The 61,770-nt window shown below is 53.1% G+C and overlaps 3 protein-coding genes and 2 non-coding genes across 32 annotated transcripts; 3 read left to right on the top strand and 2 right to left on the bottom strand.

Annotated features, from left to right (window-relative positions):
- LOC100511862 (PWWP domain-containing protein MUM1) lies at positions 22,590 to 43,911 on the top strand. Of its 14 annotated transcripts, XR_002341707.1 has the most exons (15): positions 22,621 to 22,787; positions 23,925 to 24,053; positions 24,625 to 24,710; positions 26,207 to 26,277; positions 27,688 to 28,350; positions 29,148 to 29,249; positions 32,231 to 32,301; positions 33,656 to 33,732; positions 34,148 to 34,208; positions 35,311 to 35,386; positions 35,830 to 35,880; positions 36,352 to 36,788; positions 38,900 to 38,988; positions 42,502 to 42,652; positions 42,929 to 43,911. XR_002341707.1 is itself a non-coding variant. In XM_021084240.1 (14 exons), exons 2-14 carry the CDS (start codon positions 23,997 to 23,999, stop codon positions 42,554 to 42,556), a joined length of 1,896 nt encoding a protein of 631 aa, XP_020939899.1. In that variant the 5' UTR covers positions 22,590 to 22,659; positions 23,925 to 23,996; the 3' UTR covers positions 42,557 to 43,911. The 14 variants fall into 14 exon arrangements, 12 of the variants coding, with proteins under 12 accessions (XP_020939899.1, XP_020939906.1, XP_005661460.1 ...); XM_021084240.1 differs by having other exon boundaries at positions 22,590 to 22,659; positions 42,502 to 43,911; XM_005661403.2 differs by having other exon boundaries at positions 22,620 to 22,787; positions 42,502 to 43,911.
- Positions 46,301 to 46,373, bottom strand: TRNAF-GAA. The gene has a single exon. It is a non-coding gene; the product is annotated as a tRNA-Phe (tRNA).
- Positions 46,495 to 46,568, top strand: TRNAN-GUU. Its single transcript has one exon. It is a non-coding gene; the product is annotated as a tRNA-Asn (tRNA).
- On the top strand, positions 46,685 to 53,515 carry NDUFS7 (NADH:ubiquinone oxidoreductase core subunit S7). 4 transcript variants are annotated; one of them, XM_005661401.3, is made up of 8 exons: positions 46,685 to 46,841; positions 48,411 to 48,444; positions 49,623 to 49,691; positions 49,984 to 50,098; positions 51,252 to 51,431; positions 51,521 to 51,567; positions 52,311 to 52,399; positions 53,273 to 53,452. In XM_005661401.3, the coding sequence occupies exons 1-8, from the start codon at positions 46,700 to 46,702 to the stop codon at positions 53,368 to 53,370; spliced, it is 774 nt and encodes a 257-aa protein (XP_005661458.2). In that variant the 5' UTR covers positions 46,685 to 46,699; the 3' UTR covers positions 53,371 to 53,452. The 4 variants fall into 4 exon arrangements, with proteins under 4 accessions (XP_005661458.2, XP_003354019.2, XP_020939912.1 ...); XM_003353971.4 differs by having other exon boundaries at positions 49,981 to 50,098; XM_021084253.1 differs by adding an exon at positions 47,616 to 47,810 and having other exon boundaries at positions 46,758 to 46,841; positions 51,252 to 51,567; positions 53,273 to 53,515.
- GAMT (guanidinoacetate N-methyltransferase) lies at positions 54,075 to 57,260 on the bottom strand. 12 transcript variants are annotated; one of them, XM_005661394.3, is made up of 7 exons: positions 57,002 to 57,260; positions 55,858 to 56,057; positions 55,616 to 55,679; positions 55,240 to 55,307; positions 54,950 to 55,129; positions 54,517 to 54,669; positions 54,075 to 54,339 (listed from the first exon to the last, which is right to left on the bottom strand). In XM_005661394.3, exons 1-7 carry the CDS (start codon positions 57,180 to 57,182, stop codon positions 54,310 to 54,312), a joined length of 876 nt encoding a protein of 291 aa, XP_005661451.1. In that variant the 5' UTR covers positions 57,183 to 57,260; the 3' UTR covers positions 54,075 to 54,309. The 12 variants fall into 12 exon arrangements, with proteins under 12 accessions (XP_005661451.1, XP_005661454.1, XP_005661453.1 ...); XM_005661397.3 differs by having other exon boundaries at positions 54,950 to 55,060; positions 57,002 to 57,258; XM_005661396.3 differs by having other exon boundaries at positions 55,858 to 56,003; positions 57,002 to 57,258.

Genomic DNA, 61,770 nt, shown 5'->3' with positions numbered 1-61,770 from the left:
AGGACCCCTCACACCCCACCGTCCCCTGGGGCCACTCTGAGCTGTGATGGTCTCTCACACGCGCCTTATTTGGTGCTCTGGGCAGTTTCATCTGAGGGGGACGGGGCAGGACCTTTGTGGATGCTGCTCTACTGGGGTTTGCTGGTGTGTTTCTCATGGTCAGACTGGGGTGAGTGCTCTTGGGGAGGAAGATCAACCCATCAAACATACCGAGGGTCATAAAACCACTGTTTAAATTACCAAGTTTTTAAGTGGTAGAGATTTTGGAGAGAACAAAACTCTGAAAAGAGAGCAAAAAATATCCACTAAATTAATTATAACTGAGACAAACATGTATGGAAAATGTAGACTATATATGTCTTATGTAAGTTTTTTTAATTAAAAAAAATGTTTTTAGCTGCACCCAAGTCATGCAGAAGTTCCTGGGCCAGGGATTGAAACTGTACCACAGCAGCGACCATAGCTACCGCAGTGACAAGGCTGGATCCTTAACCTGCTGAGCCATAAGAGAACTCCAATATATATTTTTATTTTTTTAATTTTTTTCTTTTTTGGCCACCTTGCAGCATATGGAGTTCCTGGGCCAGGGATTAGATCTGAGCCACACTCGCAATCCAGCCACAACTCTGCAGCCGGATCCTTTAACCCACTGTGCTGGGTTGGGATCAAACCTGCATCCTGGTGCTATAGAGATGCCACTGTTCCCTTTGTACTCCAAGATATATATTTTTAAATTAAAAAAAATATATATATATATTTTGTCTTTTTACCTCTTCTAGGGCTGCTTCCCACAGCATATGGAGGTTCCCAGGCTAGGGGTCTAATCAGAGCTGTAGCTGCCGGCCTACGCCGCAGCAGTGCTGGATCCGAGCCAAGTCTGCAACCTACAACACAGTTCACGGCAACACTGGATGCCTAACCCACTGAGCAAGGCCAGGGCTCGAACCCACAACCTCATGGTTCCTAGTCGGATTCGATAACCACTGCGCCACAACGGGAAACCCATAAAATATATAATTTAAAAGGTAGAGACCAGGAGTTCCCCTGGTGGTTCAGTGGGTTAACAATCTAGTATTGTCGCTGCTGTGGCTCCAGTCACTGCCTTGGTACAGGGTCAATCCCTGGTCTGGGCACATCAGCATGCCATGGGCATGGCCAAAAATATAGAATAAAGATAAAACTGAAAAGTAAAGACAAGGAGTTCCTAATGTGGCTCAGCAGGTTAAGAACCCGACATAGTCTCTGTGAGGATATAGGTTCTATCCCTGGTCTCACTCAGTGGGTTAAGGATCCAGCGGTGCTGCAAGCTGTGGCATAGGTCACAGATGTGACTTGGATCTGGCATTTACTGTGGCTGTGGTGTGGGCCAGCAGCTGTAGCTTCGATTCGACCTCTAGTCCAGGAATTTCCATGTGCTGCAGTTGTGGCTATAAAAAGAAAAAAAGAAAAAAATGTTGAGATCATATATCATAACTGTTTTTTAAAATTTATTTTTATTTTTAATTAATTAATGAATTTTATTACATTTATAGTTATACAATGATCATCACAACCTGATTTTATAGCATTTCCATCCTAAATCCCTAGCGCATCCCCCATGCCCCACCCTGTCTCATTTGGAAACTATAAGTTTTTCAAAGTCTGTGAGTCAGTATCTGTTCTGCAAAGAAGTTCATTGTGTCCTTTTTTCAGATTCCACATGTAAGTGATAGCATTGGATGTTGGTGTCTCATTGACTGACTGACTTCACTCAGCATGATAGTTTCTAGGTCCATCCATGTTGCTGCAAATGCCGTTACTTCTTTCCTTTTAATGGCTGAGTAAGATTCTATTGTGTATATGTACCACATCTTCTTTATCCATTCTTCTATCGATGGACATTTAGGTTGTTTCCATGTCTTGGCTCTTGTAAATAGTGCTGCAATGAACATTGGAGTACATGTGTCTTTTCGAGTCATGGTTTTCTCTGGGTAGATGCCCAGGAGTGGGATTGTTGGATCAAATGGTAATTCCATTTTTAGTTTTCTGAGGAATCTCCATACTGTTTTCCACAGTGGTTGCACCAATTTACCTTCCCAGAACAGTTCCCTGTTCTCCACACTCTCTCCAGCATTTATTGTTTGCAGACTTTTTGATGATGGCCATTCTGGCCAGTGTAGAGGGGTACCTCATCGTGGTTTTGATTTGCATTTCTCTAATAATTAGTGATGTTGAGCATTTTTTCATGTGTTTTTTTGGCCATCTGTATGTCTTTGGAGAATTGTCTGTTTAGATCTTCTGCCCATTTTTTGATGGGATTGTTTGTTTTTTTGGTATTGAGCTGTAGAAGGTGTTTATAACTTTTGGAGATTAATTCCTTGTCAGTCACTTCATTTGCAAATATTTTCTCCCTTTCTGTGAGTTGTCTTTTTGTTTTGTTTTGTTTAAGGTTTCCTTTGCTGTACAAAAACTTTTAAGTTTTTTGTTGTTGTTGTCTTTTCGCCTTTTCTAGGGCTGCTCCTGCAGCATATGGAGGTTCCCAGGCTAGGGGTCCAGTCGGAGCTGTAGCCACCGGCCTACGCCAGAGCCACAGCAATGGGGGGATCCGAACCGTGTCTGGGACCCACACCACAGCTCATGGCAACACTGGATCCTTAACCCACTAAGCGAGGGCAGGGATCGAACCCACGACCTCATGGTTCCTAGTCGGATTCGTTAACCTCTGCACCACAACGGGAACTCCTTAAAATAGTTTTATTGAGACTAAATCACATACCATACAAGTCACCTATTTAGAGTGTATGATTCAATGGTTTCTGGAATATTACATTATCACTTTAAAAAAAAAATCACATCAAATAATATGTAACATAAAACATGCCAGGGGAGTTCCCGTCATGGCACAGTGGTTAACGAATCCGACTAGGAACCATGGGGTTGCGGGTTTGATCCCTGGCCTTGCTCAGTGGGTTAAGGATCCGGAGTTGCCGTGAGCTGTGGTGTGAGTCACAGACATCCTGCGTTGCTGTGGCTCTGGCGTAGGCCGGTGGCTACAGCTCCGACTGGACCCCTAGCCTGGAACCTCCATATGCTGCAGGAGCAGCCATGGAAAAGGCAAAAAGACAAAAAAAAACAAACAAAACAAACAAAACAAAACAAAACAAAAAAAACCATGCCGTTTTAACCACTTACAGCAGCACCCATTCTTCATATTATTTTTAATTTAATTTAATTTTATTTATTTATTTTTTTATTTTAAATGATTTTTAATTTTTTCCATTATAGCTGGTTTACGGTACTCTGGGTATTATTTTTTTAATCAGCCCTATGGAGTGAGTCTCTTAAATCTGACATTCAGGATAAAGATGTCTTTCTCCCGAGTTTCCTAGGTATTTATGATCTTTTCTTGGCCTCCTGCCCATCTCTCTGGAATGCCCTGTTCTTGGGGACCTGCTGGAAGTCTCCGGATCACGGTTATTAAGCCCTTCCCAGCAAAGCCCTGCGAGCCACTGCCTGTGTTTCCAGCTTCGCGTGATGCAGCCCAGATCCCCATCCTGGGAAGTAGGTCAGGGTTTCAGTTCATGGTCTACTTCCGAGGACTCTGGGAATCGTGGAGAGGATGGTGAAGAAAACAGCTTGGGAACCACCAGGCAAGAAGCATTGTCAGCCGTGGCGGGCAGGGGGGAGTGGTCAGCAGCTGGTTCTCCATCCCCCAGCCCAGGCCCCCTGCTCACAGCTTCTGCCCGAATGTCTGCCCTGCGCCTCCTGCTCCCCCATGTGGGCAGGGATGTGCAAAGCCTTCCTGCAAGCGGACTGTGTTTTCGTGGTCTAGGCCAGGCTATCCTTGAACCATCAGGCCCTTGGAGCCAGAGCTCGGTGCGACCCTGAGGTGATTCTCTGGGGCTCCTACCCATGGCCCCTGCTCCGTGCCCACTGAAATCTTGGTGGCTTAAAACCACACAGATTGATTCTCTCCCAGCCCTGAGGTTAGAGGCCAACTTGGGCCTCACCCAGGCCGGGCAGGGCTGATACTTCGGAGGTTCCAGAGGAGACTCGGATCCTTCTTTTCCAGTTTCTGGAGGTGCTGCATCCCTGGCTGGGGCCGCCTCCTCCATCCTCACAGCCAGCAGTGCAGCATCTCCCATTTCTCTTTCTCTGCCTCCTTCTTGTGAGGACCTTCACCATGGGAGATGACACGTCCACAGGTCCTGGGACCAGGGTGGGGACAGTGAGGTGGGGACGGTCTTTGTTTGGGCTCTCAGTACCCTGTGGCCTTGAGACAAACTATATAAAAGGCTTGGAGTTCTCTTTGAGGCTCAGTGGTAATGAACCTGACTAGTATCCATGAGGATGCGGGTTCGATCCCTGGCCTCACTCAGTGGGTTAAGGATGCTGCGTTGCTATAGCTGGCAGCTGCAGCTCTGATTGGACCCGTAGCCCTGGGAACATCCACATGCTGCAGGTGCAGCCGTAAAAGAAAAAAGGAACCCAGGTATTGACTTTTATTGCTGCTGCAGAGGACATGCCCCTCACTCTCGTCCCTCCCTCACGGCATCAGGTGAGAGCCGAATGGGCACTGTCATGAGTTTTCTGTGTGGCTTTTCCAGGTGGCTGCGGAGAATAAGGCCCAGGGGCTGTGTAGCTTGGGGTCTGGGACCCAGGCCTTCCCACGCTCTGACCACACACACACACACACACACACACACACACACACACGGCACCCAGTCTCCCCTTGGACCCACAGTCCCTGCAACTCTACACCCATTTCTCAAAGCAAACTCACTTTTTTCCTTGCTTGGTCGTAAGTTTTAGATCGTAGAGGGCTTTAGACTTAGCACCAAATCACGAAGGGAATTGGGACCCCCTACCACACATCCACATCCGCTCCCCTCGTGCACTGCACTTGTCACAGCCCATGAGCCTGACACATCCTTCACCGATACCTATGCTTTGTCCATGTGGGGCCCCTGTGACATCCTGGCCGCCCATTTCCCTGGGCCCTTCTCCGCTGTGATGGTTCCTCCGGCTCCTCCGCTGGGTCTGGTGCCCTGGTCAGCGGGGGACGGGTGGGGAGTTTGCAGACGAGCCCCAGTGGGGGTTGGCCGGGTGTTTCTCATGGTTATCAGCCGGGGAGGTGGCTCTGGGGAGGAGCCCTCAGCCCACACCCGTCTCCACTTCTGTGAAGTCGGTTCGCACCTCCCGCTCTCGTGCACTTGGGTCCTGGGGAGGTTTCAGGACCCTCAGCAGCACTGCCGGTGTACTCTGTGTCGTCGGTAACCTAGCCCTTCCACTTTCTAAAACTATTTCATTGTGGAATGATGTATGTTTTATGCCTATTGTATGACCTTTAAAAATGAAAGGATACCCCCTGTATCGGTAATCCTAAATGAAATGTCTACCTTGTCCTGCTTTTGAACTTAAAAGGGAATCACATTCCGGAAAAAAAAGAAAAAATTAAAGGAACACCTGAGACCCCAGAATCTGAAAACAAAAAAATAACATTTTTGTGTCCTTAACTCAAGTGTTTGGTCACTTATATTTAAAAAAAAAAAAGTGTGCCCTTTCTTGGATTTCAGAAGGAAATACTTCTTTTAATCGCTGGTGGCTTCTTTCTAAGTGATTTTAAAGGAAATTGTGCGTTCTTTTTTTTTTTTTTTTTTTTCTTTGTATGTTCTTTTAAACTGAAAGCGGCAGTGCCTCGGCTGAGACAACTTTAATAGAAATTTACCCACGGTCGTGGGTCTCACGGGAGGCAATCTGCCCCCAGGGGACACTGGTGATGTCTGGGACGTCCATGGTTGTCACAACGGGGGGAGGGGCTCCTGCACTGAGCAGGGAGGGTGTTCCACCCACACCCCCCAGCGCCCTGATGGCCCCCATTAGAGGGTGACCGCAGATGTTGGGGGAAGACCCTGCTCTCGCCTGACAGAGGAGCCCCCAGGTGGGGGGTCTGTGTCTGAATGTCCCTTTTTTATGAGGTAACATCGTGTCGGACAAGAACCCCCTGACAGCACCTGTCACGACCCTGCCCCCACACAAGGTCATGTTGCATGTGCATGTGGGGTCTGAGTGGAGCCCTCCCACCACCCTCTTTGTGCACCGGTGTCTGCTGCCCCCAGAGCCTGTCTCCACCTAGTCAGGGTTGTTGGGATTCCAGCCCCATCCTCCGCGGGCACCTTTGTGTCAGACTGTGGGTTCAGGAGGCGGGAGCAGCACTTAAAAGCTTCCTTTCAACTCACCACCTCATCCCTGGTACGGGCACCGTTTTCCGAGCACTGGGAGGGCACCATCCTGCCGCCATGGCCTTTTATCTCCTGAACAGCCTGCAGCCAACCGGTCCCTGCCCCCAGATTCCAGACGGGGCACCTGGTGGGACAGGCACCTGGTGGGAGCCCTGCAAACCCCTGCCCTGGTCCCTGAAGCCAGCATGGGGAGTGGCGGGTCACTGCCCCAACACATTGCCCCCCAGGGCACAGCTGCCACCCCCCACACAACCCTACCATGGGGTCCCTGAGGGCTGCGTTTTCAGAATGGCGTGTTTCACTTGCTTCCAGAACCTTTGGCTGCCAGTAGAATATTAACGCCCTCCTTCGTTCTAACAAGGACACAGCACTGTCTCCCGTGTGGGCAACTCCAGCCCTGACTCAGGTTTGCAGAAACACTGCGTGCTGTGGGGTTTCTCGATACATGACAAAGCTCTGTCCCCACAGAGCTGGGTGCCCTCAGGAACACCTGAGTCCAGGGCCCCAGCTCCTCACACCCCCATCTGGGCAGACGTCCTGGGAACCATGAGGTCGGGAGGAACCTGGCGGGAGCCAGGGCTGCAAGGAGGCCCCCAAGTATCCTGGGCAGATGGGAATGGGTCCTGACTTGAGCCGGGTATGAGGGCGATGCAAAATCAGGAACAGTGCAGCCTCTAGGAGGAAGGACGAGCCTGATGAGGGGGCTCAGAGGCCTTCCACCCAGTGTGTGGTCACACAGGCACCTGCCTGCCTCTGGCCACTGCAGCCCCACCAGCTTGGAGAGAATGATTTCTGGAGCGTTGCCTTCATTTTTGTTGTTTAATGCATTTTTAAACTCTTTACTTCAAATAATTATAGAGTCACAGAAAGTGCAAAGAAATGCACTGGCATTCCCATACCTACCAGAACACCCTTCACCTAGCCTCCCCCAGCAGTGACCTCTTGTAACTAAGGCCACCTAGAGACTGCATTACCTAGGTTCTGGAGCACCTGAATAGTAACTAGACCCCAGGGTAAGCAGATAGTTAAGTAATCAGATTCACTAGATTACTAGAGCGCCTGGATAGTAACTAGATCCCAGACACCCAGATGTCAGGGTAACCAGATAGCGAATCCCCTGCCCAGAAGAGCATCAAATCCAGGCTGCTGCCGCTGGCACAACCCAGAAGCCCGTTTGGATCCCGCCAGTTCCACACAGGCCATTTGGTCCCATGTGCAGTTGAGAATTGCAGCTCCTGCAGTCAAGCTGCAGGAGGAATCGGCCCCTACCGGGAGGCCCACCTTCTCCCAGCCCTGCCTCCCCTCCTGCAGCTTGGGGACAAGGCAATTACTGTAGGGGCAGCAGCACAATTAAGAATATAGCAAACGCTCTTCGTGTCCGAAAAGTTTATTTCTCTCATCTTGCTTCTGTTTCCCTCATTCCCTTATATTCTGATGAACGGCACGGTGAGAGCAGGTATCTGAGCATAGGACTTTCAGACAACCGAGAAGAAAGGGAGTGTTTATGGAAACATTCTTATTATCTTGTACACCGGAGTAGTGTGTGCTGGGGAGCAGTGGGGTGATGACCACGCAGAGGGCATGGGCCACTGACGTGCAAACACCCTGAAGGGGTCCGAGGGCCCTCATAGTGGGAGCTGGTGGGAGCCGGTCAGCACAGGGACCTGCGGCTGGAGAGGGGTGCATGAGGGGCTGTGAATACTGCCACCGCCGCCGCCGCGCACCCCTCTTCCCCACCAGAAACTCGGCTGTTCCTCCAGCTTTGGTCACTGGGATGCGCAGTCAGGGGGTTTTAAATTTTTTATCAAACAGTTTCACATTTAGAGAATGAAATTCTGAGCGATGGAGAGACCGACACCTCCTGGCGTTGTCCCACTTCGTTCTAGTAAGATGGTAAAGTGAAGCCATCTGCTCCTTATCAGAAGAATTAAAAGCCGAAACACGCCCCGGTTCATGTCATAAGCAGACCCATGAACCGTGGCAAGTACAAAATAGGAGTCAACTGAAATACTAAATGCTTGCGGTTTTCACCTCTTAACCAGATCCATGACGGCCTGTTCTGTGCAATGACAGGTGTGTATGGACTCGGACAACAGCACCCAAGCTTCAGAATGGCCCCAGTGTCGGGGGTGGGGGTGGAAGTGGTGTGGAGGACGGGAGTGAGTGTTTAACGGGAACAGGGTTTCGATTTGGGAAGATGGAAAGCTCTGGAGCTGATGGTGGGGATGGCCGTACAATAGTGTAACCGTGCTTAGTGCCACTGAGCTGTGCATTTAGATGGTAAATTTAGATCATGCGTGTTTTACCACAATTTGGGGGGGGTACACCCTCGGCTCTCAGAAGGTCCTGGGTCAGGGAATCAAACCTGTGCCGCAGCAGTGACTGGAGCCACAGTGGTGATAATGCCGGATCCTTTAAGCGCTAGGCCACCAGGAAACCCTTTACCACAATTTTTGAAAACCTCCCCCATGTGAGAATTGGACACAAACAACCCTTTGAATCTACTTGAATCCACAGTATGGAACCGAGGTGCCCCTGCCTGCTGAGATACAGGTGACAGTCACCCAGATGCCAGGGCCCAGCCTAGAGAGAGGAGCCAGATCCTGCACACAGTGCTTCTGGAGCCTTTATGCAGCCATGGGTCCTGAGTGGCTGCCCAGGGGCTGCTGAGGTTCTCGGGGACTTGGCGGAATCCTTATTTCTGCCCATTGTGTCTTGGGTGGAGCAGAAGCAGGGTTGCAGTGACCCTGAGAAATCTGGATTCTTGGTGCCCCGTGAAGCACTGGCATGGACCCTGGGGGGACCGGACGGGGGTGGTCGGCAGAGTGTCCGTGTGGACGGATGAGCTTCAGACAAAGAAGAAACTTACTGCCTGGAACAATGTGAGATAATATGATAGAGGACCTTGAAGAAAACAAATAAAAGACGGTGGTAGATTACCCACGTCTGGGAGAAGAACAAGGAAACAGAAAAAAGGAGGAAAACAAATCCTCGCAGCGGCGCTTTTTTGAAATGCAGATGACACTGTGCAGCCTGCCCTGAGATGCCTAATAGTTAAAATGAAAGGCTTTTTTAAAAAAATCAAAGGCAAACAGGATGGAAACTCAACGGGGCCTAATCCCTGACTCTTTGTTGAAGAGACACTGCAGCGCACCGCCCTTTCCTGGTCTGGGGGCCGGGAGCTCGGGAGTGGAGGACGCAGCGGGCGGGAGAACAAGTGAGGGGCCCCAGCGGGTCACGTTCCTGGCAGGGTGTCTGTCGCCCCCTGATCCGAACAGTGAGCACACCGGGCAGCGTCCCACACGGTGTGGGAAAGGCTGGCTTGAAGGGATGAATTTAGAGGGGAAAAAAAAAATGTTTTCTGCAGTAAAATATACATAACATAAAATGTACCAATTTTAAGTGCATAGCGCAGTGGCATTAAGCATATCCGCACTGTCACATGACCATCCCCACCATCATCTCCAGGACTTTCCCATCTTCCCAAACTGAGACTCTGTCCCCATGAAACAATGACTCCCCCTCCCCTCCTTCAGCCCCTGCCCCACCATCTCCTGCCTGTCTCGGTGGATCTGACTCCTCTAGGGACCTCCTGGGAGTGGCATCAGACAGTCTTTGTCCTTCTGTGTCTGGCTTCTCTCACTGAGCTCAGTCCTCAAGGTCCATCCACGTTGGAGCAGGTGTCAGAACCTCCTTCCTTTGTAAGGCTGAATAACATTCCAGTGTGCGGATGGACCACATTGTGTTTGTCCATCATCCGTCGATGGACACTTGGGTCGTGTTCCCCTTTGGGCTGTTGTTCATGCGCCCATGAACACGGGTGTGCAAACATCTCTTTGAATCCTCGCTTTCCCTTCTTTTGAGGATGTACCCAGGAGTGGGATTGCTGGAGCATATGGTGATTCTATGTTTAAATTTGTGAGGACACTGCAGACTGCTTCACAGCAGCTGCCCCTTTTTACATTCCTACCAGCCATGCATGAAGTTTCTGATTTCATTACATCCACATCAACTCAATATTTCCTCTTTTTATTGTTGTTTAATACTTGCCACCCTAATTAATGTGAGATGGTGTCTTTGAACTGTGTTCTTTTTATTTTTTTTTTGGCTTTTTAGGGCCACACCCAAGGCATTTGGAAGTTTCCCTGCCAGGGGTTGAATTGGAGCTGTAGCTGCCGGCCTACACTACAGCCACAGCAACGCAGGATCTGATCTGTGTCTGCGACCTACACCACAGCTCATGATGAGATTGGATCTTTAACCCACTGAGCGGGGCCAGGGATCGAACCTGCATCCTCATGCACTGGTTGGGTTCGTTACCACTGAGCCATGACAGGAACTCCTGAACTGTGTTCTTAATATTATCACCATGCTTTCATATTTTTGGCATTTATGAAGGTGGGTTGGGAATACATAAAATGAGGACTATAAAGCGTGGTTAGATTTCTTCCTATTCCATTGTCCACAACAGCAATTTTTTCCAAAGGCTTAAAACTCTACACAAGGATTCTCTCGTAGTCCTGCAGGTCAGGAGACTAACGTGGGTCTCATGGGGTAAAAATCCAGGTGTGGGCAGGGCTGCATTTCTTCCTTGAGGCTCCAGGGGAGAGTCTGTTTCCTTGCCTCTTCTGGCTTCTATCAGTGCCTGCCTCCTCCACCAGCAACACCCCTTATCTCTTCCAGGCCAGCAGTAGCTTGAGCAGCTACATGTATGATGATCTCTGTTGTGTTTGGGAAACTGGGCCAGGCACTCCAGCTGCTGCATCGTTGGCGCTTCACTGATGTGCTGGTCAGGGGCCAAGACAGGCCCCCAGGTACCAAGTCCTGAGCCCAGAAAAGAGTGACCTTTCTTGTGCCAAGTGCACATGGCTGGTTACTGAGCTGCATGGCTGGACCTGGCTTGGGTCTCTGGGAGGAAGGTCTGGGGCGAAGACGAAAATGAAGTTCTATTCATCAGGGAGATGGCAGTGGAGGGAGAAAAGATGGGATGGGCTGACATTGGGAGCAGGCAAGACTGTCCTGGGAGTGCCACCTGACCCCTGGGTCCTCCCCTCCCCCTGCTGTGCCCCCCACCCCACCGGCCACAGCCCCATCCAAAGGCCAATGCTGACCGCTAGGGGAAGTTCTGGTAGAAATCTGCCTCTGCCAGGCTTCCTTCTCCCTTCTTTTGTTCAGGTGCCAGGTGGTGAACACACACTGGGTACAGGCTCATGGCCAGTCCTGAGACACCCCAGGGATCAGGCTAGGCCAGGCAGGGCTCCTTCTGGGCCTGCTGCAGGAATGCAATTAGTCCATGGCCAAGGGCCTCACCTGAGGGGGATTCTGCTCCCTTGGGACCCTGGGCCATGTCTGGGGACATCTGGGGTTGTCACAACTGAGGGTGCCCCTGGGCATCAAAGGGGTAGGGGCTAAGGAGGCTGCTCCACCCGCCCCAGAGCCCAAGATCCCCCACCCTCACCCTAGAGAATGACCAGCCTCAGCATCAGCAGTGCAAGGGGGAGACCATGCTCTGGCTTTAAAGCTGGTCCATGAACCATGGGGTCAGCGTGGAAAAGGCACCCGGCTCCTTACAGTTGTCAGTGGAGCCCTGGTTGAGGCCTGAAGGCCAAGTGAGGAGTCTGGGCTCCCAGGGCAGCTGTAGGGGCGGGGATGGGGGTGAACCGGTGTGGCAAAGAGCAGTTAGTACAGCAGCGCTTGAAGACCCAGCAGACGGGGATCAGGGAAGAGCTAGCAATGGTCTTGACATTTTTTGCTTTCTTGGTCTTTTTAAAAACAGCAACAGGAAGTTAACGTCATCATCGTTCAGCGGTAACAATCCCCGACTAGGATCCATGAGAATGCGGATTCAATCGGTGGGTTGAGGATTGGCCTTGCTGGGAGCTGCGGCATAGGTCGCAGACACAGCTTAGATCCCAAATTGCTGTGGCTGTAGTGTAGGGCAGCTGCAGCTCTGATGCAACCCCTAGCCTGGGAACTTTCATATGCCATGAGTGCGGCCCTAAAAAGGAAGGAAAAAAAAAAAAAAGGCAATATAAGAGTTGCACTGTGGTGGAGGCAGTTAAGGATCCGTTGTTGTCCCTGCAGCAGCCTGGGTTTGATGCTGTCTCGAGTTCAACCTCTGGCCCAGGACCTTCCATATGCTGCAGGTGCAGCCAAAAAAAAGACAATACAGGAGTTCCTGCTGTGGCTCAGCAGGTTAAGGACCTGACCTTGACTCCATGAGGATGTGGGTTTGATCCCTGGCCTCGCCCAGTGGGATAAGGATCTGGTGTTGCCACAAGCTGTGGTGTAGGTCGCAAATGTGGCTTGGATCCACTGTTGCTGTGGCTGTGGTGTAGGCTGGCAGCTGCAGCTCCAATTCAACCCCTAGCCTAGGAACTTCCATATGCTGCAAGTGTGGCCTTAAAAAGAAAAAAAAAAAAAAAGACAATACAGAAATAATACAGGCCTAGGGCAACCAGACAAACCGCAGGCACATGATGGAAGCCACCAGGCCTCTCCTCTAGTATGTCTCTGTGCCCACGTCTGGCCATGTCACCATCAGATGAGCTGGCAGGTTAGGGTTTGCTGTCTTTATTAGTAGCCTGGCCCTCTTTGGGTCCTGTGAATTGCAGGCACCTTCCAGAGCCACATGAATGTTCATCTTTGTCAGACACAGGTGTCCTGCAGGCCTCTTGAGTGTTGGCTGGGGCCTGGGTGGCCAGCTCTGGGCTGGGGCCGGGCAGGCTAGTTCTCTGCTTCAGCTGAGCAGGTCTAGCTCCTCCAGGGTCTGGCCAAAACTGCCTGGTGGAGGGCCGAGCCTACAAGCAGGAGGTGGGGGTCCCTGACTCCCTGCTCTGCCTGTTCTGGGGCTGTCAGTCTGTCTTGCTCTCCTGGGTCCCCACCTCCCCAGCCTCCCCCTCCCAAACTACAGCTGTTTGCTCCTGCAGAGGAGTTTAGCACTCTCTCTGTGGACCTTTTATCTCCTGTCCTCAGGGACTCCCTCACTGTCCCCTAGTACTAATTAAGGTATTTTCCTAAACAAGCCCACTTGCATCTCTAAAATGCGTTCTGGTGCCAGCCAGTAAGATGAATCTTTCCCCATCCATCCTCTGTGATACCGTAACGAATGACATGCTGTCCCTCGTCCGTAGGAGGTCAGTGTCTGGGGGACACATGTAGGCAAAAAATTACATTACAGCATAAACTGGCCAGGCTCTGCAAGGTGGCGCTGTCATGAGAAACAGCCCGTGGCCCAGCATCTCTGAACTGCCAAGGTCCATGTCTCATGGGCGCTAATGGGACTGGGTCCAGCATTGCTGCCCCAGAGTTCCCATCATGGTGCAGAGGAAACAAATCCAACTAGGAACCATGAGGTTGTGGGTTCGATCCCTGGCCTCACTCAGTGGGTTAAGGATCCGACGTTGCCAGGGACTTCGGTGTAGATCGCAGATGTGGCTCGGATCTGACATTGCTGTGGCTGTGGCTGTGGCTGTGGTGAAGGCCAGCGGCTACAGCTCCGATTACACCCCTAGCCTGGGAACCTCCATATGCTACAGGTGCAGCCCTAAAAATGCAATTAAAAAAATCATTGCTGCCCCCAAATTCATATCCACCCAGAACCTAGAAGGCAAGCTTATTTGGAAATAGGGTCTTTGCCTATGTAATTGGTTGAGATGGGGTCCTAATGGATTAGGCCCTAAATCCAATGACTGGTGTTCTTATAAGAAGAGGAGGACTCCTGTGGCTCAGCAGTTTATGGAGCTAGCACTGTCACTGCAGTGGCTCCAGCTGCTGTGGTGGTGAAGGTTCAGTCCTTGGCCTGGGAACTTCTGCATGTCACTGGTGAGGTCAAAACAAACTAATAATAATAATAATAAAGAAGAGGAGACACAGGGACATTCAGCAGGGAAAAGGCCATGGGAAGATGGAGGCAGAGGGAAGGGGAGAGACGTGCGGGGCAGATTCCTGCTCAGGCCCACAAAAGCAAGCAGCCCAGGCCCCACCTTGACCTCTGAGGTCTCCAGAAGTGTGAGGGGACAGACATCATAGTTGGCAGCCATGGGAACTCATCTACCAGCCGTCCACTATGTGTAGACATGTGGAGACATCACCTGTGTGTCGCCAGCCAGCATGAGGAGCAGAGCTGGTTCCCAGGGTGGACAGAAAGGGGACGAGAGGACAGGTGTGCCAGCCATGGCGCCCTGCTCACATTGCCTCAGCCAAAGCAAGTGCCCCAACCATGTCTGCATGGAGTCAGGTGGAAGAACCAGCTCCCGGGCCGGGGTCCCAGGGAGGGTTTCAGGAAACTTAGCGGAGTTGGAGGGCGAGGTGTCTAGAGAGAGGACGGCAGCCGGGGAAGGGCACTTGGGAAGGAATGCCACCTCAGTGCCAAGGGATGCCTGTGCACAGTCTTCTGCCGTGATGCAGCCAGTTACCACAAACGGTGGCTTAAAGCATAGCATCTGAGAGTTGTAGGAAGCTAGGCCTGTGGGGTTGGGTGTCCTGTGCGGGTCACCTGCTGGTAATCCAGATGTCAGCTGGGGCCGCGTTGCAGCAGAAGCTGGGGCCTTTTCCAAGCTCATGGGCTGTTGGCAGAATTCCTTTCCTGGCAGCTGCCCAACTCGTGGCATCTTCCTTCTCCACGTACCACAGCAGAGCCTCTGCAACCTCAGGAGTAACCTGGTCTCCTGCCTCTCCCCGCATGGCCAGGCCCACCCAGGAAAATCTCCCTTCTGATTAACAGCAGGTCAACTGCTTAGGGACCTGTATTCCATGGGGAACGTCCCTTTGCCAGAGTGTCACAGGGTCAAGACGTGATGCCATCACATTGCAGGTCCTACCTACACTCAAGGGCTTGAGCCATTGGAGACCAGCTGGGTGTTCTGTCTGCCACACAGACACTGACAGCGGGTGGGGTGGAGTGGGGTGGGGTGGGTGGGGTGGGTGGAGGCTGGGGTGGGGGCACAACAGCTGGAGGTGTGGCTCCTGACTGCTGGAACCTGGGCTTTTAGTAGGAGCAATTTGAGGGGTGCAGGTGCCCTTCTCATTAGGTTTTTTCTTGGCTCCCCTGAGTCACAGCACCTGCCTTTCCTCTATCTTATGTGCTGTGGGTAAGGGTCCTAATGCTGATCTGAGTAGTTGCACAGGGGTGAGGTGAGTGCAGGCGTTGTCCTGTGACAGTTTGCCAGCTGTCCTCCAAAATACATTCTCCCTCAAATAGAAGAACCTCATTTTTTTGGTCTTTTTAGGGCTGCACCCATAGCATACAGAGGTTCCCAGGTAAGGGGTTGACGTAACCCACAGCTCACAGCAATGCAGGATCCTTAACCCACTGAGCGAGGCCAGGGATGGAAACTGCGTCCTCATGGATGCTAGTCAGATTCGTTTCTGCTGAGCCATGACAGGACCTCCAGAAGAACCTTATTCTTATTTTTCTTTTTTAAAACATTTTATTGAAGGATAGTTGATTTACAATGTTGTCTTAATTTCTGGTGTACAGTGAAGTGATTCAGTTATACATATAAATACATTCCTCCCCACTTTTTTGTATTTTTTAGGGCCTCACCAATGGCATATGGAGGTTCCCAGGCTAGGGAACAAATCGGAGCTGTAGCTGCTGGCCTATACCACAGCCACAGCAATGCAGGATCCAAACTGTGTCTGCGAACTACACCATAGCTCACAGCAATGCCAGATCCTTATCCCACTGAGTGAGGCCAGGGATCGAACCTGTGTCCTCATGGATACTATTCAGATTCATTACTCCATGTATATACATTCTTTTTTCATCTTTTCCATGGTGGTGCACCACAGGATATTAATACGTTTCCCTTTGCTATATAGTAGGACCTTGTTGTTTATCCATTCTATAAGTAATACTTTGCATCTGCTAATCCCAAATTCCCAATCCTTCCCTCTCCACTCCTCCCTGGCAACCACAAGTCTGGAAGAACCCCATCCTTTTTTTTTTTTTTTTCTTTGCTGCACCCATGACATGCAGAAGTTCCCAGAATTCTTCCAGACTTGTGGTTGCCAAGGAGGAAGAGGGGTGGAGAGGGAAAGATTGAGAATTTGGGATTAGCAGATAAACCCAAGCCATGCCAAATCCTTAACCCACTGCACCACAAGGGAACTCCTGGAAGAATTCCATTCTTCTTCTTTTTTTTTTTTTTTTTTTTGTCTTTTTGTCTTTTCTAGGGCCGCACCCGTTGCATATGGAGGTTCTCAGGCTAGGTGTATAATCGGAGCTATAGCTGGCAGCCTACGCCAGAGCCACAGCAATGCCAGATCTGAGCCGCATCTGCGATCTACACCACAGCTCACGGCAGATCCCCAACCCACTGAGCAAGGCCAGGGATTGAACCCACAATCTCATTGTTCCTAGTCGGATTCGTTAACCACCGAACCACGACGGGAACACCAAGAATTCCATTCTTGATTGGGCACATGGCCCCCAGAATGAAGACAACTCTTCCAAGTGTTCCCCCTGTGGCACAAGGGGCTCAGCAGTGTCTCTGGAGCACTGGGATGCAGGTTTTATTCCTGGCCCAGCACAGTAGGTTAAGGATTCAGCATTGATGCAGTTGCAGTCAGTGTAGGTTGCAAGTGTGGCTTGGATCTGATCCCTGGACTTTGAACTCCATATGCCATGGGGCGGACAAAAAGGAAAAAAATAACAACAGCAACAACTCTCCCAGCCTGCCTGCAGCTAGGCATAGCTGGGTGGGTACACTTTGACCCATGAGATGGGGGCAGACATGGTCCATCCAGGATCTAGGTGACTCAGGCTCTCCCCCGTAACTTGGTCCCCTGCAGTGGGCAGATGGGCCTTGCACCCTCATCTCTGGAAACTGTATATGTCACATGAGATGGCAAAGGGGACTCTGGAGATGGGACAGAGGTTAGGGACTTTAAGATGGAGAGATTGTCTGGCCCGTTCACAGCAGGGAACACTCAGTAACAAAAAGGAGGCAGTCCTGGTCCACACCAGGGCTCGGAGGCCTCTCCTGGGAACCGTGCCGAGTGGGAGAAATGCAGCTGCAAAGGCTCCAAACTGCATGTTTGCATCTACTGAACATTCTCAGGATACAGAGACAGAGAAGAGTTTAGTGGTGGGGGTGAGGCATGGGGATGGGGCCTGGAGGAAGCTTTGTGGGGACTGAAATGCCCTGTATCTTGACTGGTGGTTACAGGCATCTACATACAAGGCACATCAGCTCAGAAGTCCATACACACACACACACTGCTCCCATGTCAGTGTCCTGGCCTGGATACCATACCATAGCTACAGGAAACATCACCATTGCAGGAAGCTGGGTGATATGTACAAGGGACCTCTCCGTACTAACTTTTGCAAATTTCTGTGAACCTATAATTATTTCAATATAGTAAATTAGGAAAAAAAAAACCTTCCTGGGGCATGCCCAAGTACTGAAGGAGGGAGTTCCCATTGTGGCTCAGTAGGTTAAGGACCTGACACAGTGTCCACGAGGATGTGGGTTTGATCCCTGGCCTCGCTCAGTGGGTTAAGGATCCAGTGTTTCTGCAAGCTGCAGGATAGGTCGCAAATGCGCCTTGAATTGGCATTGCAGTAGCTGTGGCATAAATGTAGGCTGGCAGCTACAGCTGCAATTTGAAGCCTAGCCTGGGAACTTCCATATGTGGCAGGTGCAGCCGTAAAGAAAAAAAGGAAAAAGGAAAAAAAAGCACTGAGGGACTCCTCCGTGTCCTGCCACTCCCACCTGGGTCCTGGCCTCACAAAGCTTCACTCAGTTCCCAGACATGCTGCGCCTCCTGCCACCCTAGGACCTTTGCACAGTTCTCTGAGCTCTGAAAGCTTTCTCCCATCCCATTCAGACATCAGGCTTTAAGGTTAGATGTTATTTCCTTGCTCCCCACCCCCGCTCACTCCCCACCCCTCCCACCAGAGAAGGTTGTCTCTTTATTATTCTCAGAGCTCCAGGCACTTCTGTATCACATTCATCAGAACCTGTATTTAACAGTCTGCACTCTGGAGCAGGACTTCCTGTTTCAAATCTTAGCTCTACCTTAGACAAGTGACTTGCCTGTTTCTATCGCAGTTTCTTGTCTGTAAAATGGCGTGCTGGTCCTCAGTGAATCCCGTCTTCAGTGTAATCCTCTCCCCTTACATCTGAGAGGGCCTGTGACTCACTCTTTATCAAGAGAATAAGGTGGAGGAGTTCCATGGTGGCTGAGCAGGTTAAAGATCTGGTGTTGTCACCGCAGTGGCTCGGGTTGCTGCTGTTTCTCGGATCTGATCCCTGGCCTGGGAACTCCAAATGCTGTAGGGTGGCCAAAAAAAACAAACCAAACAAAACAAAACTGGCAGTGTCCATTGCTGTGCTTTTTTCAAAAAAAATTAAATTATTATTATTACTAAAGTACAGTTGATTTAAATGTTTCTTCAAGTTCAGCTGTACAGCAAAGTGACGCCATCGCACACATACAGTAGGGCCCCATTCATTCAAAATATAAGAGTCTGCATCCAAAAAACCCCCAAAAGGCCCATCCATCCCACTCCCTCCCATTTCCCCCCCAAGAGCCCCGAGTCTGCTCTCCTTGGTCATGATCTTTTCCTGTTTTTTTTTTTTTTTAGATAGGATCCTCTGTTACATATGTCACAAATAAGTGATATCATATGGTATTTGTCTTTTTCTTTCTGGCTTACTTCACTTAGTATGAGAGTCTCTAGTTCCATCCATGTTGCTGTAAATGGCATTCATTTGTCTTTTTCATGGCTGAGTAATATTCCATTGTATATATGTACCACATCTTAATCTATTCATCTGCCGATGGACATTTAGGTTGTTTCCCTGTCTTGGCTATTGTGAATAGTGCTGCAATGAACATAGGGGTTCACTTATCTTTTTCAAGGAAAGTTTTATCCAGATACATGCCCACTAAGTGTAGATCATATGGTAGTTCTATACTTGTAGTTTTCTGAGGTACGTCCATATTGTTTTCCATAGTGGTTGAACTCATTTCCATTCCCACCAACAGTGGAGGTGGGTACCTTTTCTCCCACACCCTCTCCAGCATTTGTTATTTGTTGACTTGTTAATGATCACTGTTGTGCTCTCGAGAGACTTGAGCGGCCTTGTGAGCCAGGAGAGGCTTCTGGGGAAGCAGGAATGTGGAGGGGACAGCCCTGAGAGCACTTGGAGATGCAAACCCGATAGGCCCATGCTCCTGCTGACCAGTGAACTCAATACAAGCACAGGTGTGGCCACTGGTGAGACCAGAAGAACCAGGCAGTGGCAGCCAGGGAAGACTGCAAGACTGTGAGCAAATGGCATTGGCTCTCTTAGCTCATGGGCTTTGTGGTACTTTTTTGTACAGTGAGAGCCAAAACAATAGGGCCAATTACCTACCACACTGACCTTTTAAGGTTCTTGCACTAAATAATTATAAAGCTCTTAGCGTAGCCAGCATAGAGTGTGTCAGTGGTAATTGTGATTTTATTATTTTATTTATCTAATTTTTTTAGGGCTACACATGTGGCATATGAAAGTTCCCAGGCTCGGGGTTGAATCAGAGCTGCAACTGCTGGTCTACACTACAGCCACAGCAATCCTGGATCCAACTACACCATGGATCTTCCAAGATCATGCGGATCTTCCAATTACACCATGGCTCACAGAATGCTGGATCCTTAACCCACTAAGCAAGGCCAGGGTTCTAACCCGAGTCCTCATGGATCCTAGTCAGGGTTCTTTACCGCCAAGCTACAATGGAACTCCTATTTTAATTTTTTTATGAATGTAGTTGATTTACAATGTTGTCTTCATAGTTGCGATTTTATTAAACGTCTTCTCCATCAGGCTGAGTTCCCTGAGTGCTATTTTCCTCCCTGTTGTATGCCCAGTTCCTGTCACCAACCAGTCACTCAAATATTTGTTTAAAGAATAAATCTGTACCCCAAATCATCAAGATTCACAGTTGCACAAAAGGGTCTACTTCTAAAGCAGCACAAGTGACTGGCAGAGTTGCCGAGAGAACATCCTTTAACAAGATCCATCCTTCTTGGAAGCCTGTTATGGCTTTAATTAAAATTTTCCTCTGCTTGTAAAAACGGGGGAAATTTTTTTCTCCTCTTCCACTGGAAATGCATCATAACCATTTCTCTCTTGTTACTTAAGACATTTTTAAAAATAGCATCCACCGTCTTTTAGCTCACTGCACCTCTATTGCACATACAGTGGACTTGGGATTTTTTTCCACGATGTAAATGCTGCTGCCGAAAACACTGCTGCACACACATCTTTGTGCCCATCCGATTATATCCTTATGATAAATCTCTGCAAGTGGAAATTGCGGGGTTGGAGGGTCTGAAACACTTTCAAGGCATCTGACAGATATTGTCAAGTTGCTTTCCAGAAAGGTACCAATTCACATGTCCCAGCAGCCCCGAATTATGGCTGCCCATCTCCCACCCTGTGCTGCGCCTGGGCCTGATGATTTCTTTCATCTTTGTTAATTTGATGATGGGTAAAAGCGTATTAAGTTTGTCACTGAACCATGAACCAAACCAAAGATGAAAATGTATTTACACATAAACACCTAGTGAGTCAGCGTGAACCAGAACTCAATCTGGATTTTCATTCTTTTTTTTTTTTCAGTTGTGCCCGTGGTATGTGAAAGTTTCCCAGGCAGGGATCGAACCTGTGCCACAGCAACAATTCAAGCCACAGGAGGGACAACACTGGATACCTAACCCACCGAACCACAAGGGAAGTCCTGGATGTTCTTTTGTTTTTTTCTGGTTATGCCTGTGGCATGCCGAAGTTTCTGAGTCAGGGATTGAACCCCATCCACAGCAGAGACCTGAGTCACAGCAACAGCAGTGACAAAGCCAGTTCTTTCTTTTTCTTTCTTTTTTTTTCTTCTTCTTTTTTTTTTTTTTTTTTTTTTTTTTTTTTGCTTTTTAGGGCTGCACCTGCGGCATATGGAGGGTCCCAGGCTGGGGGGGGGTCCAATCGGTGCTACATCTGCTGGCCTACGCCACAGCCACAGCCACGCAGGACCCGAGCTGCGTCTGTGACCTACACCACAGCTCATGGCAACACCAGATCCTTAGCCCACAGAGCGAGGCCTGGCCTCATGGATCCTAGTCCGGTTTGTTTCCACTGTGCCATGACAGGAGCTCCACAACACCACTTCTTACCAACCACACCACCAGGGAATGCCATGCTTTTCTAAAACGATGGAAATGGAAGGTTCCCAGTGTGGCTCAGCAGGTTAAGGACCTGACAATTGCTCTGAGGAGGTGGGTTCCATCCCTGGCCTCTCTGTGGGTTAAGGACCTGGCATTGCTGTGGCTGTGGCACAGGTGTGCAGTCATGCCTCTGATTTGATCTCTATTCCAGGAACTTCCATATGCCACAGCTGCGGCTGTAAAAAGAATTAAAAAAAAAACAGGAGTTCCCATCATGGCTCAGCAGAAAGGAATCTGACTACCATCCATGAGGACACAGGTTTGAGCCCTGGCCTCGCTCAGTGGATAAGGATCCAGCATTGCTATGAGCGATGGTCAGCTATGGTGTAGGTCGCAGACCCAGATCAGATCCCACGTTGCTATGGTGTGGGCGGGCAGCTGCAGCTCTGATTCATCTCCTAGCCTGGGAACCTCCATGTGCCTCAGGTGCAGCACTAAAAAATGTAACACGCACACACAAGAAGAAAAAAACAAAAACCGATGGAAGTAGGGCATCAAAATCTCATGTGAACTGAGACTCTAAGGTGTTGTTATCCACCTGGGGCCAAAACTGGGCGCCCCACTGGACACCTCGGTCCCCGAACTCTGGGCCCTTTGGACAAGCCTTGTGTGACCCAGAAACTTCACCATGCAGGCCGAAGGAGAGGCTGCACTCCCACTCCTGACCCCCAATTCTGCTTTCCATCACTTCCGGGGCGGCCAGGGGCGCAGGGAAAACACTCTGACGTGGGATCTCCCTGGCGCACTCCGTCTGCAAACCGACTCCGCACGAGCCACCGCAGTGGCAAAGGCGCGGCCAGCGGTTCCTGCTTCCCAGGTCACCGCCCACCGAAGTGGGCTATTGGCAAAACACCGCGGAAGGTTCTGGAAGGCTCTCGAGGCTTCCCTAGGGGCCGGGTGAGGCGGGGCGGAGACAGAGGGCAGCGCGGGCTTCACGGGCACGGGCAGGGGCCCGCGGGCGCACACGTGAACCTGCAGGACACAGCCACAGTCCTCGCCGCCCACCTCGCGCCCGTCAGTCAGTCTCGCGCGCGCCCGCGCACCCCCGCGCGTTCTCTCGTCACTTTGCTCCCCGCCGGGCGGAAGGGGCAGGGCCGCGGCGCTGGCGCTGGCGCCCATTGGTCAGAGGCGTGGGTGGGACTTGCGGCGCCAGGCTGGCTCCGCCCCCGGCCCGCGGGAGCGGCGGCGGCGGCGGCGGTGGCGGCGGTGGTGGAGGAGGTGGTGAGCGCGGGCGGGAGCGGGCGGCGGGGCCTGGGGCGGCGCGGGTGCGACCGCCGTTGGGCCGCTGCGGCCTCCTCGCCCTCCGCGCTGAGCTCCAGGGACGCCGCGTTGTGGAGGCCGGGTGCCCGGTGAGCCCGGCGGGCTGCGCCCTTCGGGTCGGCCGGGCGGGGGCAGAGGCGGCGGGGCCGGGCTTGGGGGGAGGGGCGGACCCCGAAAGAGGCTCTGTCGCGGGAGAGAGCCTCTGTTTATTGAATCCTCTTTTGCTCTCTCGTACCTGAATCTCTTTTCTGTTTGAACATCCCCTTCTGTCCCCGAACCCCATCTCAGCTCCCTGAACCCCACCTCTGTTCCCCGAGTCTCTCCTTTGCTGTCTGAACCCATTCTTTGATACCTGAACCACCATCTCTGCTCCCTGAATCCTCTCCTCTCATCCCTGCACCTTCTCCTCTTCTGCCTGAACCCCACCTCTGCTCCTTGGATCTTTCTTCTGCTACCTGAATCCCACTTCTCCTCCCTGAATGTCTCCTTTGCTGTCTGAACCCCTCCTCTGCTCCCTGAACCCCCACCTCTGCTGCCTGAATTGCTCTCTGCTGTCTCTTCTTCTGCTTGAACCCATCTCTACTTCCTGAATCTGCTGCCTTAACCCCTTCTCTGTCTCTACATTCCACCTCTGCTGCCTGAACTCCCTTCCTCTGCTAACTGGGCACACCCCCTCCCGCTGTGGTGAACCCCACTTTGCACAGATGAACCCCCCCACCTTTTCTTTTCTGTCAACAGCTAGATCAGCCTTCCCGATTGATGTCACGAACGGTCTGCAGCTGTCCCCGTCCTTTCTGGGACACAGCAGCCAGAAGAGCAGTCACTTTCCTCCAATTTTATTTTATTTTTTTGCACCGTGGTCAAATGTTAAGTCTCTCGTAACGAGGGAGGCTTGTAAGCGTTGATTGTTTAAAAACACCTCTTGTGCTGAGGACAGAGGCGGGCCTTTAGCACAGACATTATTTATTCAGGAGCCTTTTAAAAATAATCCAGACGGAGCCTTCGGGAGGGAACTTGGCTGTATTTTATCGATGAAAATAATCTAGGCGCTTTTCTAGTACCAAAGCCAGTCATTTCTTTTTGGCATTGAGCCCCTCAGTGCAAGATGATGGAATTGAACCATCTACTTGAGGACCCCCCCCCCCAACCTTTGCCCTTGAGAGTTATATCTGCCTTGAAATCGAAAGCAAACGATGTTGTAAACCACCGTGCACATTTTGTTGCAGGGCACATCGCGTCAGACCTTCAAGTACTTTGTTTGTGCCAAATCATTACCACTTGCCACATGAGTCTAAATCATGACGGATGCCAAGTATGTCCTCTGCAAATGGAAAGAGCGATTATGGCCTGCAAAGGTGACAGCCATTATTCTGTAATTTCAGGAATTAGAAATGACTTTCGGCTGACAAGTAAAATCTTTATCAGGAAATACCTAGGAGTTGCTTCAGTGAAATAATTGAGTCTGAACAGTTGGCGCTGCTATCTGTTGGCACTGATTCTCATTCCCCATTTAATGGGGTTTTGGTCGAGTGCTTACAAGGTTACACTTCCGGAAGTCAGTCTCTCTCTTTTTTTTTTCCACCCAGAAAAAAAATTCTTTAACAGAGTCAGCTATAAAAAGGCATGTAAGACTAACTGAAGGAAATCTCTGGCAAGGCGCCCTGAGAGTAAATAACAGGAGTATCTTGGGGAGCTTTTCCAGCAACGCCGTAGGCAGAGTGCCAGAGTGCGCAGCAAAATCCTGGGTTCTGGTCTGTGTCTGCTACTGCCCTCGTGCCTCAGTTTCCATACTTCTGAAGCTAGCTCACTTGTATACTTTAAAAGTCAATCAGCTATTGCATTTGTGTTTATGTGTGGCCACTGCATCTTGCTTTGGGTCAGCAGTTTGTTGTGTCTTAGTTACATTTTTTTTTTTTTTAAATGTAGGTCTTGGCCGGAACTGAGAAATCAGCAAAAAATAAGAGAAAAAAGAATATTTTCCTAAACGTTCAGATACTCTCCTTAGACAAAAAGTTAAGTGTTGTGTTTTTGTTTTGTTTTTTTGTCTTTTTAGGGTTGTACCTGCGGCATATGGAATTTCCCAGGCTAGGGGTCGAATCAGAGCTGCAGCTGCCCATCTACACCATAGCCACAGCAACTCGGAATCCAAGCTGCGTCTGCGACCTACACCACAGCTCAGGGCAACCCCAGATCCTTAGCTCACTGAGTGAGGCCAGGGATCAAACCAGAGTCCTAATGGATATTGGTTGGGTTTGGGTTCCTTAACTGCTGAATCACGATGGGAACTCCCTCATGTTGTGTTTTTGTAATACTGTATATTTTTTTTCCATGTGGGATTTCTGATACCACCCCCCCACACACCCACTTCCAAAAAAAAAAAGGGAAGTTTTCTTTTAAGGGCTTCTTATCCCTTTAGTTCCTGGAAGTGCTAATAACAGCCGTAAGAGGAAAACTGGTTTTATTTCACATATGTTTGAGAAATTGAAGATCTTTGCAAGGTATTGTGTGTGATCTACAGAGAGATCAGTATAAAAGCGGAGTAAATACAGGAGCTCCCTGGTGGCTCAGCGGGTGAAGGATCTGGCGTTGTCAATGCTGTGGCACAGGTTTTTGCCCTGGCCCTGGCCCTCCCCCCCCCAAAAAAATGGCGTAAATATAAATTATATACTAGGTGAATGGTTGCTGGGGTTCAGGTGGGGATGTTTCCTTCCCACAGATTTATTTCTGTTTCTTTTTTCCAGAAACTAGTGTGACAGCCCCATGAGTCTTGGAATGTTTGATGTTTGAGCCTGTCCTTCTAACAGGAAGCTGTCCTTTAGCATTCAGACAGCAAATGCGTGGGCATGGGTGTGGGGTAGCTTTATATTGTGATCTGGGTTGTCCTTCACTTGAAGGACATAGGTCACCAGGCACCACTGGAATGCCCAGGTCCTGTGTGACTACTGAAAATTCCCAGTTCTAAATGAAGAATAAAACCTGGTCAGCTCCCCTTCCAGCTTCCCTGCGTCCCCATCCCTCTCTCTGCAGAGCTGCTTGCTTGGACGCCTGCTTAGTCCTCAGCTCACACTTTCCCTGAGGCTGGGAAGGTAATTGAATACTCGAGTTTAAAAGGAAAGCACATCCTTTTAAACTAAAACACACCTGCTGGGCTGTAAACAGCTTCTAGTGACATTATCATCTACTCTGAAAATGTAACAAAGGAGTTATTTGTGCAGTTGAAAGTGGGATTTGCCTCATAAGAGTCACAATTTGAATTCATTTTTACTCTAAAATCCAGCCAACCTTTTTTTGTCTTAAAAGGGGAAGGGGAAAAAAAATAAAACCCTCCACATTCACCAGAGTCCTTGCTGCCTCTAACCTCAGGCGTGCGAATTCCTTGTTGGCTGTGACTTTTGGTTTAAGTGTAAGGGTGTGGAGGAAGAAAATGAATCTCATTCTTTTGTCATCTCCAGAAAAACAAGTTTGAAAACATCTTGATGGCGTCTAACGGCCGTTTCTGTCCCTGCAGAATTAAGGTAATGAACAAGAGGGCCAAGATCCTGGAGAAGTCTCACATTGAAAGCATTGCCTCCTCTTTAGGTAAGAGCGTGTTTTCACATAACCGGCAGCTTTCCACAGTCAGAGGCAGCTTGGGAGGACGCTGAGACGCTGCTCTCGTGGGGGGAGGGAGTGTACCCCATTCACCGGTTTTTCCCTGAGCCGAAGAACCAGGAGCATCTGCTTTCTTCAGCCTTTGTAGAATTTGTCCCTGGAGCCCACACTGTTCTTGACTCCTGGGGTGGCCTGCAGGGCATGCAGAGTGGGTGTGCAGCCCTGAGCGACAGGGGGAGGGTGTTCAGTCTCTGTCTCTCTCTCTTTCGCGTTTGTTTGTTTGTTTGTTTGTTTGTTTGTTTTTGCTTCTTACATAGTAAGACTGTGAAATAATTCTGTTGCTGGTGCAGTCTCTGTCCCGAGGTTTGAGATTGCCGTCCAGTGTGGATCTAAACTCCATTGCCGAGCCCCAGGGGAGAAAGCTACTACCCACCGTAGTGTGCAGGCTGCCAGCTTGGGAGCGGAGCCCTGTGACTCCTGCTCCACTGCACTCGACTTGGCCCTAGCCTGGCACACGGCCCCTGTGAGGCAGACCCAGACAGGCGAGTGCTTTCTCTCCGCAGCAGGGGCACGCTCATCCCGCATGCAGGGAACTCTTTCTGTCTAGGGACAAGCTGGCCCAGAATTCCTTCCAGCAGTGATGCAGAGTAGGGCCCGTCTCCCTGTGCCTCTGGAGGGAACGGTGGTGGTTCCCGGCTGTTTAGGTGGTGTTGGCTGCCAGCCCTGGACCACGGTCATTGCTCCTGCAGATTGTGGTATAGTGGGAAGCTGGGTGTCTGTTAATATTAAACAGGAAAATACCATGTTGATTGAGGTATTACGCCCGCTGAGCTATGATACTGCCTCCATCATCTTGTTCAAACAGATAGTGCCATGCCTGTGTGTGGCAATGAATGAATAAAACTGTTGGCAGCGGGGAGGTCAGGCTGAGAGTTCCAGGGCCTGGTCCTGTTTTCTGCTTTGAAATGCCCTTGCAGAGCAGTGTGGACATTTGCCTGGCCCACAAAGAGCCTTTGCGCTGGGCCGGTCCTCACCCCACTCCCCCCCCCCCCAACCCGGGAGGGGAGTGTACTGCCTGCCGGGTCTTTATTGAGCTGGCCTGGGTTTTGATGGACCCTGATTGAATTTGAAACTGTAAAGCTGAGAGGATTTGAGAAACATCTGAATACATTGTGCTGGTGGCTTTGTTGTGTAACTTGGAGGAGTTTATCATTGTCACCCAATCAGGGTAGGGTCATTCACTTTTCTCTTTGGGAAAATGCAGCCTTGCAGCCCTGACCCAGTGGCTGGTGTTGGATAGCCAGGCTCCTGTCCTGGAAAGATGAAGGTGGGGACACGGTGGCCTCCAGGCCCTCGGTGCCGGACCCCGATGTCAGGGCTTTGTTCCCTCTTCTCTAGCCTCTGAGAGCGCAGTGCTGGCCGCACCCCTAGAGGAGCTGGCCTACCGGCGCGCACTTCGAGTGGCCCTGGACGTGCTGAATGAGAGGAGCTATTTGCAGGAAGAAAGCACTTCGAGGGAAGAAAGGGCCACTGTGTCTCCGAGTGAGAAGCCTGCGGAACCAGCCCCTTCACCCTACGGCCCCAGCCCCACACCTTCGCTGCTCGAGGATGCATTGGGCTGTCGCAGAGCCCAGAGGAGGGAGCGCCTGCACCAGAGGCTCTCGGGGCCGACTCCTCTTGAGAAGGACCCCACATGCCAAGTGGACCACAAGGACGGGCTTGGGCGCGGTGGATGCCCACCTGCCCCCGCACTCTCCTCAGCTGACGGTGGACCCAGAAGATCCCGGGAGAACTGGACGACCCCAAGTAAAAGGGGTAGAAGCCCAGCCCAGGAGGCCAGCTTCAGTCAGAACAGGCTTCTGGTATCAGAGGAGAACAAGGCCCTGTGTTCACCTCCCAGAGCTGGGGAGGAGGGTACCCTGGGCAGCCCTGCCACGCTTCTGTCCCCGGGACCTGTGGCCTACCCTCATGCCCGAAGCCCAGATACCCGCAGCCCAGATGGCAGCACTGTTCGGCTGGGCCCCGCAGAGGACTTTGGAAACGACCATCTCCTGGACGAAGGTAAAGGTGCTGGACAGGGGAAGCCCACAGTCAGCTGGGACGGACACTGAGCGTCTAACCAGATCCTAACGCGATCATTGAACACAGATCCCTTCCGTCCTTTTTGTTTGTCTCCCCTTTGGGTTAAAGCTTCTCCCACTGACTCCAAATCATGGTGTTTTTATTTTGTTTGGCACCAGAGGGAGTGGAGCAGACATGCGGAGGCTTTGTGGCCCTGCCGAGGCTGCATCTGCTCCCCCAAGGATTAAGTCCTTTATGCTGCGTTATCGCGGGGCCTGTGGTAATGCACCCCTGGTAAACAGGCAGGAATCTCAGAAGCGATTAACTCACTGAAGAGGCTCCTGACTTTTTAAGGATTCCTGTGTGGGTGTATTTTTGTGTGGCTCCAGCCATGCGCTCTGATTCTCTCACAGCAGCGTTAGTTTTGAAATGCTAATTCAGAAACTAATCTCTGCTCCTGCCTCACTCCTGCGTTCCTGCCTCCTTCTGCCCATCTCTCGAGGGTCCACCTCACCAAGGCCCCCTTGCTGTTTTCCCCAGGGAGGGTGGCTGCCCGCCACCTTGGCTGCCCGCAAATCTGAGGGCGCGTGAGTAGGGAACCCCCCCAACCCTGTTCCTCCTGCTTCTGTCAGCCCCTCTCTTCTGCTCTTTTTCTCTCATCAATGTGCTTTCCTCACACGCTCCCTGCCCTAGTGTGGCTGTGTAACTTTGTGCTCGTGCTCATGCATCGTGAGCTGCTTTCCTGGGGTCAGTCCCCAGGATCACGAGGGTGATGGTCTGGTCTCCGCTGTTGGCAGCCCGTCAGTCTTCTGAGGAGTCGGTAGAGTTGAATTCCGTCAGGTCTATCCTGGAGGAGGACGAGGAGGATGAAGAGCCCCCTAGGATCCTCCTGTATCACGGTGAGGCCCCAGGAGCCCTGGGCGCACTCCCGGTGGTGCTGCCCGCGGCTTTGGGGGGAGGTTTCCCGCTGCCTGGAGAGTCCTGGGTTCTGTGTCTGGAGGACAGTTCCGCAGAGAGGAGCCCATGGGCTGAGCGGGCCAGCCCCAAAACCCTGCTTCCTGCCTGCGTCCTGCTGCTCCCAGGGGGCTGAGGGTACCGAGTGAGTAGATGTGCTCTGTCCGGATGTGCTCTGTCGCCATCACTTGGGTGTGGCCTGACGCTGCTTCAGGACTGTGTCCCAGGAGGCAGGGTCTCCCGCCCCCATGTGTGCGCATTGCACCCCCAGGTGCAGCATTGGGCCCCACGGTCCTGCCCCGCAGGTCCGATGCAGCGGGCCAAACAACCAGACGAACCAGCTACAGAAAGTTGGTTTTGAACTAAGCCCTTCAGAGCTGGGTCCATTGTCAGACTCACTTTTTAACCATTTAGTGTAATGTGGTCTGGTTTGGGCGTTTTTTTGTTTTGTTGTTGTTGTTTTTGATCTCTTCATTGTGAAAGAATTAGATATTCGCAGGGCATTGCACAGCCAGTCCAGGGCGGCCTGCGGGTCCCCTCCGACTCTCTCTGCGCAACCATGTCCTGGGCGTTTCCCATGGCTCTGCTGGTCATTCCTGGTGGTGACTGGTCATCATGCACTGAGAGTGATGGGTGTTCGCTCACCAAGCCGTTCCTATCCTTTGGGTGTCTGGACGTTTCCACGCCTGGAGGCTGCAGCATGTGGGCTCTGGGGAGTGACGGTGGCATCGGCTCCCAGGGACTTACTGGGCAACGAGAAAGACACCGCGCCTCCTTGTGAAGGGTGTTTATGTCCTCATTGCCACCTGGGGTTGGTCACCTCAGCGCCGAGACCCTAGCACTGGCTTTTTTCTCTCAGTTTTGTCTTCCATATGGTTTTGGTTTTTCAGTGTTTCCTGGCTGGGCCCTGAGTCGGCTGTCTGTGCCTGTGACCCATTGTCCTTGGGGTGCCCTTATGCTCCCCTCCCCCATGTGCCACAGGCCCCCGCTCCCAGTCTCTATCCTCGCAGACCTTCCTCTTGTCTGTCAGGCGCCACAGGGCTTTTTCTTCCAGGAGACAACGGCGCCATGAACCTGAATCTTTGGTCCTGCAGCTTGTGTTACCTGATTTTGTGATATTTAAATATTAAGTATTATTTACTCATTCTGGAACGTTCTTGGTTGGGAACATAGTTAAGTCTTGTTCAGAAATAATTTGTAGTTTGGACCTGGTGTTGCTGTGGCTGTGGCGCAGGCTGGCAGCTGTAGCTCGAATTTGCCCCTGAGCCTGGCAACTTTCGCATGCTACGGGTGCAGCCATAAAAAGACAGAAAAGAAAGAAAAAAAAAATAATCTCTCATTTTCTAAAGATTACTGAAATAGTTCTCGTTCTCTCTCTCTCTCTCTCTTTTTTTTTTTTTAGCTGTGCCAGCAGCATGTGGAAATGATCCGTGCCCCAACAATGACCCAAGCCACTGCAGTGACAACACCGAGTCCTTACCTGCTGAGCCACCAGGGAACTCCTTTTTCTTGCTTTTTAAAACACCCAGTTTCTCAGACTGATGAGATTCTCAGAAATTTATCCTGGAGTTCCTGTTGTGGCACAGCAGGTTAAAAAGCTAACTAGGAGTTCCCGTCGTGGTGCAGTGGTTAACGAATCCGACTAGGAACCATGAGGTTGCGGGTTCGGTCCCTGCCCTTGCTCAGTGGGTTAACGATCCGGCGTTGCCGTGGGCTGTGGTGTAGGTTGCAGACGCGGCTCGGATACTGCGTTGCTGTGGCTCTGGCGTAGGCCAGTGGCTACAGCTCCGATTAGACCCCTAGCCTGGGAACCTCCATATGCCGCGGGAGCGGCCCAAAGAAATAGCAAAAAGACAAAAAGACAAAAAAAAAAAAAAAAAAAAAAAAGCTAACTAGTATCCATGAGGATACGGGTTTGATCCCTGGCCTTTCTTAGTAAGTTAAGAATCTGGTGTTGCTGCAAGCTGCAGTATAGGTCACAGATATGGCTTGGATCTGGCATTGCCATGGCTATGTGTAGGCCTGCAGCCACAGTTCCAATTCAGCCCCTAGCCCGGGAACTTCCATATGCCATGGGTGCAGCCGTTATTTTGTTTTATTTATTTATTTATTTATTTTAGGGCCGCACCTTCCGCATATGGAGGTTCCCAGGCTAGGGGTTGAATTGGAGCTGCGGCTGCTGGCCTGTACCACAGCCACAGTAGCATGGGATCCAAACCACATCTTTGACCTATGCTGTAGCTTGCGGCGATGCTGGATCCTTAACCCACTGAGGGAGGTTAGGGGTCACACCCACATTCTCAAGGATACTAGTCGGATTCTTAACCCGCTGAGCCACAATGGGAACTCTGTGTTTTATTTTATTTTATTTTTTTATCTTTTTAGGGCCGTACCTGCTGCATTTGGCGGTTTCCAGACTAGGGGTCCAGTTGGAACTATAGCCTCCAAATCGGAGCTGCAGCTTCTGGCCTACGCCACGGCTACAGCAACACGGAATCCGAGCTGCATCTGCCACCACAGCTTATGGCAGCATTGGATCCTTAACCCAATGAGTGAGACCAGGGAACAAACCTGCGTCTTCATGAATGCCAGTTGGGTTTGTTAATCGCTGAGCCACGACGGGAACTCCAACAAGTGCTTTCTTTATTCTGGACTAGCATGAGACTTAGAAGTTGTAGAGGTGGCACTGAGCCCCCGCCCGCCAGCACCCAGTGAGCAGACCCAGGCTCTGGTCAGCACTTAGATTCTAATGACAGGCTGGGGTGGGGACGGGTCTCAGACCTGCCCCTCGAGCTCTCGGCTCTCTTATGGGAACCACGTCAGCACCAGGCTGAGACAGCATCTCTGTAATTGTGTAGTTTGTCAAGCTGTTATGCTTGACGTTTCTCTAACTTGTCTCTTTGTTTCTTCTTTCTCTAAATTCTAGAACCGCGTTCATTTGAAGTAGGAATGTTAGTCTGGCTTAAATACCAAAAATACCCATTCTGGCCTGCCGTGGTAAGAACCCTCCTCCATCTCACTCTTGGTCAGTCGGTCCTGAATGTGAGGTCGTCCGTTCCTCAGTGTTGGGCGGTTGCCGGGGAGACAGCAGGGGCGCCCGTCCTGCAGACACGGCGCACTTACCTAAGGAGGCCTTCTGGCATAGTGGACTGCAAGGCTTTATAGGTCAGGTCGTTGCCAAGCAGACTTAGGAAGCCTGCCTCCCTAAAATGCCTGTGGTTTGCTTATTTTATTTTTGTTTTTTTTAGGGCCGCCCACAGCATGTGGAAGTTCCCAGGCTAGGGATCGAATCGGAGCTACAGCTGCCGGCCTACACCAGTCACAGTAATGTCAGATCTGAGCCCGATCTGCAACCTACACCACACCTCACGGCAGTGCCACATCCTTAACCCACTGAGTGAGGCCAGGGATTGAACCTGCAACCTCATGGTTCCTAGTTGGATTCATTTCTGCTGAGCCATGACAGGAACTCCCGGCTCATTTTAAATGTCATGCACTTTGGGCCTTTTCCCTGTCATAGCACTTTCATTCTCAGGTTGGGGTGGGGCCCTTTGTCCAAGCAGTGGCAGGTGTGTGGGGTTCCGGCCGTGCCCCCAGTGTGGTGGACACCCCTCAGCACTGCCTGGCTGCTGTCGCCCCTTCAGTCTCCTCTTTAATCCCCGCTTTGTCCTCTGTAGGCAGAGATGGGATTCTGACGGTCCTGGCTCTGGTTCTTTAATTTTTAGGAGAGAGTAAACGGGGAAGGTATTTGCCACCGTGCAGGAGCTTTTGTTGTGGTGATGAGCTTGGTCTCGTCCAGACCAGCATGGCCCCTGGCACATGACTGACTCGTTCAGGAAGGACAGGATTAAAGGGTCTGTAGGCGGAGCACAGACATGTAGGTGCAGCGCCATTTTCAAGCAGCCTCTGGACAGGTTGCAGGGGGCTGGTTACAGGGTCCCTCACCTCCCGCCCCGCCAGCACTTGCTTCCTGGAGGCACCATGTCCTCCGCCGTTGGCAGCCTTCCTCACACCTCTCCTTTTCACCAGCCTGCTGGTTGACAGGGTGCCAGTGCAGCAGAGGTGCGGAAAGCTGTGGGGAGGCCAGTTCTGAGCTCGCCTGCTTGTCCCCCAGATGAAGAGGCTCTCCAGCCAAGATGGGCAGGGATGGTGGGGCAGTGGGCCTGATCCTTGTCAAAGTGCTAAGAGCGATGTAGGTGGTTTCTGGGTGTTTCCGAGTGTTAGCTTTGTCTCTGTGTTCCCGAGCTGACTGTGCCCTTTGTCACATGCTTAATGAAGTGACGTCAGGATGGTGCCTGAAACCCACCACCTTTGGGTCCTTGACACCTTTTGTTCTTGCATTTGCCAACAGGTCAAGAGTGTCAGGCGAAGGGATAAGAAAGCAAGCGTGCTTTTTATTGAAGGAAACATGAACCCCAAAGGGAGAGGGTAATACACTCTTCTTTGTTCTTGATGAGTGCTTCCAGGGTGGGGTGATGGCTGGTGGAGGAGTACCCCTGCAGGCCCCGAAATCTGATGCCCGAAGCAAGGTCCCAGTCGGACCCTCATCGAACCCCCCGCTTCCTAGAACTGCTGCAGGAGTTGGTCACTGCAGGTGCTGAGAACAGCCTCTGCCTCAGCCTTTGTTTTGCCGCGGTTTAGTTGCCTGGTGGTCCCTGGAGTCCTGTGGTCCTGCACCATGGGGTGGAAGCGTCACCTGCCGGGCCTCGCAGACAGCCCCTGCTGCCATGGGGATGGGAGGACCAGGGACCCTCGGGCACTCCGTGACTCCCTCTGAGGAAAGGAGCTCCCAGGTCTTGAGGTGGAGTCCATTCATGTTAACCTTTTCTCTCTCTGCTTCAAGCATCACGGTGTCTCTTAGACGGCTGAAGCATTTTGATTGTAAGGAGAAGCAGGCGTTTCTGGTAAGTGAATGGTTATTGGTGCTGCTTTGAAGGCCTGGTTTGGTGGATGGTAACCGTGTCCTCCATGTGACCCTCAAAACAGTGGCAGTCTACAACCCGGTTGTGGCCGCTGCTCTGGGGACTGGTGCCCTGGGTTCTCCTAGCACCAGGGAGGGGGCTCTTGTCCCCTCCATATGGGCTTGGCTTGGAGCACAGGGTGCACCACGCTGAGGGGAGGTGACAGGGCTTCTAGCTCCTTCTGAGACCAGTGGTTCTAAGCCAGGGCCTGGGCACTGCCCACGTTGGGGAGCAGTGGACACTCTGCATGGGGCTCCTGGACCACATACCTGTGGCTCTGTGACCAGCTCTCTCATCCATGCCTTGCTCACAACCCCCTGAGAGCTGGTCTGCACTGAGTGCTGTTAACTCTGGAACACAAACCGCTGCTGGGTTGATGTGGTGGGGCCAGTCAGGCTCACTCTGAGGCCTGGTTTTCCTGGCTGCGTCAGCAGGCTCTCTGGGGTCTGTGTGGGAGATACTGTCCTGGGTGAGGGGTATCATCTGAGTTGGTTCCTCAGATTAGGGGGACACAGTGGGGCCGCCCAGGAAACCTTCTGCTGCCCACTGTTCTCAGTGCTGCCAGGCCACTGGCACAGCAGGGAGCACTGCCTCCTGGGAGTTGGTGCTGGCCTGTCCCAACAAGTCAGCAAGCCTGGCGGAGACCCCTGTGTCCTCCTCCTCCATAGCTGCCCGCCCATTTCCATCACACGCCTGTGGATTTCAGGTTAATTTCATTCATTGTCCCAGCGCAGGGGTCCTCATAGGGGTAACCACTTTGGTTTGTTGTGAGGACCATGAGGCCCAGGGTCTCTCCCCTCCAGGGCAGTACTTCTCCCGGCTGCCCCTGCTCTGTTGGGAGCAGTGGGCCTAGAGGTGTCTGCAGGTTTATTTCATGTGACCTCAAGTTTAGGGATCCATCGGCTGCACTTGGCTGTGTTCCCCACCCTCTTTTGTATGGTCTGTGGTCCTTTCAGCGCCCTCTGTGGACAAGGGAGTGGAGGACACATGTTGGAATAGCTCCCCATGGCTCCCACTGACACCCACTGTGTGGGTTTCGTTGCAGGACGAGGCCAAGGAAGACTTTGGTCAGGCCATCGGCTGGTGCGTCTCGCTCATCACCGACTACAGGGTCCGGCTCGGTACGCGGGCAGCAGCGCCCTCGCTCAGAGAGAAGGGGGACAGCAGCGTGGGGCAGAGTGCAGCCTCTTCCCACTGGCTGTCTGGCCCAGCCCCTACCAGTGTTCTCTGCACAGAGGCGGTGGGCGGGACGGGGGGAGGCAGCTGGTGGAAGCCAAAATCCTGGGTCTGAACAAAACAGTTTCTGAGTCCGAGCTGGTTTCTGCCTATCTCAAGTTCAGCTGTCAAGACTCTATAGACTGTGGTGTCGTTAGTAAAAAACCCCTGGCCTTTCTGGAGCCAGCGTATTCTCTGTGCCCCAAGTCCTCTCGCCGGGTGGTGGGGTGGGTCGCTTGGGGCCTGGACTCCAGGTCAGGGCACTTGGATGGGACCACCTGGGAAGGGATTTCCTGAGCGTCTCCTCATATGTGTGACCTGGCTTCCCCTGCCCCCCCCCCCCCCGCAGGCTGTGGTTCTTTCACCGGCTCTTTTCTGGAATATTATGCAGCTGACATAAGTAAGTCCGCCAGAATCCTTTAAAGTGGGACCTGGAGTTCCCATCGTGGCTCAGCAGTAATGGACCTGACTAGTATCCATGAGGATGCGGGTTCAATTCCTGGCCTCACTCAGTGGGAGGGGAGCCGCTGTGGGTTTCTTCCCTGCTTTGCGTCTGGGCTGGTGGCTACCCACTCACACCTGCTGTCAGCACTGGTGGTGTTTTGTTGGCTGTACGGAGCCTTGCCTGATGCAGGGGTGTCTGGATGGTCCTTTCCTCTGCCTCCCTGTTGCTAGCAGTTGGTTGCTGGTCATTCCAGAGTTGGGCTGCATGAAATGATGCTCTTCAGTGGGGCAGGGGTGGAGGGCAGAGCTGGGGAGAGAGGCGGAGTCCTGTCTGAGGGGAACGTGGTGGTTCCTCCTGGAGCGTGGTGTCCAACCCCAGCCCTGAGTGGTACCCACAGTCACAGGAGCTTGTGCACTTCCTCTGCAGGCTACCCTGTCCGCAAGTCAATCCAGCAGGACGTCCAGGGGACCAGGTTCCCCCAGCTGAGCAGGGGGGACCTGGAGGAGCCCACAGTGGGGGGCCCGAAGGGCAGGAGGCAGGCCTGCAGGAAGGTCCTCCCTGACCGTTCGAGGGCCGCCCGGGACCGTGCCAACCAGAGGCTGGTGGAATACATCGTGAAGGCCAGGGGTGCTGAGGGCCACCTTCGGGACATCCTGAAGAACAGGAGGCCATCCAGGTGGCTGAAGACCTTCCTGAGCTCGGGGCAACATGTGACCTGCGTGGAGACTTACCTGGAGGATGATGAGCAGCTGGACCTGGTGGTGAAGTACCTGCAGGGGCTGTGCCAGGAGGCGGGCAACAGAGCTCTGGCACACACGGGTGCCGACAGGATCCGCTTTGTCCTGGATGTCCTCCTGCCCGAGGTAGGCGGCCTGAGGGACCTTCCGCACAGTATGGGTGGGGTTGGGGTCTGCAGCCGGGTCCCAGCCCTGCTTTGCCAGGGCATCGTGGAGCCAGGCCAGGTGCCTGAGTCTGCCCACAGTGTGGGGAGCTGTGGCCTTGACCCCAGTGGGTGGTTGCCTCCAGAGATGAGTTTCTCAGGGAAGGGGCTTTACCTCTGTGGAGAGCCCCTCAGCTGGGGTGAGGGTGGGCAGGGGGGCACACACATGGCTCCTCGGGCACTGCTGGGCATGTGTGGAATGTGGAAAGATACCCCAACTCAAAAATTTTAAGTTAGGTAATTGTGGAAAGTTAGAAATATATTTAAAAAATAAAACGGTGGAATTTCAGTTGTGGCACAGCGGAAGTGAATACATCTGGGACCATAAGGTTGTGGTTTCGATCCCTGGCTTTTCTCAGTGGGTTAAGGATCCGGCGTTGCTGTGAGCCTTGGTGTAGGTCACAGACGTGGCTCAGATTTAGTGTTACCCTACTGTGCGGTAGGCCAGCAGCTGTAGCTCTGATTTGACCTCAGCCTGGGAACCTCCATGTGCTGAGGGTGCAGCCCTAAAAAGCAAAAATAAGTAAATAAAAAATAAATAAAACAACGTCGTTAACTCTTCAGCGTCCATTGTTGGGCTGGAGGAATGTGCTAACATCACCAGTACCACCAGGCCCTCCTCAGGTTATTTTGGGGTACAGCCCAAACCTTTTCCATCAGTAAGTACTTTAGTGGATGTCTCTAAAACGAATAATTCCCACCCCCACCCCCCAGAGACACCAGGTGACCTCAGGGGACATCTGTGGTCATCACGACTCGGGGGAGCCTCTAGCATGGAGGGGCTGGGGCAGGGGTGTCCTTTACCCCCACAGCAACTGGACACCCCCGCGTCAACTCTGCCAAGGGGGGGCCACCCTGGTTTGAATCATGAGGACTCTAAAGTTTTTTTATTCTGTCTTTTTTTTTTTTTTTTTTGTCTTTTTGCTATTTCTTGGGCCGCTCCCGCGGCATATGGAGGTTCCCAGGCTAGGGGTCGAATCGGAGCTGTAGCCACCGGCCTACGCCAGAGCCACAGCAACGCGGGATCCGAGCCGCGTCTGCAACCTACACCACAGCTCGCGGCAATGCCGGATCGTTAACCCACTGAGCAAGGGCAGGGACCGAACCCGCAACCTCATGGTTCCTAGTCGGATTCGTTAACCACTGCGCCACGACGGGAACTCCTTTTTTTCTTTTTTTTTGTCTTTTTGCTTTTTCTAGGGCTGCTCCCACGGCATATGGAGGTTCCCAGGCTAGGGGTCTAATCAGCTGTAGCCACTGGCCTACACCACAGTCGCAGCAACTTGGGATCTGAGCCACATCTGCAACCTGCACCACAGCTCACGGCAACGCCGGGTCCTTAACCCACTGAACAAGGCCGGGGATCAAATCTGCAACCTCATGGTTCCTAGTCAGATTTGTTAACCACTGAGCCACGACGGGAACTCCCCCATCTCTTCTTTTTTTTTTTAAAGGGCCGTACTCGTAGCACATGGAGATTTCCAGGCTAGGGGTCAAATCTTCGGAGCTACAGCTGCCAGCCACAGCCACATCAGATCCACACCACATCTGTGACCTACACCACAGCTCATGGCAACGCCAGATCCTTAACCCACTGAGTGAGGCCAAGCATCAAACACACATCCTCGTAGACGCTAGTCCGGCTCTTTTCTGCCGAGGCACAACAGGAACTCCGAAAGTATTTTTTGATGTAACCACAGTCCTGTGACTCACCTGAAGCAGTTAGAAGTGATGCTTTAACATCAGACATCTATGGTGTGTTCAGATTACCACTTTGTTTTTTTTTTTCCTAGTCAATGTATGTATTTTTAAACCTGCCCCAGTTCATTTGGACGCAGCCTCTCATTCTCTGCTTTTGGTGACGTGAGCTCTCGTCTCTCATCCTAAAGAGGACCTTGTTGACCTACTTGGGAACCTCGCTGGAAGCAGAGATATGGCAGGCTGTGCTCGTGGGCCTGGGCTGCCCATGGGTCCTCTGAGCTCCCTGTGAGCCCCCGTGGCCTGGCCCGAGCCTGAGCCGCTGCCCTCTTGCAGGCCATCATCTGCGCGATTTCTGCCGTGGACTCAGTGGACTACAAGACAGCCGAGGAGAAGTACATCCGAGGACCTTCCCTCAGCTACCGGTAGGCCGCTGGCACCTGTCCCAGCCGTTGTGCTGTTGGCTGGGCCTGCGCGTTCTCCCCATGGCCCCGATGCCGTGGCTGTTTGAGGAAACAGCAAGATTAAAGCTGCAGCCGCCGCCCTGGCTGGCTGGGATGTGCTGTGATCAAGATGTTTCCCTCACATCGGTGTGGTTCGCCGCCCTTGGACTGTTGGCCTCCAGAGCCCCTAATCCCGTCTCTGGGCCAGCTGCCAGGCCGAGCAGGGAGCAGGCGGGGCCGCGTGGCAGTGACAGGCTGAAGACTCAACTAGGGCCTTAGCCTGTGGCCGCCCGGGCACAGCTTTGCTGGCCCCTCCTGGTTCAGCCTCTCAGCCCCAGGCCCGAATCCTCCCCTGGACAGGGCTCTGGGTGCTGCCCACTGGGATGCAGTGGCCACTGGAGCCTGGGCTCAGCTGAATTAGCAGAGCAGGAATGGGCATTTCCATCTCAGTCTCAGCTGTGGGCTGGGCGGCCTCCCCACCAGCACAAACGTTGTTCCGGGAGCACAAGGTTTCTGCAGGTCGATTCCTGCTTGCTCCTCTGGACTGAGGTCTCTGCAGCCCCGGCCCTGGGCCCATGGAACGATGTGCTGCACCGCAGCCGTCACTCTGCTGCCTCCGGGACATGGCTTCTCTTTGGTCCCGTTTTTGCTCCCTTCCCAGATGTGCCCACTCCTGTTCTTTCACACTGTAGTTGCTTTTAAGTGTTGTTGCGCAAACCAGTGTCATTGTACTTCTGCCCACTTGGGGCTTCTGGAACAGATTTTGTGCTGCCTCCCTTGTGGGATCTGTGAACTGCTGTGTTACTTTTACCTTGTGGGTCATCAGTTTCAGGATCACGTTCCTAGTTTCTCTCTGTCCTAAGGGGGTGGCCAGTCAATAACCGATAATGTAAATTTTTTTTATGTAGTCACTTATGGACGGTTTGATATTTCATCTTCTTTTATTTTTAGGTTTTTTTTTTTCATTGTGGTAAAATAACATAAAATGTATCATCGTAGCCATTTTTTTTTTTTTTTTTTGGTCTTTTTTTTGCTATTTCTTGGGCCGCTGCCACAGCATGTGGAGGTTCCCAGGCTAGGGGTCGAATCGGAGCTGTAGCCACCAGCCTACACCAAAGCCACAGCAACGCGGGATCTTAGCTGCTTCTGCAACCTACACCACAGCTCACCGCAACGCCAGATCGTTAACCCACTGAGCAAGGGCAGGGACCGAACCCACAACCTCATGGTTCCTAGTTGGATTTGTTAACCATGGCACCACGACGGGAACTCCCCATCCTAGCCATTTTTAAGCGCACAGCTCATTGGCATTACACATAACCCTATTGTCAGGTGACTATCCCCACTGTCCACCTACAGAACTTTCTTATCTTCCCAATCTGATTCTGTCCCCATTAAACACTTCTCTGTTAATGGTTGTTGTTTTGTTTTGTTTTTTGTCCAGGCACCATAGTATCAGTGCTGGACCCCTAACCCACTGTGCCACAAGGGAACTCCATCTAGTGTTGTTTTTTTTGTTTGTTTGTTTGTTTTTTGTTGTTGTTTTTTAAGGGCTGCACCTGATACATATGGAGGTTCCAGGCTAGGGGTCGAATCGGAGCTGTAGCCACTGGCCTACGCCACAGCCACAGCCACATCAGATCCACACCTGTGACCTACACCATGCAACATGGATTTGTTTGTTTTATCTTTTTAGGGCCACACCTGCGGCATGTGGAAATTCCTGAGTTACAGTTCCAATCAGAGCTGCAGCTGCTGTCCTGTGCCACAGCCACAGCAACATGGGATCCGAGCTGTGTCTGTGACCTACACCACAGCTCACGGCAACACCAGATCCTTAACCCACTGATCAAACCCTCATCCTCATGAATACTAGTCAGATTTGTTACCACTGAGCCATAACGGGAACTCCCTTATTCTTTTTTATGGCTGAGTAACATTACATTATATATGTACCACATCTTCTTTTTTTTTTTTTTTTTGTCTTTTTGTCTGTGGTTGTTGTTGCTATTTCTTGGGCCGCTCCCGTGGCATATGGAGATTCCCAGGCTAGGGGTTGAATCGGAGCTGTAGCCACCGGCCTACGCCAGAGCCACAGCAACTCAGGATCCGAGCCGCGTCTGCAACCTACACCACAGCTCGCGGCAATGCCGGATCGTTAACCCACTGAGCAAGGGCAGGGACCGAACCCGCAACCTCATGGTTCCTAGTCGGATTCGTTAACCACTGCGCCACGACGGGAACTCCCATCTTCTTAATCTAATCCTGTCAGTGGACATTTAGGTTGTTTCTACATCTCAGCTGTAGTGAATAGTACTGCTATGAATATAGGGCTCATGTATCTTTAGGAATTAAAGTTGGAGTTCCCGCCGTGGCTCAATGGTTAATGAATCTGACTAGGAACCATGAGGTTGTGGGTTCGATCCCTGGCCTTGCTCAGTGGGTTAACGATCCGGCGTTGCCATGAGCTATGTTGTAGGTCACAGACGTGGCTTGGATCCCAAGTTGCTGTGGCCGTGGCATAGGCCAGCGGCTACAGCTCTGATTCGACCCCTAGCCTGGGAACCTCCATATGCCACAGGTGCGACCCTAGGAAAGACAAAAAGAAAAAAAGAATTAGAGTTTTTGTCTTTTCCAATTATTTGCCCAGGAGCGGGACTGCTGGATCATATAGTTATTTTATTGTTGGTTTTTTGAGATACCTCTGTACTGTTCTCCATAGTGGCTGCACCAATTTACATTCCCACCAACATTGAAGGAGGGTTCCCTTTTCTCCATATCCTCTGCAGCATTTGTTATTTGTAGTCTTATTAATGATGGCTATTCTTAACAGTGTGAGGTGGTACCTCATTGTAGTTTTGGTTTGCATTTTTATAACAATTAGCTTTTTTTTTGTACCTATTGGCCATCTGTGTGTCTTCTTTGGAGAAATAATGTTTAGGTCCTCTGCCCATTTTTTGATTTTTTTTTTTTTTTTTTTTTGATATTGAGCCGTAGGAGCTGTTTGTATATTTTGGAGATTAATCTCTTGTCGGTTGTATCATCTGCAAATATTTTCTCCCATTCTGTGGGTTGTCTTATCATTTTGTTCCTTTGCTGTGCAAAAGATTAAAAGGAGTTCCTGTTGTGGCTTGGCAGTAGCAAACCTGACTAGGATCCACAAGGATCCTGGTTTACTCCCTTGCCTTGCTCAGTGGGTTCAGGAGCCAGTGTTGCTGTGAGCTGTGGTGTAGGTCGAAGGTGCAGCTCGGATCCTGTGTTGCTGTGGCTATGGTGGGGGCCAGCAGTTGCAGCTCTGATTTGACCCCTAGCCTGGGACCTTCCATATGCCATGGGTGCAGCTGTAAAAGGACAGAACAAAACAAAAAAACCTTATAAATTTGATGGAATCTCATTTGTTTACTTTTGCTTTTATTTCCGTTGCTTTGGGAGACTTTATGTCTTTTAAAATGCAATTAATGACTGAAAGGAAGTTTTCTTCTTTTGTTTTTGCAGGGAAAAAGAAATATTTGATAACCAGCTCCTGGAAGAAAGGAACCGTCGGTGCTGAGGCCGGAGGAAGCTGTGTTTTGCCCCAGAGCTCTGGGGCAGGCGGGGCTCTGCCTCCGTCTGACTGCGGCTTCTCCTTTCCTGGCTCTTGTGGAAGGTACAGGTCCTAAAAGGTTTTTAAAGGACGAAAATGAATTTCTTGTGTGTGTGCTTAACATCATTACCTGTGACTGTACTCTAGGTTCATTGAAGGTGCACATTTGTTCTTTATGTTAAAAAGCATCGTATCTGACATTAAAGAGGAGCTTTAAAGACTCTAATACAAATGTACAGCCCCTGGCACATCAATGTATTTTTCCATTTGTTTCCCTCTTTTGTGTGATTGCTCCTAAGAGGACTCCTAAGTTTGTTGTGCCTCTATTTTGTTTTTGAGAAAAACCCATGTTTGAGAGAGGCAGGACCAGAGACCAGCTGCTTTCCGGTGTTCTGGCCTCTGCTGGGATTGCCGTGCAGGAGACCAAATGGACCATGATTCTTACTGGCGTCTTTCTGCTCACTCTGCGTGGGTCAGCACCCAGCCAGCTGGAGCTGTGACACCTGTGTGTGCAGCCTGGGACACAAGCTCACACCCTGGGCCTAGCACCTGCAGAAATGAGCCCTTTGTCTGGAGGCTCGAAGCACAAGATGGGTTCCCCTGATGCCCCAGGGTCCCAGGCTCAGGGCCCTGCCTTTGGAGACAGTTGTGTGCAGGCCTGGGCCCCGACGTGGTTACAGAAGTCCCGTTTTGGCCAGAGCCACCCACAGTGGGTTATTTTTCCTAAGCTGATGGGAGGTTTCATGCAGAAGGAATCAGGGACGTGAGTTGTGAGCCCTGCCCCATCCTCCTCCTCCTGGCTACACTGCTGCCCCACCGCCAGGGCTGCACCCCACGTCTAAGGAGAGACTGGCCTCCCTGAAGTCCGCACCTGACAGTTGGAGCGAGGGTCTCGTGGGAGGCACAAGGGCATGTGCCCTGAATAGAGACTGGCGTCTGAGCCTGAACGCCTTGAGTTGGAGGGCCGGGAAGGCGTGTGACATCGCTCTTGGTTTCACTTAAACCTAAATAGAGATGTCGACACGCTGGCCCAGCGGTCCTGCTGAGGTGTTCCTCCCAGGGTGGCCTGAAAGGCGTCCTTTCTGGGCTGAGCTTGGGAGGATGGCCCTACTGGCATCACCACCATGGCCTTGCACCCTTCTAGAAAGGTCCACCAACAGTGAGCCTCCTTGAAATGGGTCAGGACAGAGAGCAAGATGCTCTTGTGGGCCAGGGGTCTGCGTGGGAATAGTCTCTTATTGTAAAGTATTTTTATATATCTGTGTCCTAAGCTCTGGTTGTGGAATTGAACTTTTCAGACTGGAATTAAATGCTGTTTTGCAGCTCTGCCTGTTTTTTTCTGGGTCCTGCGGGCAGGCAACCTCGGGTGCTCTGGCCAGATGGGCTGCCCCCATGGCTGCTTCTGCAGGTTCCATCCTAAGCACCACCCCCCCCCCCCCCCCCCCCCCCCCCGTCCCCAGCCACCTGGGGAGGCGATTCCGCATCAATCAACTCAACAAAGCAGATGTCTGTAGGGTGTGCTGGGGGCTTTGCCCCTCCCCCAACCCCAGTCCTGTGCCCAGCAAGTGTCCAGTTCCCAGCTCTCACTGCCTAGGTTTTTTGTGGGTTATGAGTGGAGTTCCCTCTCTGGTGAAGTGTGTTAAGGATCCAGCCTGGTCTCTAAGGCAGCACGGGTTCGATCCCTAGGCTGGTGGAGTGGGTTAGGGATCCAGCATTGCTGCAGCTGTGGCCTAAGTCACTCTGCAACTCTGATTGGGTCCCTGACCAGGGAACTTCCATATGTTGAGGGTGTGGCCAAAAGAGGAGGGAAAAAAAACCTTCCGCCCAAGGCCACTGGGGCAGGCCATGGTGGGTTGGTGGGGGTCTGGTGATGCCCCAAATTGGCGCTGGGCAGTGTATTAGGAAGGCAGAGCAAATTGACCCGACTAGCCAGGTGAGGAATGTTCTAGAGGGGCCTGTGAGGTAGCCCCAGGCCCCCAAACCCCAGGAGGCCAATGTAGTGGGCTGCTTCTAAAGCATGAAAGGCTGGCCCATGGCTTCCACACCCCTGTCCACTACAGCCACAGCTTCCCTCCCTCTCCCCCCACACCGGGGTCGCCCCCTGGCCGTCCTGGGCTTTGCCAGCTGGAGTCACAGCTGGCTGCACCTCTCTGCATGGCCTCCCTGCTGCCCTGTGTCTTGTCCCTCCCAGGGCCTTCACCCCTGCCCTGATCACATCCTGCCACTCCCGGCCCACCCTGCCCTGAACCTCTTCCCAGCCAGACCCCAGACTCTGAGATGCTTTTCCTAAAGTCCCACATTTCTGCACAACTACTTCCTGGAACGGGGTTTTCCTTGCATAGATTTTGGCACTTTTTCAAGTTCACTTATCTAGAAAATTGACTAAAAGAAGTAATGCAGATGGAGAGAGTCTCAAATCACAGGGAAGCAAGTCTGTGTAATGTGGTCAGTCTCCCCATTCCCATGGCCAAACTCCAGCCCTTGATCCCCCTCCTGTCTTCCCTCAACCTCTCACTGGCCCTCTGGTCACTCTGTCCTGGCAGACCTGCTTCTGGTGGGCCCCTGGTTTCAGCGATCTCCTGTGCTGCCCCAGACTCTTGCCTCCCCCATCTGCTTCCTCTCCCCATCGTGCCATCAGTCTGACTACTGACCCCCTCCTAACCAGTGAGCCCGGCCCCTGGAGGCTGGAAACCTGGGGGAATTCAAGGACAGCTAGGCTGCTTTGCTGTCTCTTAAGGACTGCAGTGGCGTGTGGATCGGGGCTGTGGCATCTGCAGGCTGGTGGGGTGGGGGTGAGGGTCGGGGTGCGGGCCTCGGGACGGCTCCCAGGGGCTTGCAGGGCAAGGACCTTAGTGGAAAACAGGAACCTGAATAGAGGGGCCTAACTTGAGTTGTCCTTTAAGATAGATCCGCATTGGTCATGAATTGACATCAGTGTAAGAAGTTAACAGTAGGGGAGGCTGGGTGTGGAATAGAGGAACCGCCCCATACTATGTTTGCAACTTCTCTCTGAATCAAGCTATTCTAAACTACAAAGTTTATGTAATTAAAAAAAAAAGTCCAGCTCCACAGTATGGCCAGTTAAGGGAACTGTGAGGGGAGTCGGGTTGTGCCCTGTTCTTTTCTCCTGTGATTGTCATGGGGACGGTGACACCTCCCGGCACCCCATCTCCTCTTTTCAGGACCTCGGGCGCAGGGCTTGGCTCAGCATCCCTGCGCACCTGGCCCAGAGACAGCTTTGCTATCATCACCCGCGTTCACCAGTTCGATCCTGTTTCCCCACAGGTAAAACGGACAGAACAGGTCCCCAGCAGGACTGTCCCAATTAAACGACCTCCAAGGGGCCGGTGTTTTTGCAGACTCCGTTTTGCCAATTTAGGTGTGCAATAATGTTCGTTTTTACAGTAAGCATGGGTTCTAGTCCTACCACTTAAAAAGTATTGGAAATTGGGGTGGTGAAACGGGACGGAGGCGGGGGGCATTCGGGCTGGAATCATAGTTTTTTTTGGGCGGGGGTTACAGTTTGAGACCTTGTGCTGTTAAGTTCTCCTGCGTTGGCATAAACCAGCAGCTGAGCTCCTCATCTACAGAGTGGAGAATATTCTGAGAAGGAAAAGTCAAAATCGACCCTTTCTGGGTAAGGGAGAGCTGAGGGCAGCTGGATCAACAACGAGGCTCGTTGGGGGGCGGGGAGGCGGGTGCCAAAACACCTGCCGAAACCCGGGATCGAACCAGGGACCTTTAGATCTTCAGTCTAACGCTCTCCCAACTGAGCTATTTCGGCTGGGCGGCAGGGGTCGCCTCCGCCTCAACTCCGCCCCGTGCCGCTTTTGGCTGTCGCTCGAGCTGCCAAAGCGGGACGCGCATGCCTCGTAGGGTTGCACCTAGAAACTATTCGCAGCGCCGTCTCTGTGGCGCAATCGGTTAGCGCGTTCGGCTGTTAACCGAAAGGTTGGTGGTTCGAGCCCACCCAGGGACGGTTTTCGTTTTGTTTTGCCTCCCGAGTAAGAAAGTTGGCTAAGCTCCTGAATTTTTCCGAGATGCTCCCCGCCGCATCTCTGTTTTTTTATCCTGCGTGGGGTGTCCCGGGACGCGTGGGGGGGTGCACGGATGCGGAACGTCTCCACACAGGTTCCGGTTTCTGCGCATCGGCCGAGCCGCTTTGGGCAACGGCCCCGGATACCCGGAGCGCTACAGCGGACGGACCGTAGAGGTTGTCTGAAGGCCGAGGCCGAGATGGCGGCGCTGGCGGGTGAGCTGGTCCGGGCGGCGGGGTCGGGGTGGCGGCTCGCTCGGGGAGCCTTCTCCTCGGGGATGTGGAGGCCGGGGGTGACATAAACTCTCAGCCTCGGGAGAGCGCCAGGGTAAGGACTAAAGGGGTCCAGGCTCCGCCCGGGATGCTGCCCTTGAAGATCCCGGGAAGAGGGGGCGCGGGCTGTGCAGCCTCGGCAGACGAGGGAACTGAGGCCTGGGATGCTGCCCTTGAAGATCCCGGGAAGAGGCGGCGCGGGGTGTGCAGCCGCGATAGGCGAGGGAACTGGGGCCCAGAGAGGAGCCGCGAACGCTGGAGGTCACCCGGCCCGGCCAGGCAGAGGCGCGATCCCAGGGCACCCTGCCACTCCAGGAAGGGGACGGTCACCCGCAGAGCAGGCGTCCTGACCCGGGCTGCTTTGGGACCTTTTCCTCCTCCAATTAGAGAGTAAATGCATAGGAAGGAATCCCCAGGGTTGCAGAGGAAAGCAGTTATACTAGGAGACAGTTGTCAGGATACTGCCTTGAAGGCCGAATTCTAGCGGCTGTGTGCCTACTGCCACGATTTTGAAGGATTAAGGAGTGGGCAGGTTCCTTTACACGAAGATGGCTGCAGCCTCTATTTCACAGTTAGGAAACCACCCTCATTTCGGCATCAAACCAGCCTCGATCCCACTAATGCTGCTGTGGTTTGTCGACTACACTCAGAATTTAAGGAAAAGCCAATTTTTTGTAAGATGTTAGTAACAACAAAGAGGGTATTTCTCTTTCCTAGGCCAACTGGCCAGTCTACTGAGTCCTCACCAGCGGCCTCTTCCTAAGAATGTCTGATTCCAGAGACTAGAATTCCCTCACCTCAGAGGTGAAGGGCATTTACTGTGCCGTGAGCTTATCCAGAGCCCGAAATTTTCAGGTGGGGAAGCTGAGCTCAGAGAGGTCCAGCTCCGCACAAGAGTCTGGGGCTGCGCAGGTAACCTGGCTTCAGTGCCCAGTCTCTGAAACCCCAGAACTCCCAGCCCGGGACCTGGAGCCTCGCTGGTGGCACTGGGTTCCTTCACTTGACCAAGGCTAAGACAGAGACTGGGGGACACAGGGAGCCCTAGCATCAAGGGGGAGGCTGCACCACACATGAACATGTGAATGGAGATAGAACAGGGTGACAGGATCAAGAGGGCCTGGGGGGCTTGTATTATCCAGGCATTTGAGGCAAAACCTGGCCCATGAGAAGGGTCAGCCACATGCATGTGTGGCCAGGGTGCTCCAGGCAGAGGTAACCTCAGCAAGTGCCCTGAAGCAGGGGTGACACTGACATACCTGAGGAAAGGGGAGGGTGTGGAATATGGCTTTTCTTCTGTGGGCCGTGGGGTTTTAACGATCTGGTTCATATTCTGAAAAATCACTCTTCACTGAATGTTTGTTAAGTGGAATTTATATAGATGGAGGGTGAGAGGGAGGGTGTACCAGGCAGGGGGCCTGATGGGCAAACCCTGGGAGGCAGGACCCTCAGGCCAGTCCAGGCTTCTGGAGCTGCCCGCAACTCACTGCTGCCACCCTGTGGTTCTCTCTGCAGCTTCCGGCCTGCTGCGCCCGATCCTTGCTCTGCGGTGAGTGCCTGCCCAGGTCTCTGATCATGACCACCAGCAGTGAGGCTCTGGCTGGGAGAGCTCAGACGGGTCTGAGTGCCTCAGATGTGCAAGGGCCACTTAGCAGCACCAGGCAGGGGGCCACCTGTTGAAGGTCATGTCTCGAGTCAGAGGCAACACGGGCTGGTGCAGCCTAGATCCAGACTTGTGGCCCTAGTGCCCCAGAACTCGGTTGTTAGCTGTCGCAGGAAGGTAATCTGGGCATTGGCTTAACTGGCAGCCCCATGCAGGCTTCCTTGGGATGGGAAGGCTAGGGGCTGCCAGGCCCTCCGTGTGGACAGAGCCCAGAGATTGAACCCTGGCCCTGTGGAATCAGGGACTTGGGAACCTGAGGGGAGCGTCTTTTTTATGGAGGGGAGTCAGGGCTCTGAGGAGGGCATGGGTTTGGGCTGACTTTGTTTTGATAAGGTTTGTTTTTGGGGTTTTGGCCGAGGCACACAGAAATTCCCATCCCAGGGATCCAGTCTGCCCCATAGCTGTAACCAGGGCCACAGCAGTGACAACACTGGATCCTTAACCTGCTGAGCCACCAGGGAACTCCAAGGCTTTTTTCCTAGGAACAAAATACCTATTCACATAAAGCAAAGGGAAAATGGGGGAAATGAGAGAAGTATAAAGTGAAAACCAGGAGTTCTTGTGCCTCAGTGGGTTAAGAGCCCAATTAGTATCCATGAAGATGTGGGTCTGATCCCTGGCCTTGCTCAGTGGGTTAAGGATCCAGCACTGCCTGAGCTGTAGCGTAGGTCACAGATGTGGCTCAGGTCCCATGTTGCTGTGGCATAGGCTAGCAGCTGCAGCTCCAATTCCACCCCTAGCCTGGGAACTTCCATATGCTGCAGGTGTGGCCCTAAAAAGGAAAAAAAAAAGAATGAAAGAAAACCAGTCACCTTCTAAATCAGGGATCAGCAAACTTTTTCTGTAAAAGGGTAGATGGTAAATGTTTTTGGCTCTACCTCTGCAAAAACAGCCAGATTTCCAGGAAGTGTGTGTGTGTGTACACGTATGGCTCTGTGGCTGTGTCAATAAACTTTATTTAGGGAAATTGGCAGTGGGTGGGATTTGGGCCCTGGTCAGTTTCCCCATCCCGGCCCCAGGGTAGCTCCCTGGCCCCTCTTCACGTGTGGTCCGTCTTCCATCAGCTCCAGCATGGGCGCAGCTGTGCAGGTGCGCTTTGTCCATCCGAGTGCGGCCACGGACAGCCCAAGCAGGTGAGGCCAGCCTTTCCCTGGAACCCGTACACCCTGAAGCCCTGCCCCCCAGCACAGCTGTGGCCTGTGGCAACTTGGGTCCATCACTTGGGTCTTGTTGAGGAGGCATGTCCTGCCCCAGGCCTGGGTGTGGGGCTGCTGCAGCCTCCAGCCCCAAGGCTCCTGGAACCCACTTGGACACTCTGCAAGGCTGCTCGGGGCTGGGCGGGGCCTGTGGGGGTGGACAGCTCCCGTCTCCTGAGCTGCCTGCCTAGCTGACACCTCCCCTCGCTGTGTGTCCCTTGCCCAGTAGCCAGCCTGCTGTGTCCCAGGCCGGAGCTGTGGTCTCCAAACCCACCACACTTCCCAGCAGCCGGGGCGAGTATGTGGTGGCCAAGCTGGATGACCTCGTCAACTGGGCCCGCCGGGTAAGCCCCCACCCTATCCTCTTCGCCCTGCCTGCTGCCTGCTCACCCATGCTCACATGCGGCCGAGGAGCAGGCGGGCTCCCCGGGGTGCCCTCCCTGTGGTAGGTCCCTGTCCCCCATCAGCTCCTGGCCTGGCTCCCCACCTCTCCCTCGACCCCCAGAGAGACACCCCACCTCCCTCCCTTCATTCTCCCTGTTTTCTGTTCATCCCTATTTTCTCTTTTAACCTAAAAGTCACTTTTTAAACTAGAAATGCTGGATGAAAACAGCTCCTTCCCAGCAAATATCCAACCCCAGCCCCCAGCCCTGCCCAGCGCTAGCCATGGGGCAGTCTGCATGCTTGTGTGCTTGTCCATGTCGCCCACTAGACACGTGTCCTCTAAGGACAGTGGCTCCTTTCAGTGCCCTTGGGTGTCAGGCTGGTTAACAATCCTCCATTGACGGTCCAGTCCCAGGGCTCGGTCCCTCCAGGCCACAGCCCCACAGTGGTGATGTTTGCTGCGTCCGTGCACTGTGGGGCCCCAGCCCTGTCACCTGAATTAGGACATCTGTGGGGCAGCAGGGAGCTCAGCTAGATCCCAGGCTGGACACTGACAAGCAGAGGAGGATAGCAGGGCAGGGGATTGGGCACCCTGGGATGGGAGGAACTGTCAGAGAGCATGCAGGAGGGCTTCCTGGAAGAGGTGGTTGTGGAAACACATCCTCACGGGGGTGCTGAGCCCCAGGACCTAGCTTTGTGCCCTTTTGGCTACTGGGCACTCAGGGCAGCAAGTGCCCCTGTTGGAAGGATGACATTTAGGAGCTACTAGGTGACGTGCATTGTGTTTCTAAAACTGATTTCACTTAGTTTGGATTTTGGTTTGTCTTGGGGTCTCCTTGGTAATGTAACCGCTGGGAAGTGTTGACCCACAGGCCTAACTCACTTTGCTTTCCTATTGGGCAGACCTGGGCCGGGGCAGCAAACTCAGGCCAGTGCCAGGCATCCAGGGGGGCCTTCAGGGGCTGGAGGTCACAAGGTTGCTGTGGGAAGGGAGGCTCACATGTCCATCAAGAAAGGCTAGAAATCTGGATTTTTCTAGGTGAAATCACCTCCTTTCTTTAAACACAGTGGGCCAGTCCACTCCCTGGCTGACCACCCCGCCCTGCCCCGCAGAGCTCCCTGTGGCCCATGACCTTCGGCCTGGCCTGCTGTGCCGTGGAGATGATGCACATGGCAGCGCCACGCTACGACATGGACCGCTTTGGCGTGGTTTTCCGTGCCAGCCCACGTCAGTCTGATGTGATGATCGTGGCCGGGACGCTCACCAACAAGATGGCCCCTGCACTCCGCAAGGTGGGCCTAGCCCTGTTCCCCCAGCTCCCCACCCCCCAACACCCACCCACCCCAGGCTCCAGCCGCACACAGACCCCCGTCTCTTCCAGGTCTATGACCAGATGCCAGAGCCTCGTTATGTTGTGTCCATGGGGAGGTGAGTGCCTGGTGGGGCAGGGGCTCTAGTGACATGCTGACACGTCTCTTCTAGTCTCCCCGGTGCTTCTTTTGGATCAGAATTATCCAGAATGTGCCTTCTTGTCCAGTTACAGTCACTCCCCCACCCCAAAAGCCCAACTAGTTTGGGTCTGTTTCTCCACTTTGTGACCACATGAAGGACGCCCTGCTCTGTGGGTGCTTTGCATCCTCTTCACCATGTAGCCCACACGTTAGTTTCTTCAAATCGTTAAAAGCTGTTTGGTCACTTAGTTGTTTCCATAGAGGCAGAATTCACATACTATAAAGTTTACCCTTTCAAACAATGCAGCTCTGTGGGTTTTAGTACATTTGTGCTATTGTGCAACTTATCACCTCTGTCCAATTCGAGAACATTGCATCTCCCCAGAGAAGCCCCATCCCCATCAGCAGTCAACCCCACCCCCTCCCCAGCCCCAGCAACCAGGAACCCACTCTGTGTCTGTGGATGTGCCTGTTCTGGATGTTTCCCATCCACGGAATCCCACACTGTGTGTCCTGCCCGACCTGGTCCCACAGAAGATCTCAGGTGGCTGTTGCCTTTCTTGTGACTTCTGTGTCCCAGTCTTGCCCTTTTCTAACCACCCAGCACTTACTTGCCATTGAAGGTGGGTGCAGGTGGGGGGCAGGCAGCGAGGATGGAGGGAGGCCAGGTGGCTGGGGTAGCTCGGAGCATTCCTCATACGTGGCTCCCCTCCTCAACAGCTGTGCCAACGGAGGCGGCTACTACCACTACTCCTACTCTGTCGTGCGGGGCTGCGACCGAATCGTGCCCGTGGATATCTACGTCCCAGGTGAGCTACCCGCAACGGGAGCCCACATGGGCCCCTCGCCCAATTTATAGAATCCCCACATCCCCACTGAGACAGTCCCTCTGCCTTTTAAGAATGAACAGGGATTGGAGTTCGTGGCGCAGTGGTTAACGAATCCGACTAGGAACCATGAGGTTGCGGGTTCGATCCCTGCCCTTGCTCAGTGGGTTAACGATCCGGCGTTGCCCTGAGCTGTGGTGTAGGTTGCAGACGCGGCTCGGATCCTGAGTTGCTGTGGCTCTGGCGTAGGCCGGTGGCTACAGCTCTGATTCAACCCCTAGCCTGGGAACCTCCATATGCCGCGGGAGCGGCCCAAGAAATAGCAACAACAACAAAAGACAAAAGACCAAAAAAAAAAAAAAAAAAAAAAAAAGAATGAACAGGGAGTTCCCTGGCGACTTAGCAGGTTAAGGACCTGGCATCTTCACTGCTATGGCTCTGGTTACAACTGTGGCGTGGGCTGGATCCCTGGCCCGGGACCTTCCACATGCTGCAGGTGTGGCCAAAAAGGAAAAAAAAAAAAAATGAGTAGATTGAGGTCCAAGAAAAGTGACAGCCCAGCGTTTCCGCCCGTGGAGCCTTCCCCTTCACCCAGTCCATTCTGCTCCCTCCAGCCTGCCCCCACTCCTCTCTGAGGGGCCTTACCAGCAGCCAGTGTGGCCTGGGGCCAGCAGGCAGCCTGCACTTGTCCTCTGGGGCCCCGAGCCATGTCACATGGTAGCGCATGGACAGGGCATCACAGCCCAGGAGGGGCAGCCTGGGCCTTCCCACCTGTCATCTCCTTAGCTAGTTCTCCTAGGTCTTCCCTGCAGACCTAAGGAGGGGCAGGGGGACTGAGATGCATCCTGCTCCCAGGCTGCCCGCCCACAGCCGAGGCCCTGCTCTACGGCATCCTGCAGCTGCAGAGGAAGATCAAGCGGGAGAAGAGACTGCGGATCTGGTACCGCAGGTAGTGCTGGCCATCTGGCTGCCTTGCGGTGTCTGTGTGGGCGTCATCACGAGAGGCGGTCAATAAACCTGATAAACCCACGGCCAGCGCTTGCCAGCATGGTATGGGGGCCAGGGTGGGGGTCTGGGAGGTAGGTAGGTGAGTGCTGCCGGGCAGGCTCAGTGTCTGGTGCGTGGAGACATGAAGCCCCCAAGGTGGACGGCCAGGCCTAGTGAGGCCCAGCTGGGAGCACCCACCGTGAACAAGGGGCAGGGACAGGTCCAAGCACTGGTCAAGGGTGAAGCAGACAGCACTGGGGTGACCACCTGGGCACCATGGCCCAGGGCAGATGGGAGCCAGGGTGTCTCTGTCCTGAGGCTGGAGGGGGCATTGAGTCAGGAAACAAGACACTGGACAGTCGGGGGTCGGAGTTCAGCTTGACTGGGTGGGACCAGAGGCCCTCCTAGGTGGCTTGAGGACCTGGACCTGGGGGCTGCCACCTGACCTAGTTCCACCTCCTCTGGGTACCCTAGATGCCCATGGCAGGGCGGGGAGGGCATCAGTTATTGATTGGCAGTGTCTACCCTGGGCATGCCTGAGGTCAGAGGCAGGCTGAGAGACTTGGGAGTGGAACAGCCACTGTCTCCCTGAAAGTCTGTTTAGTGGGTTTCTTTCTTTTTTTTGGAAACACAGGAGAGTAAGTGAAAACACAAATTTGTGTCCTCCCACTGATGGCCAAGCTTACTGTTAGTGTTTATTTCATCCTCAAGCCCCCAGGAGGACAGTAGTGGTGATCCCACTGCAGGGGTTGGGGAAGCTTGCTGGCCTCACGCAGCTGGTGTGGGTCTGGACAGCGACGCAAAAGGTCAGAGCCGGCGCTCCCAGCCTCGAAGGCACTGAGTTGGGGTTGGGGATCCTGCAGCCCAGAGCCCCCAGAGTGGTGTGGGCAGCTGAGCCAGAGGGCTCACTGCTTAGTGACCAGCGGTGTAATCATCTGCGGGAAGGCATAATAGCGGCAGTCGGCCGGTGGGACCAGCTCCATGACCTGTGTGCGGATGTTCTCCTGCCTGAAACCTGCCTCCAGCAGGGCTGGCACCTGCGTCTCCTGTCCAGAAGGAGGTGCCAGTCACTTCCCAGGCCCTGGGGTCCCCAGAGACACCCTGCCACCTGCCTTTCCAAGGCTTCTCGCAGGGGGCGCTCCTAGGAAAGTGCCGCAGCCAGGCCTGGCGGGGTGGGGTGGGGGGTTCCTCTCCCGGGGTCCAGATTCCTGGCTGTCAGGGCATCCCCCACACATCCTCACAGATAGAACCATGCGGTCAAAGGCCTGGGACAGAGACATCCCTGGTAGAGAAGGGCAGAGGAAGGGGATACTGGGGAGCTTGGGCTGAATCCCTGTATCCTGAAGGCACTGGGGAGCCACCGAAGGCCGCCGAGCTGGAGAGAGACCCTCCAGGTTCACAACTGGAGACTCACAGTTCCTGGGCCAGGGAAGGCGAGGGACCCCCCCCCTAGATCACAGCTGCCTCCCCACCCAAAATCGCTGCCTTAAATGGGTGGGACAGGGCAGGGACCCGCAGGGAGCACCCAGGCCCAGTCCACAGCACCTGGAACATGGTGGTGATGTCCGAGTACTTGGACTTCATCAGCTCGCCCCAGGAGGTGAGGTTGCAGTAGGTGAGGACGCCCCCTGGCTTCAGCAGGCGGAAAGCATGTTCCTGGGAGGGGGCAGTGGTCAGGAGGGAGGTGTGGGCAGAGGCATTCTCACAGGGCCTTCTGTCCTTGGACTCAAGAGAACAGCAGGTTCTCTTGAACCAGCAGGAAAGGTGCCCCCCTGGGCCGACCCCCGACCCTGGGGCTGGCGGGCGGACTCCCGTCTCACCGCAAGTGGTCCTACCCTGATGAAGTTGAACTGGTGTGTGTGCCAGGTCTCCTCAGACAGCGGGTACGTGTCATACAGGATTCCTGCTCAAGATGACAGAAACCCTGTGGTCAGGGCCAGGTGGCAGCCTCCTCAGAAGAGTGGAGGTGGCCAGCGACCCTAGGGTTTACTGTGCTGCAGCCACCTCTACTAGTCGCATTTGGCCATTCCTTGAAGTGTCCACACACCCAAGTACCAGGCCATTGTGTGTGTGTCTGAACCTGCCCCCTAGGCTCTGCCTCCCCAGTGATGCATCAAGGCACTGGGGCTTCAGAAGCAAGCAGAGGAGGGGCTGGCGGTGGAAATCCAGGCAGAGCTCTGTGCCCCCACCCAGCTCCCAGAGCCCCCTCACCATCGAAGTGACTGTCTGGCAGGGTGGGCGCCACCTCCTCCCACAGGCCTTTCAAGGGAACCACCTTGGGGCAGGGGAGGAAAGAGAGAGAATGCTGAGGGTCAGAGGAGCCCAGGATTTCCCCACCTGTTGTGAGGGAGGGGGCAGAGAGACCCCCAAGAGAAAAGACCACCTCCCCTATGACTGTGGCTGCTCCAGGTCCCCAACCTTCTCTGGGGGCAGAGCAGGGCACAGGTGGGCACCTTGTGTGGCTGCTGCTGGGCCCAGTCCTGGAGCCGCTGGAAGACGCCGTCATTGCACTCGATGATCCAGTGCTCGTCGATGGCACCCTCCTGCACCTTAGTGGCTGCGATGGCCATGCCAAACCCCACCTCCAGGACCCGGCCCCCTGGGCAGACAAAGAACCCAGGCATTACACGCCTCCCGGAATTGGGGAGGCTGCCTGGAGGAGAGGGCATAAGGGCAGGGCTTTGGCAGAGAAACATTTGCCTCAAAGACTAGACGACACAGCATAGCAGAGGTGGGGGGTGGGATAGAACACAGCAGCCCTGAGAGGGAACAGTGTTCAGGGTGGCCTGCCAGGGAAGCCACAGACTGGGCTTTGGGGCAGGCCGGTGGGGAGTGGGGGGTGGGGTCAGACCCTGGACTTTGAGCCCCAGCCCATGCTGTTTGCACTGACGGCGCTTATCTTCGATGTGGGCACTTCCCACCCCTCCTCAACAATGAAGTTAACAGAGTTTGGGCAAGGGAGTACCAAGATTCAAGGCCTGGCTGTGGAACAGGAGGGGGCAGGGGTTGATCCTCATTGGGTAAAAGGCAGAGGCGGAGAGGAACGCCCTCCCCAAGCCGGGACTCCGGTTGTGCCCATTTGCCAGATGGAAACGCAGAGGCCCAGAGGTGGCACTCCTGGCCTCCGGGCTACCTGGGGAGTCCTCAGCACCCTGTGAGCTCAGACACCCAGTGCAGGACGACCCCTGACAGCTGACTCCCGGCCTCAGCTTTCCCCGAGCTATTCTTAGCCGGTGCCCGGCTTCCCGCGACTCCTGGGCCAGAGCATTCCCCACGTGAACCTGGGTAGCACCTCGCCAGGTCGCCACCCCCGTCTCCGACCTCGCGCGGGGGGTGGGCAGCTGACTTCCGCATCTGAGGATCCATCCCCCGACCCAGACCGTTTCCATACCGGGGTCGGGGCGTCACTGCCCCAGGACAGGACGTTCTCTGGACTCGGGGAGCCTAGAGAGACCCGGGACTCCCCTGTTGCCCCCCGCGAGGAGCCCCATTTTCCAGGCGAGAAAAGAGGCACATAGAGGCTCCTATGTGCGTCGCCCGAGAGCAGGTTGGCGTCGGGTCCGAGCGGCCCCGGCTCGCCCGCCCCGCGAGGGCTACCTTTGGAGGCAGCGACGGCCGCCAGCGCGTGCATGTAGGGGGTCTCCCAGCGCTCCATCACCGGCTTGCCCAGGATCTGCAGGTGCGTGTCCGACGCGTCGTAGGCCGCGGGCGCAGCTCGCCATGCGGGGCTGCAGTTCTCGCCCGGCGCGAAGATGGGGGTCGCGGAAGGGGCGCTCATGCTCCCTGCTGGACCGCTCGCCACTGGAGCTCCGAACGCGCAGGGCTGTGTCCCTGCAGGGCCTTCTGGGCTGGGGGCGGGGCGGGGCGGGGCGGGGCGGGCCGCGAGCCGACTGCGGGGCGCCCAGAGCGGCCCCTAGCGGCCGCGGCGTGGAAGGCGGCCCGCGGTGGATCCCCGACGCCCGCGACGCCCCCTCCTCGCCGAGCCTCTGGCGCCTGGTGAGGGAAATGGCACCACCCTCAAGGTCCGCACCCTGTCTCTCTGCTGCCTCGGTGTCTTCATCACTCACCACCGCGAAAACAGCCTCCTCCTCGCTGCCGGAGCCTATGGATCTGACGATCGTCCAAGTGCTTTAGGTATTTAAAATCATTTAACCCTCAGAGGTGCTGAGGCGGGTTCTTTTAAGCCTCTTCGTTTTACAGGCGGGGAAACTAGGCTCCAGAAGCAAAGCTGACAACCTCATGGCCATGACCGCAGAGTGTGGAAACCCAGGATAAACCTCGACGACCCCCACCCTGATCACTAGGCGGACCTGCCTCTCCCCTTTTACTCCCCCAGGTGGCCTGAGACCCCAGAGGACCCCAGGGCTGGAAATGAAACGACCATCCCAGCCCTCTCGAGCCTGCCTGCGCAGCTGGAGGGTCAGCCCCTGGGGGTCAGCTGTGTCCTTTGCCTGCCACCCCTGTGACTGGCCCCCAAGCCAAGTTGGGTTGGCTCCAGGCTCTGAAATGTGACTTCTTTCCCATCTGTCTGCACAGACACCCAGCTGTGAGCCCAGAACACCATCCCTGCCAAGTGCTTTGCACAGCCCCAGGAACACATGGGGAAACTGAGGCCCTAGAGGCTGAGGTCACAGAGTTTGCCCTGAGGCAACCCTGCCCCTCTATGCCCACCTCTGGATGGCTACTCCAGACTCCTCCCCTCCCCCCTGCAGAGCTTCTGTGTCTTCCTGCCACCAGGAAGACACACTCTTCCCTCTACCTGGACGGTTCTCCTCTCTTCTGGCCTGGTTGCCTTCTCTTTCCACTTAATGCTCCAACCCACTCCAGGTCTCCTCAGGCTGGACATGGCCTGTTTGAGGCTGGTTTATCTCCGAATACCTCTCCTTGGTATTTCACTAACTGAAGGTTTTTCTTCATGGCTGTATTATCTGTTGGATGAGCTTGGCACACGGAAAATTCTTGATAAATCCTGAACACACATTGGGTCTAATATGGTCTGGATGTGACCCACTTGACTCCAGGAGACCACAGGAGGAGGCAGGATGACAGAGGCCACCAGGCACTGGGGCTGGGCTCATGCTGCTTTTTGCCTCATGTGAGTTCATGTTGCCTGGCTTCCTTACCACCACCAGCCGTCCTGGGCACTGTGGTAGGGGTCTGTAAGCATGATGCCAGTATCCTTGGGCACCCAACTCAAGTGATGCCCTGGAATGTCTGGCCTGAGATAGGAGAAGGCAGGTTGTGTGTGTAGCTATAGCTGTGTAACAGATTGCCCCGCATGTAGCTGCTGAAAACAACCTCTCAGTTTCTGTGGGTCAGGAATCCAGGTGGAGTGTAGCTGGGTCTCTGCTTCACAACCTCTGGCAACACTGCAGTTGAGGTGCCAGCCAGGGCTGAGGGCTCATCTGAAGGGTCAGCTGGGGAGGAGGCCCCTTCCAGGCTCACTCATGGCTGTTGGCTGCATTCAGTTCCTCGCCACGTGGGCCTCTCCATAGTGACAGTTTGCTCTAGCAAGGCCTGTGGATTAGAAGCCAGGTACACAGGGTTAGGGATGGCAGGAGGCCATGGATACCAAGAAGTAGGGCCACTCTTGGAGGCTGCCGCCCACACAGACACTAAGAAGAAGACTCTCCTGCAGCATTGGTACCCAGAAGATAAGGAACCTCTGGGGTCTGGTCAAGCTGCCACCTCCCAGTGGTCACCTACATGCAACCTGGACTCCATCCCTAAAAGTGGCTGAAGGAATCATGCAATCTGCCTGGTGACTCAGCCAAGGGCTCTCTGTTCCAGCTTCAGAGTTCTCTTCTCTAAAAGGTCTGACCACTTTTGCCCTGCTGATGTCTGTGAACAGATGACTCTTCATTCCTCGCGTCCACTCTTCCTGCGAGACTCTAAAGTACGCTGTTGTTATCTGCACTTCCCAGACCCGGACTCAGAGAGAGGCGGCTTTCTCAAGGACCCACAGCCCATCAGAGGCAGAAGGGATGGGAACAGGCGTATGTCTGACTTCAAACCACAGTCTTCAAAGATTTTTAAAAGGAAAGAAAATCTTTTTGTTCTGATTAGAAAGGTGACATATTTGATCAAAACCTTCCAATGTTACAGAGTTGGCAAACTCTGGCCTGGAGGTCGCACCCCCCTTTTTGTGTTTTTGGTACAGCCTATGAACCAGGAATGTTTTTTATTTTTTATTTTATTTATTTTTTGCTATTTTAGGGGCATACCCGTGGCATATGGAGGTGCCCAGGCTAGGGGTCGAATTGGAGCAACAGCTGCTGGCCTACACCACAGCCACAGCAATGCCAGATCTGAGCCATGTGTGCAACCTACACCAGAGCTCATGGCAATGCTGGATCCGTAACCCTCTGAGTGAGGCCAGGGATCGAACCTCCAACCTCATGGATCCTAGTTGGGTTCATTAACTGCTGAGCCGCAGAGGGAACTCCTATGTTTTTTTCCTTTTTTTTTAATGGTTGGAGAAAATCAAGAGACTTTTTGGAGACACATGAAGGTTATATGACAGTCACATTGCTGTGTCTGTAAATAGTTTCTAGTCACGACCGCTTGTTTACAATGGATTCTGGTGCTTTCTGGCTCCAACAACACAGAGTCATTGCTACAGAGACCTGATGGCCAGGAAAGCCAAAAATATTTACTGTGTGGCCCTGAGCAGAAAGCTTGCCAACCCCTGTTACAGAGAAACCCACTGCTCCTTCAGAGAACATGAAGGTCACCCATTTATTCAGCCCTATTGAATTCCTCACCACAAGGTGGGGGGAGCAGTCACCGGAACCCACTATGTGCTTACAGCCTATTGGGGGGATGGACAAGAGTAAGTACATGACTTAATGACAAGTCATGTGGCAGTTGTGACAGAACAAGGCCCCCTTGCCTCATGGCCAGGTATCTGCTTTATGTCCATATGGCCATATGTTTTCTGTGTAGACAGTGTTATACGTAATTACAATTGTTTTTGGTGGTGCCTGAGACATGCAGAAGTTCCCAGTCCACAGATCAAATGCATGCCACAACAGTAACCAGAGCCAAAACAGTGACAACGTTGGATCCTTAACCTGCTGATCCACCAGGAACACGGTGTAATTAAAATTTTAAATTAAAGGGAATCAAATGCCCCTCCATGTTTGTAGTAGCATTATGCATAATGGCTAAAAGGTAGGAACAACCCAAGTGTCTATCAATGGGTAATGGGTAGATGCAGTGTGGTTCCTCCACATACTGGAATATTATGCAGCCACAAAAAGGAGAGAAGCACTGACACCTGCTACCACGTGGATAGACTTTGAGAAGAGACACAGAAGGACAAATATGGTATGACTGCGATAACATCAGGCCTTTAGAGGAGTCATATTCACAGAGACAGGAAGTAGATGGTGGGGCCAGGGGCTGGAGGAGGAGGAGGAGGAGGAGTTGGTGTTTCATAGGGACAGAGTTTGGGAAGATGAGAAGGTCCTGGAGACAGAGGATGGGAATGGTTGCATGACAATTTGAATGTGCTTAATGCCACTGAGCTGCACACTTAAAAAATGGTTACAATAAGGAATTCCCAGGTGACTCAGCAGGTTAAGGATCTGTGGTGTCACTGCTGTGGCGTCGGTCAATGCTGTGGTGTGGGTTCCATCCCTGGGCCCACCCAGAAAAAAATGATTAAAACAACAAGGGAGTTCCCGTCGTGGCGCAGTGGTTAACAAATCCGACTAGGAACCATGAGGTTGCGGGTTTGATCCCTGCCCTTGCTCAGTGGGTTAACGATCCGGCGTTGCCGTGAGCTGTGATGTAGGTTGCAGATGCGGCTCGGATCCTGCGTTGCTGTGGCTCTGGCGTAGGCTGGTGGCCACAGCTCCGATTAGACCCCTAGCCTGGTAACCTCCATATGCTGCAGGAGCGGCCCAAGAAATAGCAAAAAAAAAAAAAAAAAACAAAAACTACCAAAAAGAAAAAAAAAGATTAAAAAAAGAAATTAAAAAATGGTTACAAGAATAACTTTTATGGTGAACCACACACCAAAAAAGGCCAAAACTATATTCTGTGTATGGCATTATGCCTGAACCCACATTAGGAGAAAATTCAGGAAAGTGTGCACATACCTGTTTTTGTCCCACCATTTGCCCTGAGATGGGAGGGAGGAAGTGAGTGAGGAGGAGGGAAAAACAAGCTGCCTAGTTCATCTTTTTAAAAAGATCTGAAGCAAACATGACAAAAATGCCAGCGTTTTTGTTCCAGTGGCAGGTACATGGCTGCTTGTTATTTTATCCCTGGTAGGTGTCTGTTTTGTAAAGTATATTATTTTAAACTGTTTGTGTCTGGCTTCCTTCATTTGACTGCATCCTGTGCATTTCATTCACACC

The sequence above is a fragment of the Sus scrofa genome, chromosome 2 (assembly GCF_000003025.6).
Source record: "Sus scrofa isolate TJ Tabasco breed Duroc chromosome 2, Sscrofa11.1, whole genome shotgun sequence".
NCBI lineage: Eukaryota > Metazoa > Chordata > Mammalia > Artiodactyla > Suidae > Sus > Sus scrofa.
The sequence above is the reverse complement of the archived record's forward strand: the minus strand, read 5'-3'. Positions and strand labels throughout refer to the sequence as shown.

Bases quoted from the DNA above. Each gene is read 5' to 3' on its own strand.
- LOC100511862 (XM_021084240.1), top strand. From the start codon at position 23,997: ATGACGGATGCCAAGTATGTCCTCTGCAAATGGAAAGAGCGATTATGG. The intron at 26,278-27,687 runs GTAAGAGCGTGT...CCTCTTCTCTAG, and splicing joins AAGCATTGCCTCCTCTTTAG to CCTCTGAGAGCGCAGTGCTG. The intron at 36,789-38,899 runs GTAGGCGGCCTG...GCCCTCTTGCAG, and splicing joins TGGATGTCCTCCTGCCCGAG to GCCATCATCTGCGCGATTTC.
- GAMT (XM_005661394.3), bottom strand. From the start codon at position 57,182: ATGAGCGCCCCTTCCGCGACCCCCATCTTCGCGCCGGGCGAGAACTGC. The intron at 56,058-57,001 runs GTAGCCCTCGCG...CCTCTCCTCCAG, and splicing joins GGCCGTCGCTGCCTCCAAAG to GCAGCCTCCCCAATTCCGGG. The intron at 55,130-55,239 runs GTAGGACCACTT...TGTTCTCTTGAG, and splicing joins ACCAGTTCAACTTCATCAGG to TCCAAGGACAGAAGGCCCTG.
- NDUFS7 (XM_021084252.1), top strand. From the start codon at position 49,630: ATGGGCGCAGCTGTGCAGGTGCGCTTTGTCCATCCGAGTGCGGCCACG. The intron at 50,099-51,251 runs GTAAGCCCCCAC...CCTGCCCCGCAG, and splicing joins TCGTCAACTGGGCCCGCCGG to AGCTCCCTGTGGCCCATGAC. The intron at 52,400-53,272 runs GTGAGCTACCCG...TCCTGCTCCCAG, and splicing joins CGTGGATATCTACGTCCCAG to GCTGCCCGCCCACAGCCGAG.